The 70,768-nt window shown below is 41.4% G+C and overlaps 4 protein-coding genes and 1 long non-coding RNA gene across 7 annotated transcripts; 3 read left to right on the top strand and 2 right to left on the bottom strand.

Moving 5' to 3' along the window:
- Positions 1–2,441: 2,441 nt before the first annotated feature.
- LOC105939575 (probable carboxypeptidase X1) lies at positions 2,442–16,121 on the bottom strand (the record flags this gene model as incomplete). Its single annotated transcript, XM_036133102.1, is given in 10 exon segments — positions 2,442–2,736; positions 4,765–4,944; positions 6,551–6,747; positions 9,643–9,766; positions 9,913–10,001; positions 10,160–10,310; positions 12,244–12,328; positions 12,477–12,616; positions 14,011–14,120; positions 15,709–16,121. Coding segments are annotated over 10 exon segments (1,738 nt in total), but the record flags the coding sequence as incomplete, so codon positions are not given.
- Positions 16,122–21,892: 5,771 nt separating this feature from the next.
- zmp:0000000662 (RING finger protein 145) lies at positions 21,893–36,291 on the top strand. The gene is made up of 11 exons (XM_012881795.3): positions 21,893–22,154; positions 22,353–22,631; positions 24,175–24,283; positions 25,042–25,133; positions 27,413–27,654; positions 28,198–28,373; positions 28,471–28,611; positions 29,465–29,647; positions 29,782–29,929; positions 31,918–32,274; positions 34,804–36,291. The coding sequence occupies exons 2-11, from the start codon at positions 22,463–22,465 to the stop codon at positions 35,674–35,676; spliced, it is 2,490 nt and encodes an 829-aa protein (XP_012737249.2). The 5' UTR covers positions 21,893–22,154; positions 22,353–22,462; the 3' UTR covers positions 35,677–36,291.
- A 1,329-nt stretch (positions 36,292–37,620) lies between these two features.
- LOC105939568 (ubiquitin-conjugating enzyme E2 D2) lies at positions 37,621–44,419 on the top strand. Of its 3 annotated transcripts, none has more exons than XM_021308217.2 (8): positions 37,621–38,039; positions 39,018–39,081; positions 39,651–39,682; positions 39,856–39,933; positions 40,952–41,057; positions 41,279–41,372; positions 41,550–41,599; positions 43,381–44,419. In XM_021308217.2, the coding sequence occupies exons 1-7, from the start codon at positions 38,016–38,018 to the stop codon at positions 41,596–41,598; spliced, it is 447 nt and encodes a 148-aa protein (XP_021163892.1). In that variant the 5' UTR covers positions 37,621–38,015; the 3' UTR covers position 41,599; positions 43,381–44,419. The 3 variants fall into 3 exon arrangements, with proteins under 3 accessions (XP_021163892.1, XP_012737250.1, XP_021163893.1); XM_021308218.2 differs by lacking the exon at positions 37,621–38,039 and adding an exon at positions 38,415–38,436; XM_012881796.3 differs by lacking the exon at positions 41,550–41,599 and having other exon boundaries at positions 37,625–38,039.
- LOC110366546 lies at positions 39,943–44,942 on the bottom strand. The gene is made up of 3 exons (XR_002426765.2): positions 44,742–44,942; positions 40,727–40,799; positions 39,943–40,636 (listed from the first exon to the last, which is right to left on the bottom strand). It is a non-coding gene; the product is annotated as an uncharacterized LOC110366546 (long non-coding RNA).
- A 321-nt stretch (positions 44,943–45,263) lies between these two features.
- On the top strand, positions 45,264–61,381 carry manba (mannosidase, beta A, lysosomal). Its single transcript, XM_012881794.3, has 17 exons — positions 45,264–45,559; positions 46,476–46,570; positions 46,664–46,769; positions 46,849–47,022; positions 49,276–49,399; positions 49,700–49,869; positions 49,992–50,102; positions 50,207–50,358; positions 50,499–50,616; positions 52,431–52,517; positions 52,720–52,887; positions 52,993–53,211; positions 54,758–54,922; positions 55,790–55,934; positions 56,084–56,226; positions 58,293–58,553; positions 60,698–61,381. The coding sequence occupies exons 1-17, from the start codon at positions 45,353–45,355 to the stop codon at positions 60,920–60,922; spliced, it is 2,670 nt and encodes an 889-aa protein (XP_012737248.2). The 5' UTR covers positions 45,264–45,352; the 3' UTR covers positions 60,923–61,381.
- Positions 61,382–70,768: the final 9,387 nt, after the last annotated feature.

Here is a 70,768-nt window from a genome sequence, read left to right as displayed (position 1 = left end):
TTTGCTTTTGCTGGCTCAGCAACTCTTTGACTTGCGTGAGTGATACATAGTCCTCATCTTGTCTCCCGTCGGTCTTGGATCCTTTTGAGGCATTATTTTGCTTCTTTTTGCCTGCCGCTTCCTTAAGGCTCCTGCTCAGCAGTTGGAGGCCACTGCGCTGTCTCTCTGTGAACACAGACAACCCTGGGCCAGACGCGTTGTTCAAGCACAGCCGATCTCTCGCTGTTCAGCTAACTGTGGTGAGTAGCGGTACTTACGGACAAGGCAGAGTTTTACCTCTGCCTGTTGTCAATCCAACGCGTCGTTTTCCACTGGTTGTTTTCTCTGTTAGGTCGGTTAGCTGCCGGACGTTGGCCTCGTCCCGGTTAGCAGCCGTGATGTTAGTAAGCTAGCCGCAGCAAGCTAGCCGCACTGTCGCTCCCTCTGGTGTCCGCCGCTCCTTGGCTCACCGGTAACGTTGATTCACAAACTCCAGCTCTCGTGAAGCGAGACACGTAAGCGGGAAAAAGAACCGCGATGAAAACTCACCTAATTAGTATTACACATGGAGCGTAAAAGTAAGATAAAACAGTGCTAAAACTGCGGAAGTAGCGGAGGTCAACCAAGGCTGCCAGCGCATGCGCACATCAATTGGATGTGCGCATGCAAGATCAATCCTTCCCTTGACAATGGGAAGGATTGATCATCACCTAGGAGATGATACTTTCAAATGGCTTGTTCCATATACCACAGGAACTGATTTATGGAACCACTGGGTGTTATTTTTGACCAAGACATGTCATTTAAATCCCATATTAAACAGGTTTCCAGAGTTTCCTTTTTTCACCTCCGGAATATCGCCAAAATTAGAAACATTCTGTCCAGGAGTGATGCTGAAAAACTAGTCCATGCATTTGTTACTTCAAGGCTGGACTATTGTAATTCTTTATTATCAGGAAGTCCACAAAATGCAGTTCAAAGTCTTCTGGTGATCCAAAATGCTGCAGGCAAGAGTTCTGATGAAAATCAACCAGAGGGATCATATTTCTCCTATTTTAGCTTCCCTTAATTGGCTTCCTGTTAAATCAAGAATAGAATTTAAAATTCTTCTTCTAACGTATAAAGCCCTTAATAATCAAGCTCCATCATATATCAGAGCTCTGATTACCCCGTATGTTCCTAACAGAGCACTTCGCTCTCAGACTGCAGGTCTGCTGGTGGTTCCTAGAGTCTCTAAAAGTAGAATGGGAGGCAGATCCTTTAGCTATCAGGCTCCTCTCCTGTGGAACCAACTCCCAGTTTTGGTCCGTGAGGCAGACACCCTGTCTACTTTTAAGACTAATCTTAAAACTTTCCTTTTTGACAAAACTTATAACTAGAGTGGCTCATGTTACTCTGAGCTACCTTTATAGTTTTACTGCTATAGGCTTAGGCTACTGGAGGACATCAGGATCTAATTTTCTACTGTTCTTCAATTATGCATTGCGTGTCGTCATTTCTGCTTTAACTTTCTGTTCTCTCTCTTTTATCTTCATAGTAGGAACACCTGGTCTGGTGTTCTGTTAGCTGTGACATCATCCAGAGAAGACGGCTCACCCGCTACTACCATCTAATGTAGAACAGATTACTAGATCAATGTGTGCTTCTGTGCTTTTTTGTCTCTCTTGTTGTGTCTCTGCTCTGTTTTCTGTAACCCCAGTCGGTCGAGGCAGATGACCGTTCATACTGAGCCCGGTTCTGCCGGAGGTTTTCCTCCCTGTTAAAGGGGAGTTTTTCTTTCCTCTGTCGCTTCATGCTTGCTCAGTATGAGGGATTGCTGCAAAGCCATGTACAATGCAGATGACTCTCCCTGTGGCTCTACGCTTCTCCAGGAGTGAATGCTGCTTGTCGGAACTTTGATGCAATCAACTGGTTTCCTTATATAGGAACATTTTTGACCAATCTGTATAATCTGATTGAATGTGACTTTGTAAAGTGCCTTGAGAATTGGCCAATAATGAATGAATTGGCGCTATATAAATAAAATTGAATTGAACTGAAAGTCTTCCACCAAACAGGAAGTGACAACATCTGCTGTCAGGAAGGTCACATTTTAGTCATGCCACAGCTGATTTTAATGACCTAACATTTTATTTTTTTGCTTCTTTTCTGTGCTGCCTAAGTGTAGTTTAATATATATTTCCTTATCCATTACATGAAAGGCTTTTTTTTTTTAATAATCTAAAAGCGGAGGAGCAAAGATCCTTGATGAAAACTATATAAATTTAGGTTTCATGTTGTGTTATTCTTTAATTTTACTGTAAAGCAGTGCGTATTACCGTGGTGTTCTGCACCATGCAAGAGAAAATTTAGTTTTCCTGAACAGAGACACATCACTCAAGAGGAGGTATCGCAGGTTAAAGACACTGAAATTTGAACAATTCAAGAGTAAATATCCCCCTGGTGTGGGGCCAATGACTCACTGCCGGGGACTGTGTGCCAGGCGCCGCCATTGATGATGTTGTTGTGCATCTGGAAGTCCTCGTAATGGCAGTTGCGGCGGTCGGGGTTGGCCAGGACCAGGTGGGTCGAGGCGTAGACGGTGGCCAGCCAGCGGAAGAAGGCATCGTCTGCCGTGGGGGTGTCCTCCTGAGGGGCCCAGTCACGGGTGCAGTCGAACGGGTACGTGACGACCAGCTCCCCGCCGTGAAGGTTTGCGCTGAGCACGAAGGGGATATCCTGCATCCAGCTGATGACGGCCCTCGTCTCTGGCGCAACCTGAGCGGGGATGGAATGGTTTTGTGTTTTTGATAATGCAAAAGAGGAACACCATTTAGAACATGACTCAGTAGTGGAAGGAAGAGAATTTTTCCATGTTTTTGTTAGTAATATCTAAAAAGGGAGCTGCAGAGATCAAAGTCAGCTTTACTGTCAATTCCGTAATAGATACTTAGACATATAACCAGAGGTCAAGTATCTGTGAACATGACAATTATTGATTGTGGCCTCTACAAATTATGAATTAGTGACGAGTGGGATGAAGAAAGCTATTGTTAAACGAGGCCTTGAGCCAGGGTAGTCAAACATACGGCCCGCTGAACAATTTAGTCCGGCCCCGTGGCTAAATGCATTATTATTCAACAATGATTTTTTTTTTTTTTCCAGTGTCCTGTCTGGCAATGTGGCAATAAGAATTGTTGTCTTAATGCCAAAAAGAGCTCATCAGATTTGACTTTCACAAATGGAGCAGTACGGCTTTTACCATAGTAATCAGCTTGATTTATGAATGTGAATAGTTTTATTATGATTCATGCGGGGATTATCTCAAATGATATGGACACTACAATAGGAAAGTAGGAGAGGAAAGGAAGAACAAGAAGAAAAAAAGAAAAGATGAAAGAAAAGGAAGAGAATGATAAAACAATTATTGAAAAAAACATGTACTTTGCTTAATTGAAAATCTGCAGTTCCTATATTGTCCACGAGCTGTGTTTTTTTATCAGCAGATGGTAGCACTGAGCTTCAGATGTGGAAAATTGATTTTGAATAATTTCTTAATTTTTATCTGTTTGATGTATTTTGTCATGCAGGACAGTGTTTTTAAGTTCCAAAAAATGTGAATAAAGGTTTTTCAACATTGTACAATCACTGTGATCAGTTCTTATGCATAATGCACTTAAGTAAATGTTTAACTGAGTAAAAGTATTGTTGAAATTGCACATACTTTTCTTAAAAACGCTGAGGTTACTCATAATATATTGTGTAAAAGTGAAATTCATTTAATATAAAAATCAACAACAAGTCCACTTTTATTAGTTCTATTTAATCTTGCAATGAGTTTACTCGTGTGGCCCTCTTGAGATCAGATTAAGCTGTATGCGGCCCCTCAACCAAAATGAAAGTTTGACACCCCTGCCTTAAGGACTCCCATGGCCAGTTTGCCACCAGCCATACAGGGGGCACAGCAAGCATGTGGAAGGAGGGGAGATTGAAACAGATTTTTTTGTTTTTGTTTTGGCCTTTAAGCAAAACAAGCTGGTCAGAGTCTATGGGGAGGTGGATGAAGCTAACTATTTAATTTCAGTTAAAAAGATACAATGGGGTTGAATCGAATGCAAGCTTAAATTTTACATTAAAAATGTGAAAGGCGCTTTTGTTTTTCACTTTGATGCATTGCTTTTTGTTGGTTTGTCGCATAAAATCCAGATAAAATACAGGTTTGTGATTGTGACAAGAGTAGAAAAAAAACTCAGGGGTGTGATTCTCCAAGGGAATTTAACCATTTAGGGTAAAATGCTGATCTTAACGGAAACGTAAAAAAATTTTCATGGTCAAAATGACATTGTCGTCTGGTGACATAAGTTTTCCATTTCATTCACATGGAAAAGATAAAAAATATATATTTTATTTCCTTAAAACATGGAAAGTGACCAAATACCGAGAAATGGTTCTCAGAAAACTTCCGGCACTTGGCCTGGGAAATATTTCCTGATCAGAGTACTGCATGCCATTAAATCAGAACCATGGCTTTCCGTGTTTTAAAGGTGCTTCTCACAATAACCTTCAATAAACTCTCATCTTTTACGTGTGCCTGTCTTAAAGTCTTTCTGTTTACAGCTGTTGTGACAACACCCAATGTGTGAAAGTAATATAGTGAGTCTCATGTTTGGCGTTCACAGAGTCACATGTTTTAATGCAGAAACAAAAATAAAATCTAAACCTTGGTTATTCCCCCTCCTGTCGTTATTCCCAGAAGCACCAGATGGTGCCAAAGTGAAGGTGGGGTGGGTGTTCGTTGCTCCTTACCATGGCATCTTCCTGAGTGTAGTATTCTGGGATGGGGATGTAGTGGTTGGGCACTTTAGATGCATCGGCTGCGTTCTCCTGGGCCTCCCACATGATGTTGTTGAGGTCTGGAAAGTTGTGATTCAGATCGATTCCTTCGAAGGTGAATCGCCCGTCAGCCCAGCCGGCCAGTTCTGACCCCTGCAGCAGGTCAGATCAGCCCATCAGAAACGATGCATTATGATGAAGGCACCATGCCGTCCAATGCAACTTAAGAGTACTCACTACTTTTTCCATATTTTGAGACAGAGATGTCAGAGTATAGACAGAAATAAGCATATACTATTCATGCGGTATCAGAGCAGAAACCAAGCAATAAAGGCAAATAGTTGTCTGTAGACCTCCGGGACCGCATTGTGTCAAAGCACAAATATAGGGAGGGGCGCAGCGTTGCGAATCCTGAATAGCTGTATGATCGCTAGTATTTAAATAGAAGTTTGGAACCACCAGGATTCCCACTTATTCTGCCAAAGAGAATATTCAGTGAAGAACCGTCTTGGTCAGAGAAGTGACCAAGAAACAATGATCACTGAGGTAAAGATCAAGTATTGCCTTGTGGACGTAGGAGAAGGACCCAGAAGGTCAACCACTTTCTGGTATAGTTGTCACATGGCCATGACGGCCTACTTGAATGCTGCTTAAAAAAAGAAAATACTTTTTTTTTTTTTTTTTTTTGGAGATTGTCTGAGCAGGAGATACAAAAGCATCTTTCTCTGATTAATCCAAAAGCAAACTTTTTGGGTTTATCTCCAAGGACCAAGGTCTGGAGAAAAACAGGCATCGCCTGGCAAATGCCATCCCTGTTAGGAAGCATGCTGTGGGATTTTTGTTTTCTACCACAGGAACTGGGCAACATGCCCACAACGAAGCTAAGATGACAGCGCAAATAACGACGACGCATCCTTCAAGAAAACCTTTCTTGAAGAGTGCTTTGGACCTCTGAGTGAGAAGCTGATTAGTTTTGCAACACAGCAATGACCAAAAGCACATGTCAAAGATTATAGAGGAGTGACGTCAAGGGTCTGAGAGCGTCTTTTAGTGGTCTAACCAGAGCACGGACTTAAATGCAGAAGAACATCTCTGGAGAGCTCTAAAAATGGCCGCCCTTGCACCTTGACAGGATCTACGGATGGAGAATCAGAGCGAACATTCAAAAGCAGGTCTGCTGTGAGGGGCTGGGCCAAAAATAATATCTCAATATTTTTACGCTGATAAACGATATTTATCTCGATAGTTGTTGTTGTTTTTTTTCACAAACAAATTATAAAAAGGCATCTCTAAATCAAAGCTTGATCCCAAATGTCTCACAGGCACATTTTATTTAACAAACTGTAGATAAATGTAAGAAACGGCTGAAAAATATCCTACTGGAATACATAAATGTAATTTTAATGCAATGTAGATCATCTCGATATACATGATATAGTCTCATCATATATATATTTTTAAATCTCGATATTTTTAAAACCACGAAAAGCCCTTTTGCCATGCCTATAGAGACAGACCCAAAAGGACCAGTCACGGCTGCCAAAGGAGCTTCAAATAAGTATTAAGTAAAATTTATCTTTACATTTAATTAAATTACAAAAACATCTATTTACTTTGTCATTGTCGGCAAACTTATGTTGATTCGTTTTTAAAGACAACTGTTTAAAGAACGTGTCTGTAACGCCACAAAATATGGACAGAGTTAAGAGCCTGGATCCTTTCTGGTGGCGCGTTATGACGTTAGTCTAGCATCACCCACCTTCTGATGAGCAACTTCATATCCGTCTGGGTTCATGGAGGGCAGAAGGTGGATCCGCGTCTCGGTAACCAGCCGCACGACACGCTGGGTGCCCTTTTTGTATTCTTTGCACAAATACTGCATGAGGTTTAAGACCAGCTCTCGGCCCAGCACCTCGTTCCCGTGCATCCCCGCCACGTAGCGAAACTCCGGTTCACCTGCCAAGAGGAGAATTTAGAGAGTTCCTTTGATTGCCAGGAAATCAATGAGGAAATTGGATTGGATCCAATGAGGGGTAAACAGGGTTTATTTGAAATTTGGCCGATTTTCATTGAAGAACTAGGGGGGGGGGGTGTAAGGAGCAGATTCCTCTCACAGATTAAAGGTTTTGTTCTCAGGAACGCTGTTGAATTGCACCACTTCAAACCCTGATTGCCCAGACATAACAGCAGACATTCCTGGATGTAAGAAAGAAAAAAAAACTCTCAGCTCCCAAGATCTCTCAGAGATTACTGATCTGCTGTTCCTAACTTGTTTTCCTGATCTTGACACTGGCATCAGAAAAAGTTTTCACTCCCTTGAACCTTCCTCACTTCCCCACAATTCTGGATCTTATGGAAGAGCGAGAAGACAGCCGTTGTTGGATGAAAGTCCTAAAACGCTTGCATGAAGCCAGCAAACATGGGGAGGATGGTGCTCTGGCCAGATGATACATCCAGGGAGCTTTTCAGCTTATATGTAAAAAGCTAGGTCTTGTAGAAAGATAGTGGTGGCAGCACCACTCAGTGGGGAGGCTTTCATTCAGCAGGGAGATGGAAGCTGGTTATAGTTGATGGGGAAGATGGATAGAGCTAAATACAGGGAAGTGAACTGTTAGAGGCTAAATAAAGGATGGTTAAATTAGTCTTATTTGTATAAAAATGCTTCTTGTTGTTCAAGCACAAGGTCTCATCGATGTTTGCAGTTCCAAACATCGATGTTTGTGTATGGGGTCAAAAAGGGTCATAGTGTCCATTAAAAATGTAATTTTCCTCAGTCATGCCCACAGAGGAGTAAGTAGCATATTTCTTTTTTCAGATTATCTTTTTTTTTTTTTTTAACAAATCGAAAGCAATAAACTGGGCCAAACTTTTTCAGATTGGCCAGATTTAACAGCAGACATTCCTGAATTTAAAAAAGTCCCAAGATTTCTACTGAATAAGAACTCATTTCTCCGAAATTGCAAATCTTTGTTTATTTAGGCCTCGTCTTTGCCGTTGGAGTCACGCTTATTCACATAACAACTTTTATTATGAACAGCTGTTGATGCATTGAAGAAAAAAAAGGGTGGGGGGGAATTCCCATCATCTCCTTTTGGAAGAGAAGGACTTAATAATGTTTCTTAAGAACAAAGCAGGATATACTGCACCACGCTTGATTTATTTGTGGTTTTTGGCATACTTGGAGTAACCAAAGTTAACATTAAAGCAAAAGTCTGAATGCCTGAAGACAACATAACAAAGATATCGAAAAGTTAGTTTACATAAGAGGGGCCTTCTCTACGATCCAGCCCTCCCTGTGTGGTTCTTCTGCAGGAACCAGACTGTGTAAACACTGCAGAATGTTAAAGCGAGCCCCCGACTTGCTAAGGTCTGAGTAACTGGAGGAGATTAGATACAGAGCTGTGTAAAAGGATTTGCCCTGTTAAGGATTTGTTCATCCCTACACGTTTCAGATCTTCAAACATATTTGAATGACCCTATGTGGAACTAATCCCCGCCTTGTAAAATCACAAATTACCTTTGATTAACCACTGTTTAAAGTGGTGCTGAATTTCGTTAACATTGCGCAGGTCTGATCAGCTGCAACGAATCAGAAAAATCACTTGTCTGACAAAATGAAGAAGGCTTAAAGACCTCAAAAAGCAACAGATCATGCCCCGACCTAAAGAAATTCAAGAAGAGATGAGAAACCAACCTTCATGGTGGGTGGGGGTAGAAATCAGCCAGGCGCTGTCAAACAAGAATCTTAAACTCCATGTTAAAATAAACAGGGAGCCAATGTATTTCCATTAGCACCGCAGCTACCTGTCAGAATTTGTTGGTGGGAGCCTGTAACAAAAGTGGCGGCTCGTCCCATTACATCTTGACCAAAACTAAAATAGTATGTCAGAAAAAGAATATCATGAATGAAACAAGGTGGTTGGAGTTTGATGGTTTGAGGTTATTTGGGGACCTGGATGACCTGCCCTAATTCAATTCAATTAAATTTCATGTATATAGCGCCAAAACCTGAAACATGTCATCTCAAGGCACTTTCCAAAATCAAATTCAATCAGATTATACAGATTCATTCAGATTACTTGGGTTAGGCAGCAGGACAATGATGCAAATAACATTAGTCCATCTCTGAAAGCTCGAAAAGATAATGACTTATTTTTTTGCGTGAGCTAGACCAAATCTATACTATGGAGATAATAATAATAATTGAACTTTATTGATCTCACAATGGAGAAATTCACTTCTGCATCTTAACCCATCCCCTTGGGGAGCAGTGGGCTGCCATGTGCGGCGCCTGGGGAGCAATCTGGGGTTAAGGGTCTTGCTCAGGGACCCAGAGAGCAGGTAGTGGGGATTGAACCAGGTACTTGCAACCCTCTCGGAGCTCAAGCACACTGCTCTAACCACTAGGCCAACACCTCAGATATAACTGAGATCCTGAAACGTGACCTTGAAAAGGCTGTTCATGCTCCAGAACCGTCATGTACGGCTGAATTAAGACAGTTCCTCAAAGAGTGGGTAAAATTTTAAAGGCAATGTAAAAGACTTCTTGGTAGTTATCACAAGTCCTTGATGGGAGTTGTTAGTGTGCCATTATGAGCATAAACAAGATCAACTGGTCTAGAGGGTCATTTTGTTCACATGGGGTGCTTGGTTAGTTGTTCCCCTTAATTCCTGAAATAATAATTTGACACATTATGTGTTCCCACAGGTAGTCTTAGAATAAAATGTGTTTGAGGATCCAAAACATTTTATTAGAAATACAACAGAGCAAAAACATTGAGGGGGGTCAAATACTTTTCCACTGCCCGGCGTCTAAAGTGGAGCTTTCATCTCGTCTTTAAATGCTCTTACCGAGTTCATGTTTTCCCGGGTTATCGGATATCTCCATGACGTACAGCTTGAGGCCCATGTAGCTCTTGCCTATGGTGTAGATGCGGGTGATCTCTGGACACTCCTCAGTCACAGACTTCATGAGCTGCACGGTCAGAAAGGCAAGTTGGAGTGAATGTCTTTGAGGGGTTAAACCCGGGGTCTGAGTCAATCCTTACACAGTTAGTGGTCTGAGGAAATCCATCTGCTTCAACTTTATGAGAGTGGGACTTACTCATCGTCTGGTTTTACCTTTCTCATCTCTTTGTAGTTGTGGTGTCTGAAGTCCAGATTATCCCTGGACCCTCCTTCTTGCTGACTGGAAAACGGATCCGTTGGATCTACGTGGAAACCCCAGAGAGGGTTTCAGTAACTCTGTTTCTCTTGCCGACTGCCGCCCGCATTAGATATGATCGGCGTCTTGTTTTGAAAGTCAAGCATGGACACGACTCAGTAAGTGACACACTGTGTGCCTCTGTACCGGTGAATGTGTGCATACCGTGGACACGGCAGCCCAGTAACTCGGCCCTGATGCAGATGGTCCCGTTGTAGTACCAGGTCTGAGGGTTGATGCGGATGAAACGGGCGACAGTGGGAACCGGCAGGAGCCCGAGAACCGGAGTCTCTGGATCCTGATTCCCTTTGAATATCTGTAAAGTTAATCGAACAATCATTGCCTTGCCAGGGAACCACAAACTTTCCTCTCCAACAGAATGGTTTAGATCAGGGGTCACCAGCCGTTTTGAAACTGAGAGCTACTTCGTTGCTACCGTGTCATACTAAGGGATACCAGTACTGATGTTTAAACTAGAAGAGTCTAAATTCCCCTTAACGTTATGTAAAATAAGCATTTTTTCATGCTTTTTAGACGCTATCATTTCTAAATCTATGTAAATGAAAGAGTGATCAAAAGGGAAAGAATAATGAAATAAAATTAAATGGGTTTGTAGTGGGTTGTGCCAGTTTTAGAACAGGCTCATGGGCACCACATGTGGTCCTTGGGGGCTACCTGGTGCCCCCCCGGGCATCATGTTGGTGAACCCTGGTTTAGATCAAAGCATTTCATGCCGACACGTGGCCCAGTCAAAGCCCAGACTTAAACCCACTTGAGAATCTGTGTCAAGACGTGTAAATTGATCCACAGACACCATTCATGCAATCTGGAGGCGAAGGAGTTTTAGTTTCACGCCTCCAAAATCGTGCGCCTGACTGAATATGTGAAAGAGTTTGAAGGCTGGCTATATGATTTTGCCTGACACTGTGGAGTTGGACATTTTAGGATGCTATAATTATTGATGTATTCAATGAAAGTGAGTGCTTTTATTGTCTAGCATGCCTATAAGAAACAATTAAATTTCTACAACTACAAACAGCATTTCATTCATATAGCCTGATTATTAAAAAAAAATTAATACATTGAAAAATGCTGCAATCACAGGCAGATTGGACTTAAAAAGGTAAACAATAACCTCCTGAGGCCGATTTCAAAGAGGACTTGGTTAGTACAGACATATTTTCACAATCTATGTATTCTTTTGAAGTATCAGTTATAAAATATTTTGTTTAGTTTGACCCTCAGTTCATGTTTTTCCGACTTTTGTCACCAATTTTCACACATTGCCTGATCGCACTCATCAGCTTAAACCTTCAGGCTTATCTGGCCATGAATCACCTTCCTATTCCACATAGCCACGTGGTACTTTGGTCCAGCCCGTCTGTCTGACCGCGTGACTATTTTGGTTTTACACCATTAGCCACAGGATCTCGGATAAAGACTGTAACAAATATGTTCTCAAACAAAGAGAACGTTTTGTGCTTTGAATCTTATCTGTGCGCGTGGCTTAAATATGGCACACGACTCCAGTGTGAAGCCTTTAAGGTTCGTAAACATTCGAGCAACACCAGCACTCCAGAAAGGAACGACTGATGTCTCTTGAGTGTCCCCAGAGAGACGTCAATCAGCCGTTGGGTCTGAAATCGCACAAGAGGGCACAGAAGTTAAGTCCTTCTGCAGAGAGAGAGTAAAAACATTGACATCTGGATCAGAGTTTTAGTTTCTAAAAGTCTTCACATGCCTTAAAGGCAAAAACATAGTCTGAAAACTTGACCTCCTTGGCACTGATTGTTGTCTTGGCATGAAATGAAAAACTGGAGACTTCCCCCCTTTTTCTGCCCCTTTTCTTTGGAAAGACATCAGATTTTTCCAAAGATGAAAACAGACACGTGCTGCTAAAAGAAAAGGGGGAAAAAAAACTGCTTGCCGGCACAGAACAGCCTTGGATGTCTTTAGGACATAGTGTGCAGGCTTCAGTATTCACCGTAATATGGAAGCTGTACTGTATATTTGGTGTTTTTGTTAATGCTTTTCTTATTATAAATGCAAAGGATTTATTTTACAACTGAAACTATTTTCCCTGGGTTTGTTTCAATTTTGTAGTTTTGTACTTTTGCACAACTAGTCTTTGGTTCTTAATGTATTATTTAGGCGCGAGATCTTCTAAAACCTGCCCTCCAGTGGGTCCACTGGGTCCTTGGCGACTGCGCCCCTTCCTTGAACCAAATGTTGCAGACCGTTGCTCTTACCGCCTCTTCTGTTCCGTTCCTGCAGGTCTGCCAGTCCACGGAGTCGTTGCTAAACTGAACTTTGTAGGTTTCAACCCAATCCCAACTAGAACGACAAGCACAATACATTTAGTCGTTTTTAGACGCAACAACCAGGCGGTTTCTAAAATAATGTTTCTGTATGCTAACCAAATATTATATACTCATTCCAAATGTGTGTAGTCAATAATAGAAAGAATGCGATACTACCTGACCTCCAGATAGAGTTTCTGCCTTGCAGGATGACTCCTGTAAACAGGGTGAGATGAATGGCGTCCACTTCAAGCCACTGATGCTGGTCCTTGAACTCAGCACACCAGGCTCCATCATACTCATCTCCGTCATGAATTCCTGACTAGAAAGAAGAAAAAAATATATATTTTGTCCTTTTTTTCTTCTGTCGGCTGCGAAGTCCATCAAAAAGCTCTTCGTATGTTCTTGGCATGAAACATTACTTGGGAGTTTGGTATTGCATAAGTTGACCTACTTCTAACATAACTGCTTTCAGATGGCAGATTTCAGGCCGCAGAACAGGGAGGATTCAGTGTCGGGGCAATAAACTCTGTGCTCTGTGTTTAACCTCACTGCTGACAGACCTCCTGCATAGCTGAACCGTCTAAAAAGCTGAGAACTTCTCATAAAGGTGGACTGACATGCAAAAATACGCAAACTCGATATCTTTTCACATACTTCCAAAAAGTTTAATGTTTTTTTGGGGCAGGAACCAAACAAAATAGCACATAGTTGTGATAAAAATACTTGGTTTTCATTGTTATTGAAGAATACAATTCTGAAAAGTGTGGCATGTATTTGGCCATCCACTGGTTAGACAGGGGGAGCATTCAGCGGGCCTAAGGCTCCTCCTGAGGAGCTGCAGCTCAGGGGAAGGAATATGTCAAAAGGACAGCTAATGGAGACGGACTCCGCAAATCTGTTTTTTAAGCTATGATGAGGAGAAGAAACTAAATGTTGAATGAACTGCTGTTTTGTCAGTTTGGGACACAGCAAACATGTGGAAGAAGGCGTTCTGGTCAGATGGGACCAAAAAAAGGACTCCTATGACCTATACGTAAAACAATTTGTGTTGTTGTTGGCTGCATTATGGTGTAGTGAACCTTTTTTTTTGAGGAGGGGCAGATCAACTCTTCTGAATTGATGGGATGATAGACAGAGTCACATATAAAGCAAACCTGAAAGAAGCCTGTCAGAGGCTGCTAACCACTTGAGACTGGGATGGAGGTTCACCTTCCAGAAGGACAACACAACATAAAGTCAGAGCTACAATGGAATGGCTTAGATCAAAGCATTATTCACATGTTAGAATGGCCCAGTCCAATCAAAATCTTTGACTTTAAAGTTGATGTTGATCCAGTTTGACTGAGGCTGAGCTGTTTTGCAAAGAACAATGAGGAGAAATTTCAGTTTGTACCAATGAAGTAAACCTGATGATTATGTGATAGTTTTTGGTCAATATGGCCTACCATAGTAAACCATCTTACTGAAGGAGGTAAATAATAATAATAATAATAATAATAATAATAATAATAATAATAATAATAATAATAATGATGATAATGCAATGTACTTTGAATTTATGATCCTTATTCTTATCCTGAAGAATTTCAAACATCTGTTATTGCTGTTATATATAATGCATTGTTTCATATACCAGGAAATACTATTGCAGATATCAACTCTCTGGAGGAGATCCAAACTTCAGAGTTTTGAAGTGAGCTGATGAAGACAGACCTGGATGTTCAGCCTCCCTCTGTGAGGACCCAGACCCGTTCGCTGATAGGACGAGGCCCGGATCTGGCTGTCGTCAACTGCCAGGGACTCCAGGCCGAGGGGAGGGCAGCCTGCAAGTAAAACAAGTTATAAAGACATAAATATCATCATGTCTTCATATGCATACCCTAAGCAGGAGAGATCAGAAACTGCTGTGACTTAAGGGTTAAAAGCTCACTCTTTTTCCTTTCTTCTTTTTTAAAGAATTCATACACATGGTAGACGATGTAAAATGAGATCTGAGTGGTTTTCATGGGAAATATCGCTAGTCATGCAGGGTCACTTCAGCTGAACACTTGAGGCCGTCGCCTCCTCCGAAGATTGGGTCGGAATGGAGGAGGATGCAGATAAGATGAAATCCCAGAGGGGTTGAATGTAATTTGAGACTTGCTGTAGACTAAAGTAAAAATGTTTTGCAGTGCAACAGGAGAGGAGCTCAAGCTGCAGCGCAGTTTATGGATTCTGAACAGTCAGTAACATAACATTTAATCATAAATATCCTTTTGTCTTTGGGTTTGTAACATGAAATATACTTTACTATAAAAGCAACTCTAGAAGACACCTGGGAAGTTTGGAAAGGTTTCTGATGTTGATCCTATTTGTCAATAGCAGCCTAAATGTACTATTTGAAGGAATCTATGTCTCTATTGTCTTGCATAAGTGTTAATCTCAGTTTAAACATATTATTATACCCACTTCTTTGTGCATCTTAACACGCGTAACCACATTGCCTCCTCTGGTAAGCATAGTGGTAGGAACGTCCTGCTTTGGGTTTACTTTTCTTCAGCAGGGACAGGAAAGCTGGTCAGAGTTGAAGGAGAGATGGATGAGACCGGGGGCTGGAGGTTCACTTTCCAGCACAGCAATTACTCTAAACATACAGCCCAAGCGTTAGGCCTAAGCACATTCATGTGTAAGACTGGTCCAGTCAAAGTCCAGATGTAATTCCAATTAAAAATCTGTGGCAAAACTGAAAAAAATGCTGTTCAAAGAGACTCTTCAAGTCCAAGTTAAGTCAGAACTCATTAGTATTTAAGTCAAATTCAAGTCACAGGTATTTTCTAAGATAATCAAATCAAGTCTCAAGTCATCAAACCAGTGGCTCAAGTCTAACTCAAATCAAGTCACCACCTCTGCAAAGCCCTGACTCGTGGGTGGAATACAAATCCACTCCGTATTTTATATTCTTTCATTTGTAAAAACATAGAACACCATAAATGGTTTTCCTCCCACTTCACAACTGCACACCGCTTTGCGTTGGTCTGTGCCAATCCAAAGAAAATATGCTGAAGTTTGTGCTTGTAACAGGATGGAACGTGAAAAAGTTTGAACGAATACATTTTAGAAGGCACTATATGCAACACGGGTGAAGCTATGTAGAGTCAAACATCTTCAGGCTGTCTTTCCAGAAAGAGCTGGAGTTGAACAAGACAGTCGGTGGAGAAAAAGATCAAAAAGTTAAACATTTCAGTTTGCAGCACTAATAAACGGCTCCATTTCTGTAATATCAGTCAATTCACCACAAAGTGGGCAAACGAATAGTTCCTTAATTAGCTCTGGGTTTAATAGAAATTAAAACGAGTCTCTCTGTTCACACACAAAATTCTGACTTGTCATTTTGTTCATTTCCATGTTTTTTTTTTGTCGTTTTTGCCTTACCCAATTCTGCTTTTTTATCTTTTGTTTTGCCGTCCTCGCTGTCCTCTTCATCCTCCTTGTTTCTTCCCTTATCGTCTTCACTGACATGTGTGGAGCTGGGCTGATTCTGTCTCACGGTGCTGCTGAACAGCTTCGTCCCTGCTGTTGGAGTCACTCTGTCTGTGCTCTGCTCCTCCACAGTCCCAGCCTCGGTCCACTTTACTGACACAGGGGTCGTAAAGTTTGATAGAAAAGGAAAACTCTCTGTCGCTACCTCACCTCCACGCAGAAAACCTCCAAGAAAAAGCACTGAAGCAAAAACGCACAATGACTTTTCCATTCTCCTTGCTTTCAGCTGCAGAATTGTGGTAGGGGGGGAAAAAAACATTGCGGGTAGTTAAAGTCCTGATGGACCCAGACCTCAAACCACCCACCCTCCTCCTCTCGAGTCCCACCTCCTTTCCTTTGGCTCCCCTTCCTTCCTCCCTCCCAGCTAAAATTCCAGCTCAATTCCCATGAAAATGTCAAACTCTGAAATGACTTATTTCTTTTACAAGGAATGTGTGTCTTAGACGCCTATAAACAATGACACAGACGTCCCATCTCAACTTTAGTCATGTAGCGCCTTTCTAAAAACGAATCAAACCTAAAGTGCTGTAACAAGCAAAAAAATAAAATCAAGAATAACAGAATGTACCGGAAAATAAAGAAAGCAAGTGCCTGAACAGGGTTGTCTTCCAAAAAAGATTGTTTACCGGTCAACAACAGGGATCTCTGTTTTATGAGACTTTAAAGAAAAATAAAGGTTATAGGCTACCTTCAAGACGAGTCAATACCCATAGTGACTAATTAGGCTGTATGGGTGTGAGGCTGGGATCAAGCCTGCATAGGACTCTTAGGTTAACTGGCCTCTCTAAATTCTCCTTAGGTGTGAGTGTGTGAGAATGGTTGTTTGTCCTGTTTGTCTCTGTGATGCCCTGTGATAGACTGGTGACCTGTCCAGGGCGTACCCCGCCTCTCGCCTGTTGAATGCTGGAGATAGGCACCAGCAACCCCTTGCAACCCCAATAGAGATAAGCGTGTTAGAGCGTTCAAGCAACAAAGAGTAAATGTCAGAAACAATCAGCAAACATGAATGTTTTATTGCACAGTACTGCATAGAAGCTTCAAGTGACTGATTCATCCAGCACCACTGATCACATAAAAAAAACATATGCATTACACATTGTTCATGTTACATATTGTGCATATTGTTCACTATGTTATTACCCGCACCCATTGCTTATTGTTTATTGTTTGTGTGTGTCCTAAGTCAGAGTATATGACTCGCGGTGACAATAAAACTTCTCGATCCTTGATGAATGTTTCTAAGAAAGAAGACAAGAAAATGTCCAGGACCAGAGCCTTGTGGAACTAATGTTGGGTTGTCTGCAGAACACGTTTTACACATGTACCAACATGACAAATGTCTATGATTAATATCTTAAACTCTGAAAACATACTTGCCTGATTCCTCTTGATATGATAACAGTGTCAATCATATTTAGCAGAACCTGCTAATATCGGCCTATTTGTCAAATGGCCACCTTGTGATATTTCGTCTGATTACTGCTTTGAAACAACTCTCGGTTCAAGGCCTGAACGTTTCCCAACATTTCTACATTTGACTGGGATGGTCACCGTCTAATGATGTCTCTGTCCAGCAGCAGTCAGAGTGCTTGATGGAGACAAATCAAACACCAAAACAGAAACCCTAAGTGAAGTTCCTGCCCATGACCTCACACCTCTAACTTTAAATCCAGTACAGCCTTCCCACTACGTTAGTAGAGATCTTTTCTGAAAACATTCTAAACTTTAGAAGGCATACAGTCTCATTCGAATCAGAGGTTTTTAGATATTGAATTTGGAACACCGAATTTGTATCCTGTGGAATTATTTGATTATTTTTTTACTTTACATTTGCCAACAAAAATTTTACCTGCAGACATTCTCCTGCAAAAGGTTGTCAAAAATTCACCTGTGAAAATTCCCCTGTAAGTGTGTTGACCCTGGACGATAAAGAAAAAAAGCATATCGATAAAATGGAAATCATATTGATCGATATTGAGAATCATCAACAAATTCAAAACATATTTTAGGGGAGCCCTGGCCATTTTGTGTTTAGCGACCTATTTTTAGATGCAGAACACACAAACACGGAATTCAACCTCAACCCTTTATTCAACCAACTTTTTTACCAAAACTGCAAGTTTTTAAAAAAGAAAAAAAGAATGCATGCTTTCTGAACTCTTTGAAGGGGGCGGAGCTTGCTGACTGAGCGTTTCCTGGGTCTGCGTTTGTGATTGGTTGGGAGGATGTAATGACTGTAATATTAACCTGCATGGCTAGAATGCAAAAGGAAGGAAAACTGTTCGATAGACTTATATTGATGATGGAAAAAAAAGATCAATAAAAAGTTAAATACAATAAGTCTATCGATCAATATATATTGCTAATGAATCATCGTCCAGTCCTAGACTGGTGCCTCAAATGCAGCCAATGCACTAGTGTGTCAGGTCATAAATTGAGCGTAATTTGATAAAAAGCTAAAAGCTACATAATGTGATCTAGTGTTGGTTGCTTTGGCTTGACTCACCAGAGGGTCAACACACTTGCAGGGGAATTTTCACAGGTGATTTTTTTCAGATGAACTTTTGCAGGTAACATTTTTGCTGGTGGATTAAAAGAGTAGGAGCAAAAAAAAAGGAAAAAAACATAATTTTACAAAATAAAAATTCTGTTATATATTCAATGTCTAAAAAAGACCTGATTCTAATGAGACAATATTTGTTCCATACTAAAGATATCACTACAAGTTTAAGGGTAGGTCATCAAAGGTCAAATCAAAGAAGTATTGTTTTAATCAACTGTACTATGCTTGTACTACTCATTGAAAATTTAAACAACCCCAGAGCCTGATTGCCTTTGCAAGATTAGGCTGAAGTAATTCATGGTTTTGTTCCTCGAAGTGCACACTCTGGGGGGAAAAAAATAATAATTTAAAATGATACAAGCAGAATATGCAAAGAAACCAATTAGATGGAATAATTTAAGCACGAAAATAAACCAGCTCCTGCCATTTAACGTTTTGAAGGCAGTTATTTTCATATTCACCGCATTTTTTTAATGGCTCGGGGATCATTTGAACCAACATCCTCCCTGGGTAGTATCTTATGTGTATGTTGATTGACGCAAGACAGTTGTTTGGAAAGTAATTACATTTTAAATGGTAAGCTTGGGGGTAAAAATGTTGTGGAGCAGGTGCTTCCTGTGTTTCGGTAAAAACAGGAAACAGTTACAGTGCACCAATTTTCATATGAGGGCTTTATTCCACATCAGTTTACTCCAGCGTATCCTTGGCATGACGTGTCAATGGGATTAATTCATTTTTGTCATGTTAGAACCTGTCTTTCTGAGCACTAGATGCTGCTGATCTGTACAAATAGTAAATGTATTGTGCTTTATCAAGCTTTATCGAGTCCAAGGAAAGCGCTTTATTCTGGAATCAGTCATTCACCCCATTCACACGCTGATGGCAGTGAGCTACATTGAAGCCACAGCTAATCTGGGGGTAGACTGTCAGAAGCGGGGCTCCTATTCAATTCAATCAGCATCACCAGGCCCTCAACGACCGGGACCAGGCAAGCCTGATCAAGTGTCTTGCCCAAGGACACGACTGAGGCAAACAGAGGGGGGCTTTAAACTAGCAACCCACCGGTTTGTGCACCACTGTTGCCCCAACTATACCAGTGTACAGTTGAGATAAAATTAGCATATCCTGTGCTGTTCACATTATCAAGTTGGAACGTGTTTAGATTTACAGTTTTTTTATGTATTTATCTTTCATCTTCTACAATTCTCTGTTTCTTCCAAGTTCTAATTCTACAACAGGCTGAAAGCATAACACAGGTCAGATGCATGGTCAAAATAAATAATCTAAACATTGTCATATTTTTTTTTTTTTTATCTGAGTACCTATCCGTCGCTTAGAGTTATTTTTTAATGACTCTGGTTAAGGCCCAGGTCCGTTTTCTCAAATTAACTCAGGCAGTTTCAGCTTTTTTCTTCTTTTTTTTTTAAAGACAGTTTCAGCTTCTGCTCCAAACCACATTTATTTGAGACATTCACTTCATAGACGCAGAGGCAGACAGGAAATCACATGTGGTTTTACTTTAGGGCATCATGAGGTATCCAAATATATATTAATATCTATAATAAATGATCCCCATGAACATGATACAGTAATCAATGCACACAGAGTTTATGATCGTAACATGTTTTTGCTTTTGTTTCTGGGGAGTCTGTAAAACCCGATACCGTAATGTTCTATGAACTGCAATGACGATGAGAGAGAGTTCTTCACATTTGAAGTTTAGAGGTTTGATAATTGATATTGCTAGAGGAAACGCTTCCTGCCTTTTTACCGATAAGAGAGACAGGCGACTTATAACCCGACCAGGAAATGAACACGTTCTTTTTATTAGTCACCTCCTGAACGAGAGGTTGCAATGCATCTACTCGTCTGTTTTCTTGCTGTGAGGACTCGTTCTGATAATTTAGTTGCATATCAACAGCACGGGTTTACGATAGAGACACCCTGTGCAAAGGCGTTCAAAAGCCTTTGATGACTGAAAGCAATCGGAAAGGTAATGAAATAGATAATTTGTTTATATGTGCCGTTAAGATGGTTCCTTTAGAAAAAATAACCATGGAGGCATAATGTTGGGTATTCTGAAGGGCTACAGTGTCCTTTAACAATCCCTCATTTAAAACCCTGTTGCAGTGTAAACTTCAATGTAGAATACAAAGATTTTATAGACCAAGGCAAAGTGCTGCATCATTGCGTAATGGAAGGAGAGGGTTACATGGTTTTCCAATTTTTATAAAAAAAAAACATCTCACCAGTGTTGTCTGCACTAGTATCTTGCTACTATGACACAATACTTTTTAGAACCTCCTTTTACTGCAAATACAGCTGCGGGTTATTTCAGGTATGTCTCTACCAGATTTGCACATCTAGAGTAACATTTTTGCCCATTCTCCTTTGCAAAAAAAAAACCCCACACACAAAAAACCGCGAGGCTCCGTCTCTTAGCCTTAGTCTTGCCTCTGATTCTCTATTGCATTTAGGTCTGGACTTGGACAAGGCCTATTCAGCATAACAAAACAGTTAGCAATACCCTCCCAACATGAGTTTAAATCTAATTTGATGTAAAAAATTCTCTCTCTCTCTCTCTCTCTCTCTCTCTCTCTCTCTCTCTCTCTCTCTCTCTCTCTCTCTCTCTCTCTCTCTCTCTCTCTCTCTCTCTCTCTCTCTCTCTCTCTCTCTCTCTCTCTCTCTCTCAGTATAGATCAATCTAGCATCTAGCTTGCATACACAGGGCTGCCATGAAACACGTTGATCTTTTGCAGTATTAAACCTGGCTATTTGGGGCATTGACCAATACCATTTAACAGTGAAACTTGACTAACCGATGACTATTATTAATGTCAGGTTTGACAGATTCTACACATTTCAAATTAAATTAAGTAATAAAATGAGTGCAAGAAAACAACGTTTTATAACAATGCAAAGTTTTTTGTTCCACTTTCCTGCCATGCAATCACAACTATTTTCATAATATTCTCCAACAAATACTTCATAAAACCACGCCAAATTTTGTGAAAGCAACCTAACGAGTTCAAAATAAGCCAAATTGGCCCGTCGTTTTCCAATTAGAATTGGAAAGAATATTGTCTTATCAAAATTTCAAATATTACTTAGCTTTAACATTTAAACATTTTCTTCAGAAAAAATATATATAATTGTTGTTAATCTAATTATAAGCCTAGCAAATATGTTCACAAGATGAAATGGAGTGGAAAAACTCCCCTCCTTTAATAATTTCGAAAAACATACTTTGCCTCTACTGAAAAACTTAAAGTCAGAAACCTGGAAAAATAATTTACTACTTGATTTTATTTTATTTTGTTTTATAGGTAGACCCCTGTACTGTGTTTGCTTTCATTTTCTTTATCGTGTTATTGTAACAGATATCACATTACATGAAATTAAACGTACATTTGCACTACTGTACATTTGCCGGGGGAAAAAATGCAAGGCAGCCATTTTTACTTTGAAGTGTAAAATGCCCCAACCTGATTGGCTCCTGCTTTCCCCTCTGACGTGAGCACGTCCAAGTGGCCACGCACGCGCGTCGGATCACAACACACACTTCACATGAAGTCAGGTTGCCCGTCGCTCGGATTCTACAGCCCAATTTATCGGCTTCAGCGACAGATTTAGCGTTGCTGCGTGAGGGGCCGAAGCTCGCGGGATAAAGAGCGGCGCGGGGCTGTGAAACGATGGTCGCGGTGAAAGCTGACCATTTGGAGTTAGCTTTGGTTAGCAAATGGCTGCTCGGCTGGGATGTTTGCCTCCGTGGGAAGTAAGTGAACCACCGCTAGTTACAGCGAATTTACCACATCCACCCGCTTCACCTCTTCCTCAGCCGCTCGCGCTGTATACTCTAAGACAGTAAAGCGAGACTTTGCCTTTAACTAGTGAGAGTTAGCGCCCGGAACGTCAGACTTTGGTCTCTAACCTCCTAGCATAAATTCTCTCTTCTTCTTTTTTTTTTTTAAAGATGATAAGACAATGAAAGGTGTAGCGAAGCGGCGAGAAAGCTGAGGCTTTCCCCAGACCAGCATGTGACAAACGGCCTCCGGTGTGACCAGAGACTTGGTTGCAGCCACCATGCCTCGCCTGGATGAAGTGGCCAACATCGCCCTCAGGGTGCCCAGCATTCTGCTCCTGGACCTGCTCTACAAATGTGACGTCGAGGGTCTGACTGAGAACCTCAAGGCTAAGAACGAGGACATGCTCTTCAAGTACAAATATGTCATCTGGAACATGTTCTATATCGGTACGTATAGAGGGGGAACGTGGGTCGGCCCTGAACGAAAAGGCGCATTTTGAGGGATTTTTGTATGCACGAGCTGGAAGAAAAGGATGCACGAGCATTTTAATTCACCCACTCGCAGTCGGCGTTTTTCCTTTCATGGTAATTAAAGGTGCAGTCATGTCTGTTGGGTGGTGTCTCTCTCTACCAGCTTCTTTTTTTTGTTTTAGTTAAAAATGTATCGCCCCATTTATTCTTGCAAGATGGCTAGAGCTCCATATATGTGGGTTTAGGGGCAAAAATTGGTGCACTTTAAAGAGTAAGATGGCATCTAAAATAAGGAGCGTTTTGGGAAATATTTGAGCAACAAATCGTCAAAGGAAGTTAAGGATTTGGCACAATTGGGTATTCCGAATGGATACTGGCCCTAAGCACACAGCCAAGTTAGTTACAAAGATGTTTAATTACAACACAGTCTGTGTTTGGCTTCGTCGGCCTGCAAACCTCACTCGGTCACATCAGTTCTGTCTGTAGGAGTGGTCCAAAGTGGCTGGAAACTATTGGGAGAGGTCTGGGGACGAATACTCCAAAACCTGTCAACACAAGTCTAAAGGCGATTCTGCCAAATACTTTGGAAATGCGTGGAAACGTGTCGTCGGAGAACGATTTAAAGAACTCCCTCTTTCACCGTTGTAGCATTTAGCAAGTCAAAGTAATTTTAGTGTCCTAACTCGCCCAATACAGGAACCGTTTACCCTGACGTATGTCAGAGGGTGAGGGGAAAAAAACAGGGTCATGTGAACTTTTGTGTCGCTCTGTATATAAATACAGTTTGTGGTTGTGACTGTAAAAGGCTTGCAACCAAGTTTAATCAAGACTTTTTATGGTTAACAGCCAGATCTGTGGAGCACATCACTAACTGTGAATCTCTGCAGCTCCTCCAAAGTCACCACGGGCCTCTTGGCTGCTGCCTGGTTGATGCTCCTCTGGCTCGTGTTAAGTGGGTGGCCGTGTATTGGACGGCTGTGCTGTTGTCGCTGCGTTTTCAGATGATAGTCGTACATTGCTCCTTGAAATTGTTCTAAGCTTTGGGATATGATTTTATGCCCTAACTCTGCCTTAAACTCTTCCACAGGCCTCTCCCTGACCTGTCTGCTGTGTTCCTTGCGCTGGGTGATGCTTACTTGCTGAATCAGTAACTCTTTGAGGCATTCGGCGGCTCTGGATCTTTTTAGTTGAATTCACAATACAAATGCACGTGAAATCACTTAATAAAATCCACTTTTGGAATTTTACTAGCGGAAGTAAAATTGAACACTGCACAGTTTTCCTTCTCTGTCCTATCTACGCATTGGTGGTCGGTCTGTTGCTTAGAATCCTTACAAAGTGCGCCTAGGTTTGAGGTTGTAGCCCAACACGATGCCGAAAGGCTTTAGGGATGTGAAGCAGTTTTTTAGCCGCCGCCGTATCTAGAAGTTTTCCCCTCGAGCGTTCTCATCCGTCCTGTTCCTGATTTTGGTGACACTCCCAGCAAAACCTGAAATCTGCGCTCTGCTCTGTTCCCCAGCTCACCTGATAAACCTGGTGGTGTTAATCCTGCCGCTGAGACACATTGTTACGCTCTACCTTCATGTCCTCGTTGCCCTGCTGCTGTACATGGGGCATCAGATTTCAAAGTGAGTGTTTTATTTTTTTTATTTTAACCTAGGGCTGGACGATAATTCAATAACAATATATACCGATCAGTAGAGATATATCGATAATAGGGGAAAAAAAGGGTCAATAAAAAGTTCAATAGAATAAAAGTTCTAATATTAAATCTTCCCAACCAATCACAACGCAGACCCAGGAACCAAGCTCCGCCCTCTCCAAACAGTTCAAAGCGCACCTGTTCTTTTTTAAAAACTTGCAGTTTTGGTAAAAAGTTGGTTGAATAAAGAGTTGAGTTTGAATTCAGTGTTTGTGTGTTCTGTATCTAAAAATAGGTTGCCAGGCAACAGCATAAAATGGCCAGGGCAGCAGTTAAAATACATGTTTTGGATGTATTGATAAATATCGATATTGATCAATATGACCTATTTTATCAATATGCTTTTTTTCTATATTGTTCAGCCCTATTTTAACCTCCAAATCACTGGGACTACAGGATCTGCTGTCACTACAAAAAAAAAAAGCAATTGATACAGGACTTATTTATTTCTCCATTATAAACCACTTCAGATAGAAAGTGTTCAGCCTAAAGTGAATAAGATTGTACTGTAAGCTATAATCACACTAAGATAACTAGCTGTCCAAAGCTTACTGTTAACATCAGGGGAATATGCTTTGATTTAACTATGTTACCTCCACATCACTGTGAGGAATAAACGCAGGCTGGCTTGCATGTGAATGAAAAGCTCTTTGTTTTCTTTTTTTTCTTCTTTTTTTTTTTTAGGGATTATGTTCGTGAGGAAGCGCAGCTTGGATATGAAGGAGCGATCTATCTCAACTCTTTGGCCTTCAATAGATTTTTCTCTGCCATGACCAGTGAGTATCTCAGCCAAATTAGTTTATGAATGCTTAAGGATTGGCGTCACCAAACCTGCAAAAGTATGAAGTTAATGGAGACATTGACCCGCTTCTGCCAACTCACCGCTGCTCTCCTCGGGCAGTGGTGCCTTGCAACAGAAGTGCAAATCTGCATCCTTTTTTTTTTTTTTTTTTCTTTCTTTTTGTGCGTGTGTCTGGCGGGCTGACCTTTATGTTTCTGCCTCTCGTGGACATCCCTGTTTTGTGTGACTGCCCTTCATAAAACAGGATGAGCAGCAAGGTAGAGTCTGAAAGCCTGTCCGATTTGTCAAGCTCCTGCGTGGTTAAATATTGCTAGATTTGTAAAAAGTACTAAAAACGTACTTGTAGAGGTTACAGTTGTATTACGAATGCCATTCTTCTCTAGACGTTCCTTCTGCTACCGATTGTTGAAAAAAAGGCAGCTCTTATCTGCAGCTGTCTAATGTTTCAAATTAGAACTACAATGCCTCAAGTAAAGGTATAAAAGGCCAAAATTATTTGTCACATTGTTTAAAAGCAGCTACACAAAAGTATAACGGTGGCTTTAGACAGAAGCATCGTGATTGTAATCTAAGTTCTAATTTTTTTAAATATATTGTCACTGTCATAATTTTCTTGCACTTCGTTTTATTTTATTTTTATATAATCAAAAAGCCCAAAATGATTCACACTCTTTGAAAGTTATGGTCTAAAGATATTTTCACTCAACTAAGAAATGAGAGGCGCACCTCCCAAAAGTTAATAGAATTGATATTGTCTTTATTGTCCCACATACACAGGAGCCTGTGTATGAGGGATCCCTTTTTTTCTCCTGTTGTCTTTGCTCAGATAAACTGTATTTTACAAAACAGCTGCCCTCATTCACATGTTTTAACAGTTTAATTCAAAGAAAAAAACAAGCAAACGTTGGAGTCCATTTTGACTACGTTTGTTGGTGCAATCACTTTAAACCTCCTTAACACCGAGTAAACAGGATTTCCCAAGAGCTGTTTCTCCTGTTAAACTATTGTTGCACAAACCCACAGTAATACTGACATAAATACAGAAAGTGGAAGTCTTCTTGGGCAGAAAGAGAAAAATCGGCAGTTTATTTGATAATTGCACAACCGCAAAACCCAAATAAATTCAGATTGTTTGCGTATGATTTTAGTGGTAAAGGGAGTCAAGCCGCCACAATGTTCCCCCTCCTTCCTGATTTGGTATGAGCGCTCTGAAGAACAAAATCATGAATGGTGTAAATTAACTGCGTCTCTGTTGTTGTGTTTTTTTTTTTACCCGCCGGATGGTCGGAGTTTGAAGCTGCAGCCTCTGTGGGCTCAGTCTGACAAACAGAATCAACTGGCAGCATTAGGACCCCTCACTGTAACCGGATGGTTTCATGGGTTAGAGCTTGGGTCCCTGACGAATGAAGCAAAGCCGAAGGCGGCGCAGTCCAAGTCTACAGCACGGGGGGACGGATGGACTTAAAACTTACAGTAGATCCTCTGTAAACACAGAAATACTATATTCCACACATGTTTTGTTCACCCCTAAACAGAACGCTGTTAAATGATTTAAAGATGAGTCGTGTTTGCTTGATGTTCAATGCATAATAACTGTACCCTTCAGTAAAACGTTTCTCAATAATGTCAGCTGAAGCCATACACACTGCCGCCTGTGATATTATGCATTAGACTTTATTTGTACCTCTTAGGTATAGGGGACAAGGAAAGCTCATCCTTAATGGATGTGAACTTTCAGAAGAAACTTCTTCACGCAGCATTTTATTGCAGCTAGACCCACGTTCTGTTCCTTATGTCTTCTGGGTCAACTTATTCCTGTTTTTGTGCAGAATAAATGTAGGAAAACCATTTTTATGGCCTTCTGGTGTAGTAGTAATAATAATAATAATAATAATACCAAAAAAAAAGGTTAAAAAACAAAACAAGTAGACTTTTTTCCGAAGTTTGAAGAATGCTTTCTCAATTCTGGACGGGAAGCGAAATCTCTTCAAACTTCGGAAAAAAGTCTACTTGTTTTGTTTTTTTAACCTTTTTTTTTGGAAATATCATGACCTGCATGACTGATGATGATAATAATAATAATAATAATAATAATAATAATAATAATAATAATATTAATAATAATATTAATAATAATAATAATAATAATAATAATAATAATAATACAATTTAAATCCCAAAGTGCCCCAAAGGAAACCAGATGAAAGTAATAGTATTTCAGTTTTTCTTTCTCCTTCTCGTTTACACCCACAGGTGAAATCATCCTCAGCACGCTCTGTGCCTTCCTGATGAAAACCAGAAAGGTGTGGCTGTTCTCTACTCACATGCTCCCCCTGCTGGCCCGACTCTGCGCCGTTCCCAACGCCACCCTGCTGACGGTCAACACCCTGTCCATGGGCCTGACCGTGGCCGGGATCGCCCTGTTCCTCCTCGCCAACCTGTTTGTGCCGTATCGCCTCGCAAGGGCTGCCTACTCAGAGCTCCTTCAGCTCGAGGTAACGACGGCCCAGACCCGTGGAAATGCAGACACCTCGGTGCGAATGCTCGTCTCTGTGCTTTTCACGTCGTACTTACAGCGCCTTGTAAAATTGTTCGTAACCGTTTAACCTTTTCAGACTCGTTACTCCCTGGAGCTTTAATGTATTTTGGGGGATTTTACAGAGTCATCGGTGCAAACTCATGGCACACTTCTCAGATATGCATTTGTGAAAAATGTATTTACGGTGTAATATCCCGCCTATTTCACAATTATTCACCACCATCGCATAAAAGCCCAATAAAACACACAGAATTTTGTGGCAATGTGACAAAAGGGGGGGGATGATTACTTTCCCAAGCCACTGTTGGTTACGTATGAAATTGAAAAGATGCACGTGTTGTTTAGATCACCTACCACTTTGTCATGACTGGCTTTTCTCCAGATTGCGTTGCTGTCACTGATAGTTGTGTTTAGCAGAGTCTAAAGTTGCAGACCAGCTTTTCAGCTTTTTTTTAAACCTTTTTGCACCCCTCATCACATCAGGTCTCCTGTCCCATAGGTGATTGAGCTCTACAGACTCCTGGCTTTAGGGATCTCTCTGTGGAACCAGTTTGCCGTCCCGGCGCTCTTCAGCGTCTTCTGGTTCGTCCTGTTCGCCGTCCAGCTGTGCTCGGACATCATGGCAGCCAGCGCCTCCGCCACGTATCAGGGAATCCTGTTCTTCTTGCTCACCAGGTGCGGCGTAATTCTTTGATCAGCATACAGTCTGCTTGGCTTTTTTTTAATTTATTTTTTTATTGCGTTTCCAACGAGCGGTGTGCCGTCCCTGCAGCGTGTCAGAATGCTGCGCCACGCCGTACTCTCTCCTGGGCCTCACCTTCGTGGTGTCCTACCTGGCTCTCGGACTTCTCAACCTGTGCAAGTTTTACCTGGGAGGGTACGCAGCCGTTCAGAACGAGAACGTCATGCACAGGTCAGATGCTTTCAACGTGCTTCTGTTTCACAATAGGCTACAATTTCAAATGGTTCTGCCCCAGAACCAGTGATTTCTTATTATTACGACAGTTCATATTAGCGTATATGTTTATGATGAGATCGGTAAAAAAATACCACTTTTCCATGTGTTAAAGGCCTTTAAGCTGTCAGCTGTTGTATGTTTTTAGCTCGACTTCCAGAAGCGTCAGTTTTCAACTAAAACATCGATTGGCATTAAAATCCATCCTGAGTGATCAGATTGTCGTCCTCGGCTCAATGTGCTAATGAACAATAAGCCATATTACATTAGGGGCTTTGCTTTTTATCCAGGAATCTTTCTCAATTCAAAAAGTCTGGAGTAATGCTCCAGACTTTGTTACTCGCTCATTTATAAGTTAGTTTGAAGTTACAGCCTGTTCTCAGCTCATTGCGTAAAACCACTTGCAGCAAACGTTTTGTTACATTTTTCATTGTTTACAAAGGCAGGGCCGCCATCTTGTTTTTACAAGCATGTTTCACAGCTTGTATTTCACAGACGAAATGCTTGACATAAAAGCAAGTATCTAAACTAATTCCATTAATTTCTTCTTGTGAAACAAAAAGCAGGGAAAAAAAATCTATTAATCGGAATTGGTATAATAAAATCTGATTTTATTTTTAAGCCACATCGCCCACCCTATGCACCACTTTGTTGGTCTATGATTTCGAATCTCAATTAAACACCTTCATGCAGGGCAGAATGTGAAGAAGGTCTGCTCTTAAAGTGTTTTAGCTCAGTGTACAGTTGTTTGTACAGTTGTTGGTCCTTCAGCTGACATTTCTTTAACTCCTCCTTGTGCTCGTCCTGTCAGGGGTGTAACAGAGGGGGTCACTCTGCTCCTGCTCGCCCTTCAGACCGGCCTGTTAGACATGCAGGCCCTGCAGCGCACCTTCCTCCTCAGCATCATCCTCTTCATCGTGTTGACGTCAACCTTGCAGTCGATGATTGAAATCACAGACCCAATCATTCTGGCCCTGGGCGCGTCTCGCAACAGGTACCAGCAGCACAGGGAATTTGGCTTTGTTTGTTTTTTGTCGAGACGCGAGCGAATCAGAGCCGAGAGATGCGTGAATGTGTTTTAAAACCTGAGTGTTTTGTTTTTTTTCTTTGTCGGTTCTTTGCTTTTAGGAGTTTGTGGAAACACTTTCGGGGCCTCAGCATGTGTCTGCTTCTGCTGGTCTTCCCTGTGTTTATGGCCTTTAAAATCTCCCAGTTCTTCCACATGGACTTCTGGCTTCTTATACTGGTGTCCAGCTGCATGCTAACCTCCCTTCAGGTCAGGACCGTGTGTCTTCTTCTTATATAATGTGAAAAATAATTAAGAGGCACTGCTCAAAATCCTGTGTTATTGGGGAAATTGTGCATATTTCAACTGCAGCACAAACATTTTCACATAATAAGTGGATTTGGTTGTCCCTCCATTTTTTTTTGCCCTCCATTTTCTCTTTACATCATGCTAAAATGTTCTTGTTAGTGTAGTCGTTATCAGATTGATGACAGATTACAATACAGGTTTGCTGCACCTCGCTCCTTGGCGCATTTCTGTGGTCTTTACTGAGGTACTGCTGGGACTCTGTGTCTCAAGGTATTATTGTTATACCATGAACTAGTTGGACTCCAGTGTTTGTTTCGCGTTCTTCAGCAGCAGCCCAGCACTCCCATGTCTTTTTGACATATTCCAAATACCTGCTGGGCAAGATGTTACAGGCGGATCTGACTCTTACAGGTTTTCATTTTTAGATTGTGTTTGGGCTGATAGCTCACAATAGTCAGACCCAGCGCCAGGGCTGAATGAAGTTGGGGGCAGGGGGGAGAGATAAAAATCAAAACGCGTGTAATCAAGACTGCAGCTGCAGAGTAAAGGCGTTGTGTACAGCATACTAATACCGGGCATCATCTTCGGTTCAGAAGGGGAACATTTGCATAGCCATAAATGCGGTTAAGAGTAGGAAGTTCGAAGAAATGTTGTTTTTGAGACAATATCTAACAGACTCTTTTCTCCCCACCACCGTGTCGCCAGAATGGCATAGTTCACATTCCTGTGCTGTGGCTTTACAAGTCTCACCTTATTTTAATATACACATAAACACTATGAGTTTTACTGCTGAGGATTTAACTGCGCTTCAGTAATAAAGTTGCCAGAATATTATTCTTGGTCTCGTGCTGTTACGCTGCGTCCACAGTCAACTTTTCCTCACACGTCAGAGTCACTTCAATCATATGGAGTCAGCTTTGTTCCATTATTGGAACAAGTTTCTTGAATGGAAATTTGAGGAAAGAAATTGTAATTGAAATCAAACTTCTAAAAAGTTTTTGTCAGTAACTTTTTTTCTCAGATTAATTTTTTTATTTTTTTTTTATTTTTTTTGATTTGGAAAACTTAATCTGAAAAAGAGGAATTACATTTTTTTTATTAGAAAATATATTATTTTATAAATATATTATTAAATATATTATATATTAAATATATTATATAGTTTTATTGTTTAAAAAAAATAATAATAAAATACAAAACAAATTAGAACTTAACTTTTTGATAAAATAAAATCTGAGACAACCACAAACTTCCTCTTAAAACCTTTTTTTTTTATTATTATTAAGCAGTTAAGAAGTTTTTCAAAGCTTAATTTCTGGATTGCATTTTTTTTTTTTTTTTTTGCTTAAAATTTCCATTTACAAAACGGGTTCTTTTCTTGCAACAATATTGGAATAAAATTCATTCCATACAATCAAAAGCTGCAAATGTTGCTGCTGTCAGGCAGGTCAAAATTTTGCTCTCACTTTCTTTTGGCTCAGACTCTGGGGGGGAAAAAAGTCTCCAACTGAATATTGTGTGGGTAAAGATGGCAAAGGATGTTGAGATGAAGCAGCTATCAATGTAATTATTAATTTAAACAGCAGGATATAGTCGTACTGACAGAATACATCAGCAGTAAAGACAAAAAAGAATAAAATTGGTAAGAAAGCATTTTCCAGCTTGAGAAACTTTACGTTTACGAACATCCAGGATGGTCTCCACTGACTTCTTTTCTGGTACTTTTTTGTTAGACTTCTAGCTAAATCAGACTCCTCGATGTGTCTAAAGCCAGAAGATATATTTCTATTTTTCTAGTTTTGCAGCCGCCAAGCACCGCCTCTCACACCACGTTGAAGTGTAATATGAAAACGAACGTTTAAAAGGCCAGATAGCGTTGCTGCCTTTTTCCCAGTGGCCTCCCTGACTCTTGTGAACCTGGAATAAGTCAGGCGGTTGTTCTCGTCCAGGTCACAGGCACCATGCTCGTCTACTTCCTCTTCATGGTGGAGCTGTTTCGCAGCGACCCGATCGAGAGCCTGGACGAAGTGATCTACTGGGTGAACGCCATCAGCAGGGTGCTTGAGTTCCTGGTGGCGCTCTGCGTGGTGGCCTACGGCACCTGGGAGTCCCTTTTCGGCGAGTGGAGCTGGATGGGCGCGTCCGTCATCATCATCCACTCGTACTTCAACGTCTGGCTGCGAGCCCAGTCCGGCTGGAAGAGCTTCCTGCTCAGACGGGAAGCGGCCAAGAAGATCAACTCTCTGCCCAGAGCCACGGCGGAGCAGCTGGACCGACACAACGACGTCTGCTCCATCTGCTTCCAGGTGAGACGCTCGTTCTGGAGGTTGATCCCAGCAGATCCGACGTCCCACCAACACCACGCAGCGTATTGTAGTCTCTACTGGCAGTGGCTGCTTATTCTAAGGGTCACCGCTGGATTTAGCGGAGCGATACAAGAGGAAGTTGGAAGGGATTTGTTCTTGTGGTTATCGTTAGATTTTCTCTCTCGTGCATTTTAATTTATACAATTTAAAGGAAAAGCGGCTGGTGATATTTCTTAATTAATGTCAACTTTTTGTGGTTCAAGATCAGGTTTAGATACCAATAAATACCAGGAACACTTTTCTCTCCTAGCAGTTGTTTTTAACGTAACCAGTCGGGTTAGACGTTTCTCTTTAAAGGGCTTCAATTTCCAAGGCATGTTCATCTTCTAATAAAAAATGAGATCATGCGTTTAATCAAGGTTTACAGCTTTTTGCTTAAATTAGGCCTTTTAATTGTTTATGTCAGTGTTAAGATGGTAAATATTTACAGGGATTATCAGTGATTTGCTTCTACTTTTTACTAATTTAGATACTATTGGCATGAATCATTAAAGATCAACCATCAGATGAACTGGCCCACTTCAAAGCTAAGGTGTCCTTCAAATCATGACCCACAACTGACTTTATTGTGATTAAAAATCCCAAATTATAGTTAAAATTAAAAGAAAATTCACTGACCGCACACATTTAACAGTACTTCAAATATAATGATTTCTAAAAGGACCAGATGTGTAAGAAAGTGTTCCTCATCTTTGTTATTTTTGATCTAGCAAGACGTGATTACAGAGTTGAGACATGTAGATGTATTAAGCACATTCTGCTTGTGATCAGCACGGTAAGTGTTACCAAATGCCGAAGTCTCCATGGATATTACCTGTTGAGCAACCAGTGGCCGAGGCAGGATTCAGGAGGACGGCACCCTTAGATGAGACTCTGTTTTAAGTTTTTTTTTTTTACAACTAAGTTTAGATTGATGGTAAGACGCGCATCATATTCAAAGGTTGACGGCCTTGTTTATAAATATTAGACTTCTGAAACGACCGTCGCAGTTGCCTTTTCTTGTTTTAAATCTCATATCTAGGTGCTCTGCATCTATATATGTCTAGATATGATGCACAGATCATAGATAGAAATCTCTTCATACTATACTTAAAAAGAAAAGTCACAGCGACCATCCCAGGCCTGTTTTACGCATTGAATAAAACCAAAAACAAAGGCGGTGTAAAGCGTGTGCTTAAAGGGATAGTTTGTGGTTTTTGAAGTATGGTTCAAACTTAAATGCCTGTTGGAAGAGTATAAATAACTTATGACAACTAATGTTGTACCTGTTGGTATAATAATGTTCGATTTAAGTTGCAAATTGCTAAAATTGTGGAGAATGGAAAACACGTGGAGGCTGTCTTTTAGTTTCCCAGTAAAATTTCTTTTTCGCTTTTTCTACAAACTCACTGCAGTATGTCATCTTTGTATAGTCGAGGGAAATATTACCGACAAGATCGCCACAGAACCTCACTTCAACACACAGGTACAAACTATGCCTGTAAAAGTGGCTGATGGGTCTGACCTATTAGGGGTGAAGGTGCTGTTTTGTCATCTACAGAAACATCCTCACCTGAAATGGCATCTCTGCTAACACTTATAAAACTCTGTGCTTGTAAAAAAAAAAAAAAAAAAAAAAAAAAGGAAAACAATTCTGGGGCTCCCAAATGGTTAGGGTCCTTGGCTACTGTAAGCACAGTCCAAAAGGCCAACTTCATGTACAGTACAAAGTGGTTTTAACATCACAGTGCTTTACAAGCCAGACACATGCTTATTGAAACACTAAAAGCAAGATAAAACAATGACACTTAGGTTTACTGATATATTAGTTATTCTTTCCGACTGACCCACAATCATTCCAGTCTCCACTCAGTTTCTCAGCTTTTCTCTAGTTAAACTCTTTAATGCATCTATTCAGATTTATCTTTTCGTTTTCTCCCCAGTTTGCGTAGTAAAATACAGATTAAAAGTAGCCTCCTTTTTAGCTTTTCACAAAGCAGCTGCACTGGTTGGACCGAGCACAAACACCGCTGTGAAAACCTCGAGTGAACGAAGCATTCAGCAAAACGTCCGCCGACGGTTTCTAAAGGTAGCCACAGAGTTTAACGGCATGTTGAGCTGCACTCGTCCTGGCTGGCTTCATGTCCACGCTGTAAACAAGCGGCCGGCTGTTTCATAAATACATCACGTTGTGTGTGTGCTTTTTTGTTCCTGTTTTTTCTTTCTGACAGGACTCCGCCTCCTCCTGTTCCTTGCTTGTTTGCACATTAACAGTAAAAATCCAGAAAAATGAAAAAGTCAAAATCTGATAAATGAGAGTTGCAAAACTAAAACAAAAGGTGGCGTAAAATTATGATAATATTGTTTTTTTTACTTACTAAATCTGACTACTAAAACGGTGTTCCAATATTGTAATATGATCGTGGAACAGGCAAATTTCTGGGTACAGGGGGTTCTTATAAACCCACATCTATCTGTCTCTCTTCTCAGGAAATGGGCTCTGCTGTTATCACGTACTGCGGCCATTTCTTCCACGGCAGCTGCCTCCGCAAGTGGCTGTACGTGCAGGAAACGTGCCCCATGTGCCACCAGACGGTCCGGCCGGCACCGCCGGGGCAGCGCCCGTCCCCGGGCGACGGTCCCGCAGCGCCGCCTCAGGGGGACGCAGGGCCCGGTCCGCTCGCACAGGAGGGACGGCGGGACCCGGAGAACGGAGCCGCAGACGAAGCGCAGAGCATCGAGGGGGGTCCTGATCTGGTCCAGCAGGAGGAGGAGGGGGAGGAGGAGCAGGAGGAGGGGAGCGAGGGTAAAGCCCAGCAAACCCATCCCGACAGCGACGCCGTCCAGGATCGTAGTTCCAGATCCAGTGAAGATTTGGATGTTAGGTTTGTCCTAGCAGCCTCTTCTGGGGGGGCCTCTAGCTCCCAGAACCATCTGAGCAGAACTTCTAACCGCCACAGCCCGTTTGAGGTGAATGGCACAGACTCGTCCTCGTGGACAAATCTCAGAGCTGCGAGTGACGAGCAGTCCGCCTCCGAGGTAACAGGACGCCAGAGCTTCGCTTTGCATCCTAATCATGATAGGACATCCAAATCAGGACACAGCCCTCGTTCAGTTGAAGGGAACGGCAGTGGTGAAAATCAAAAGCTTGTCTCAGGTGGTGCGAGTATTGTTGGCAGCCAAACATCACTTAAGTCATGTAATCAAAACTCTGGCTCTGATGACTCTGTGAACGGTCATCATGGTCTCTGCACATCTTCAGACTGGGGCAGTCTCAGCCAGGGGGAACCTGGCCAGATCCTCCAGGCGTCGTCCTCAGGTTCCCCGACGACGGTGACGGACTGCTCTCCATCGGTGCCTTGATGGACTTAAACTCCAAAGGACTTGTATTAATGGGGTATAATCAACACTTCTGCCTTCTGTATGTGAACTGAAATCTATTAAAAAAACTGAAATATCCTTCATTGGGCATTGTATTGAATGTTCCTCACACTAGGAAAAAAAATATTTCTGAGTGTTGGGCCTAATTGTGTAGACTTGCTGTACAATTATAAAGCAAAAAAAAAAAATCCATCAAGCATAAAAAAAACCCTCCTGAGTGAATATTTTGTCTTTACCATCCATTCTGCTTTTATCCCCTACAGTTTCCCCGTGTCATGTGAACTATTGTTCTGTAGCATAACGAGGAGCAGTTTTTACGACGAGGCAGATTTATTGCCATCGTAGCTATTATTTAAGAGAACCGACTTGAACGTTTTGTTTCTGTTGTGCATTCGGGCTTTGGTCACATGATAAACCTTTGAGCCTTCCTTACCATTGGCGGGAAATGTTGGTACTGAACTGCAAACGGAGGAGTTAGTTCAGAAACAGATTTTTACCAACATTTGGGAAAAAAATGAAATATTTTGCCCTGGTAAAATTCAATGAATTAAAATCTGATTGAAAATGTTTTTCAGTAATAAACTCAAAGTAAAATCAGATCTGTGAAGCACAATGTGATTTATTTGTCTTTATTGCAGCAGCTTTGGGACGGGGGGGGGGGGGGGGGGGGTTGTCATAGAAGCGAGTCTGGCTCCCTTCAGTGTTTTGCCATTTCCTCTTGTTACATCTACAAGGTTTAGTGAAATGAAATTGGGATTTTAAGTGATGGAACATTACAAAGGAGAGCACAGATGTGATTGGAAGCAGAAAGTTACATGGGTACCAGATTTTTTTGGCAAAAAAAAAAAAAGAAGAAAAATCTGAGGTGGTGTGGATTAATGTTTGCATTTAAAGCTGCAAGTCTCTACGTCTCGTTGGGTCTGTCTCTACCTGCTCCACACAACCAGCCAAGACTTCTGCTCATTCTCTTTGGTAAAATAGTTCAATTTCAGGGCTTGACTTATGTTTTAGGGTCATCCTGCTGGAAAGTTAACCTCCACTCAAGTCTTTTCTATCTTGCAGTTTTTTCTTCCAGGTGGGCTTTGCATATACATCAACCCCCCCCCCCAAAAATTCAATTCTAACCTGCCTTGCTGTCCCTCTGATTTCTAGGTGATTTGCAGTTGTGCCGTTTTTTGGATGCTGCATTGGACCGAGCTCTGCTGCCTGTTCACTATTCTCTTAAACTTCTGAGGCCTTCACAGAACAGCTGGATTCCCATTGAGATTAGACTGCACACAGCTGGTCTCTGAACAAACTAGCTGCCCTCTGGTTGCACAGGGTTTTATTTAGGGGGATCAAAATAAAAATGGACTAAAGACATGCATGCCAGACAGGTTTGTAACGTCCATTTTTTTCAATTTTGTATTATTTTTCTTCCATGTAACAATGAAGTGCCCCTTTTCGTTCACCGATAAAAGAGTAGGGTTGTGTTGCAAACCCATGGACCCTAAAGAACACAGTGTCTCACACCTGACCTAAATAAATGGGTGATTAACAGGCCCGTGCAATTTGATTCAGGTGTGGTGGAGCAGAGACGCATCTTTCTTTCTTTTTTTTTTTTTTTGTATAAAAGTATAGTCGAGAAAAATATCGTCGACTTTAATTTGTCATCTTAGCCACGCAAATCCGTTTTCAGATGCCCTGTTGCTTTTTAATAGTGGAGTGTTTTAAATTCCAAACACAAGCTGAATAAAATAAATAAATATCTCATGCCAACAAAAAGAACGTATCAATTCATGTCATTTTGCCAAGAGGAAGGACTACATGTTACGACGGGTCTGACAAGTTTTGTTTTATCTACGTACGTAGGCTCGTAGCCAATTCTGGCGTCACGTCCGCCGCGTCACTCCTCCGCTAGCCCCGCCCCTACCGTCACAGAGCCTCATATATATGTAGACAGCCGCTAGTTACCTAACAGCCTCGACCGAAACCAAAACGAGAGAACCTCACTCGACCAAGGGTTCTCTTTTTTTGTTTTAGCGAAATAGGCACTTATTTAGCGCGGATACCGACAGTCTGTTATAGGCCATTTCAGCTGTACGAAGAAGAAAAAAAAAAAGTTTATTGAAAGAGAGCGTAACGGCTGGTGTTTGAACTCCGCGCATACGTAGTTTTAGCACGTTAGCTAGCCCGCTAACTGCGCTAGCCGAAGAAGAAAGGCCGTCGAGTTGACTCAGCGTCCGCATTTCCACGGAACGACTCGCCCTGGCAGAGCACAGCTGGCCTTCAGTAGCTGGACCGCGCAACATTCGCCCTAAACACGTCAACACCGAGCGAGGATGGCCCTGAAAAGGATTCACAAGGTAAGATAACGTCGTTGAAATGTCAGCTAGCAGCGCTAGCCGGGCTAGCCACCCACAATGCAGCCGTGTCCTGTGAAACCAGGCGGTGACGCGTGTTCGAGGAAGCGTCAACTTCACCCGTTCTTCGCGTCCGACTGCTTGGTGAATCCGGAGTCTCGTCAGAGCCGGCGGGTTACGTGCTCTGAGATGGACTCGGTTCCGACACGGACGGACCCCGAAGCCCGAGGCGTAGCTGCTCAACGCCGAGCTGTTCCGCGGCTATTGTTAGCACTTTCAGTTACAGGCTAACTTTGTTCGAGACGGGTTGACAACAAGATGTCGCGTAGCTGTCCCACTTCTTCATACCTTCACACGTACGCGCGGTTTCGGGCCCTCTGATCGCTCAACGCTCACGCCGGTGTATGGCAGTAGCGAACATTTCTGGCTTTAGGAGGCTGATTCTGCCTTTTGTGCTCTTCAGCCGGCTCTGTGAGACATTTCCTGTTTTTATTTTTTTTAAAAGATGGTTTTGACGTACATTTGCATTTCAGCGTATGCGATCTGCTGAGGGGACACAAACTAACACCGGCGAGCGTTGACAGGGCGGCTTCATTTCTTCACTCTAGAATATTCCTTTAAGGAAATCCCTCAACTTGTTTGTGAAATGGTGTCTGAAGGCCGGGGTGGGGCAATACTTCCACCTCACTCCAAAACAGCTGTATACCCATAAATAACCGGGTACTTTTATACTCGGCTTACATGGGGATGATTTACTTTTTCCTCCCGGTTTATGGTGTAGATGACGGGTGGGGGGGGTCTAAAGATGTGTCCTGAGAGCAGAAAAGGGGTCAAGGGTGATTCAGTATTCAGTAAGTATTTTAATGTTTAAAAACAGGTTTTCAGAGCACAGCTCTTTACATTGATTTCAAACGGTGATCTCTGTCTTATTTCTGTCGGCTAATTGGTTATTGTTTGTACTTCTATTTTTAATTTTTATAGGAACTTAACGACCTGGCTCGTGACCCTCCAGCACAGTGCTCAGCTGGCCCTGTGGGAGATGACAGTAAGTTTTTACCTTTTTTATCTGAGCCACATATTATTATGCTTTAACAGAAACATTTATTTAAAACACTAATTTTGTTTTTGTAAAGATGCCTATTGCGTAGATCAAACACTCCCCTTTTATGGATGAAAATTCTTGGCCCTGAGCTTTAAACTCAAAGCAAAGTGCATCAGTGAACACAGCTGTCAGGTGCTGCTACCATGGGCCAAGAATGGACACAGTTGTCAGCTTTAAAATGTCTGATGGAAATAAGGAGGAATAAAATCAGCATTTTTACTGGCTTATCAAAGGGAAAAATGTGCCGATTCCATTTTGTAGCGGGTTGATTGGTGCATCTTTTTTAGATATGTTTTTGTACAACTGATATCCCACAAGGAAAAATGTCAAGAACACCTATGTAGCTGAAGATTAAAGTTAAAAGTGAAGGGTTGCGTAGCTTCTAAGCATACAGAGGAAACAACTGGTCGCTGCCAGGAAGCCGTGAGGACACTTTAGATGCATGCTTCCCGTCAGATCACATACCTGTGACCTTTCAGCATTTTCTAACATTTACTTTCTGTTCTCCGCAGTGTTTCACTGGCAAGCCACAATCATGGGACCTGTAAGTATTTTATGACATAACAGTTGCATGCCGGACATAAAATAGAACAGTTCCTTGCTGCCTTTGAATGTGTTCATGAGATAAAGGTCGAAATTTGACTTGATAATGGTGAGCTGTGGGCAGGAAGTGTAGCTGAATCCCTTCTAAGAAATGTGTACATGTTTTTGTTGCAGAGCGACAGTCCATATCAAGGGGGGGTTTTCTTCTTGACAATCCATTTTCCAACAGACTACCCCTTCAAACCCCCAAAGGTGAGTCGGTGCACTTACTAAAATGGCTGGACCAGAACTTTAACGGGCACAGAGTACCTGGTGATAATAAAGCTTAGTTTTTATAATGTTGCTGTCTGCTTTAACCCGTGGATCAAATATTGAAACCTGTGAGGCATTAGCTGCCTTGCAGGAGCAAACCGTCCCTGCTTTGTTACTTAAGTTCCTTTTATACAAACGTATACCTTTACGTTGTGTGATGAGGTTCATGGCTGGTGAGGCACTGACACCTCTGGAGTGGGATTTGCAAATTCATAGACCCCGAAATACAAGCTTATGCTTCAGATATTAACATTAACTGAAATCTTTAGTTTTTAAATTTATATTTAATTTTAGATTTAACATAATAGCAAGGGAAAACAATATTAGGTAAATGTATCTTTATTTGTGGCTTATTTCTTCAAATTGAAAGTTGCACAAGTGAGCTTTTTGTCTGAAGTCCATGAGAGCAGGTTACATTAAGTCTATTAAATAGCATTGTAGATGTTAATGGTCAGTTTGTGTAGCTCCAAACATTTCTGATATTGGCTTTGAATGCGATCCTTCATGTTTGCTGAGGTAAAAGGAAAAAAGGCGGCCGCACAGCCGGCCGTTTGGGTTTCGCCGCTCCTCTTCTCCCCCAGCTGGTTGAAGCTGCTCTTTCAGCTCCAGAGTTGGCCATCCTCTGTAATACTTCCTGTTTCCACTGAAAATCCAGTATAGAAAAAAAGCCTTTAGTATTCAGATGTTATCTTTCATCTTGTCAAAACAAATTTAGATTAGTGTGGTTACAGACTTGTTGGTGGCCCAACCCACGCCCTCCTCTGCGTAGAGGAGCTCGCTGTGATGTGCCGCTGTTACCTGTTCACCTGAATGTTTGAAAAGTAAATGATTCAGACATTTTGCCCATGAAAATGTTAAAATCATGCAGAAAATTTATAGAAGAGCCAAGTAGACAAGTGGATTTTCGCTTATTGCTAGTGTTACTTGTCATGACGGTCTGTTCCCTCTTTTTCTCCAGGTTGCATTCACAACAAGAATTTACCACCCAAATATTAACAGTAACGGCAGTATCTGTCTGGATATTCTCAGATCACAGTGGTCTCCTGCACTTACTATTTCTAAAGGTATGAATATTCATTTGACAAGTTGTGAGATTGATGTTTTTTCCCCCATGTATGAAGAAATGTTTTAACCTTATTTTGGCAATCTTGTTTGTGTACTATATGATCAGGGGCCAGGTTCAATGACAATATGCCTCCCTGAACCATGTTAGAAGATGGTTTGTTTTGACACGAGGTGATGGCATATGGGTTGAAACTATAAAGTTTCTTTTATTTTCTTGCAGTTCTTCTCTCCATTTGCTCACTCCTATGTGACCCAAACCCTGACGACCCCCTAGTGCCAGAGATTGCACGAATCTACAAAACAGATAGTCAGAAGTAAGTATGCATGTAGGATAAAACCTTTGTCTAAGCCTGAAAATGAACCTGTTGTGTATCAAGGTAGCAGCCATTTAAAATATGTTTTCTGATGCTGTAGAACCGGTAATCATCTCATTATACTGCTGACTTTAATATGGCTGGAATCTGTTATGTAATCTGGTTTCACTTTGTTAGGTACAATAAACTAGCTCAGGAGTGGACAACAAAATATGCCATGCTTTAGGGTAAGGTGAAGGGCTAGTGCTGCATCTTGGCTGCTGTTATGAGATTGGATGTGCTGCGATGCGCTGATCTTATTGGCCTAACCAGAGGCTTCTGTGTTAAAGACGCGCAACCGTCACTGTTCTGTCGGCACATATCAGGGAACCTGTCGGTCGGTCTTGGTTTAGGGTTTTGATTTATGCTTTGATCTTCACATTTTGCTTTTACCACATGTATTTCTTTTTATTTAGATGTAACTTCATATAGAAGGCTCCTGTGTGCAAAATTAAAATCTGTAGAGATGAATCACCAGAATTTATTTTATTTTTTCCCCCCCAATGGGGTAGCAATTGCCAAACTCCGGGTTTTTGTAAAGATTTGACCTGTAGGTGGTATATTCCTGGCTGAGAGCGGTGTAAAAACTTTTTTTTTTATTATTATATATCTGTACTTTGAAGCACAGGAAAATGTTTGACTCTAAAATAGTTTATCAGCTTTTTATGAGTGATAAACAATGCAGATGGTTTGTGTATTTTATTTTCTTAAAGGTGTGTATATATAGCCTCTTTATACCTATACCAAAAGGAACAATTCAGTTGATTTTAATAAAATAAGATTAAATGCACCAGGCGTCCATCCTGATGGCCCTTTTTTAGCCTGAATGGAACTCCAGCAACAAGTGAGAATCTACCAGCACTACTGCAGAACTACTAGAAAGCCAGATGGTGGCTATTCACATAGCTATTGCATAAGTCTGGGCCATGCCATAATACCTCGTGGAAAACTGACAGCTCTGCGTAGTCTAAGACCAATCCAACTTAAGGTCCAGTGAGCCGTCACCTGAACCTCCTTCAACAAAATCGAGGAAAAGCACAGCTTTGGCTCGTTGACCAATTGTATGCATGCACAGTGACAGAACAAAGCTTAAAAGACAAAAACAAATACTGCGCCAGCAGGAAATGATCTTTCAGAAAAACATTGTATGCAACCTGAGTGAGTTACTGCCATATAAATTGTCAAATAACGTGAATATGTACTTTTTTTTAGAGTTTGAATTCACATCTCTATGCTTTTAAAAAGGTGGCCAGCATTCACGCGTGTATTATAAACGATCACTCAAAGTGCTTTGCCAGACAAAGCGCTTTGAGCCTAGCAAATGGGGCACATGTCACAGGGGCACAGTAACATGTGCCCTGGGGAAGCTGGCACAAAACCCACAACCTTCCATTGCTAGACTACCTGCTGACCCACAGTCACCCCACTATATGAAACAGCATTCTGCTACGTAACAATGGCACCCAACCCTGGATGTATTGTCTCAGCGTGACCTGGTAGCGTTCAGTGATCGGAAAAAGATCAGATTTTTGAGTTTCCAACCAGCCGAGTCACCAGTTGGGGCTGACTCGGCTGAAAAGTGATTCTGGCCTCAACCAAGTCATCAGTGCATCTTAGGATGCACCTTTTTGTGGATGAATTTTTTTTAATTTTTTTTTATTGTATAATTTTACATATTTTGTATAGTTGACCATAATGGCCTACATTCATAAGCTAACAAATCTGGTCATGGTATGTTTGCATGTTTAAAAGATTACTAACTTAAGCATGGAAAGAGTTCCTGAAGCCTTCATTTGCTGTTTAAACGATCCCTGACATTTAAGTGCATTATATTAAGGCATCCGTTTCCAGCTTCTTTAGGATGTCATTGTGACCTGACCTGAAGGTGCATGTGCTTAAAGTTGTGTGACACAATGCACGAGCAAAAAAAGGCCTCTGAAGTGCTTAACACGTCTGTTTCGTTTTCCAGATACATCAAAATGGCAAAAGAATGGACACAGAAGTACGCAATGTGATGGCTTCGTTTGAAGAGCAGGTGGAAATTGTTGCTGGTTCAAACTTAAGATTACGGGATTCAGTTTTTCTTTTTCACTGTATTATTTTTGGTTAATCAATGCATTTTACCTCCCCTCCCCTCTTTTTCTTTTATTTTTTTTTTCTTTTATTTTTGTTTTTCTCCCCCGCCTGCACGCTCATAAGAAGATAGTGTTTTCTCTGTAGGTCACATGCCAGTCTCTGTCAAATTTTGTAATTTTGAGTTTAATAAAGATCATAGCTCTTAACACTCACGCGAGTGTGCTCAACATATTTGTAATAATTTGCAACCTCTAATGAAGCTGTTCTCCTGAAACTTGCTGAAATCCAATCCCATGATGCTTCACTACGTCATGGGGTGGGTTTGTCTTGGATAGCTGCGTTCCTCCCATGGAAGCCAGCTGTCCGAGGACATCTCGCGCTCGCAGTGCCCTGGAGATTTAAAGTTTCTAATTGGAATAATTCTGCATTTTATCAGATACCAGAATTTTGAGAGTGAGGAAACTGGGTTGGTACTTCTGTCTCATGGATCAATGTGACACCAGTGAGTTCCTCTGATCAATAGTATAGGAATCTGTTATCCGATAAGTGTATCTCATTCCACTATCAAAGTGTGTACAGAGAAGCAGAGCAGCATTTATCAATGTTAAGGAGACAAATATAAGAACTTCAATGTTGTATTTTATGCATGTTAATAAAGGTAGGCTATTATATCTGATGTTTCTGCAAATTAGGGTGAATTGTAAGGTTGAACAGTTGGAAAAAAAATTGGTTCCTCACAAATGCTTTTCATTTGTTTTTGTTTTTTTTTTGTTATTTAGAAGCCAGTAGCTGAGCAGTTAGTTTGTTTTATGCCCACTCAAACACTGTCTTCTTGTAGCCCTGAAATATTGATGCAAAGCCGAAGGTTGATCATCAACTTGTGGCTCTGTTTCTTTTTAGTTTTCCCTTCAATAAAGTTTCTCCAAACAATTCTTCCGTTGCCGTTTTTTATCTGTGGTCTAAAATGTCTGCAAAAACACAGAATAAAATCTGTGGAATTAACGTAAATAAAATTCTTTCATTAAAATTGCGATAAACTTTTTTTTTTTTTTTTTTTTTTATGTCTTAATTACATGGAACAGGGCTTGTCAGGAAATTGCTAAATAAAACTATTTTGTCATCCAGATTCAGTGCTGAATGTACTGTTTTCTAGACAATTGGACTATAGCTGAAAATGTGTACACATAGTTATTTAAATGCCAAAACTTTTAAATTGAACTGAAAGCGAATTCCGTAGAACATTTAAATACTCACTGAAGTAATTTGACGCTAGTTGCAGTTTATCCTGTTGTTGCTGTGAAATGAAACCGTCACCATGAGTCGTCTAAAAGCCTGGCATCTGATTGGTTAACTTGTACAGGAAGTCTTTAAACGGGTTCTAGCTGTTAGCCCCACCCATTTACGGTAAAGGCTTACCTAATGAAATGTCTGGCAGCAGACGCCATAAAATGGCTTAACAATCAAATTAAGTGTTTTTTTTTTAATCATTGGATACATTACTTTTTTGAGTCACGCGTGTCCAATTTAAATAAATGTGGGACGTTTAAAAAAAAAAAAAAAAAAAAGTGTGGGGGGCACTCAAGGGTTTTGCTTCAGCGATTTGAGACATTTTAAAACCTGTGTTTTTTCTTTCTTTTAAGTCATTGTTAAATATTTGTTAAAAAAACGTGCGACTTGAGTATTTAAAGACAATGTAAAACTTCAAAATATTGCCTAACAAACACTTCGCGCCATTACAACCTCCCTGCCGCCATCAGCTGATTGTCACAGGTGGCTCACGTGACAAACACGGAAGTGCCCCTGACACCTGACAGCCCGCAGTCAAAAGCCCACCGAGCTCCCTGCGTACATGCCATGCCTCCTCCATGGCGCGGCTTGTGACTCCGGTGATCTGGGCTCTGTCCTGGCTGGTTTTCGGGGTCCTGTCGTCTCCTCCTCCGGCGTGGGAGCAGCGGCTGGAGCGCAGTCTGAACGGCAAATGGAGGCTGTCCAACTCCAACAGGTCGCTGCTTCTGCCCGCAGCGGTGCCTGGCTGCGTTCACTCCGCCCTGCAGCAGCAGGGATACATCCAGGTAGGGAGCCGCGAATGCAAACTTAAATGCATCTGGGTCAGCGACAACCGGGGACACAGTGAAAGGATATTTTTTTGCTAAATGTATTTGGTGAACGTTTTGCAGAAATAAAAATTTCCTGTTGGCATCCCCCCCACCCCACAATGCCAAATCAGTCCTAAGTGTTAGAAGCAAGGGCCACTACTTTAAACGCGGAATGGAAACAGGGGCCCTACGAATAGATGTTGAGCAGTTATTGGACCTCAATCACTTTCTGTAAGTCTAAAGGAGATTTTTGTATTTTGTAGCTCAGCGTCTAAGACCTAATTAGTAATCTGTGATGCTGAGTGCCTGTCTTCCCTGTGAATTCCTTGTTAGGGCTCCAAGCATCAGTGTCGAAGACGCATCTGACTGATGAGCTCAAGAGAAGAGAGCATGAGATACGACTCTGGGACATCTATAGAGATTAGGGTCAAAGGTCCCTCTTGCTCTAGGCTCCAGCCTTGTGAAACGTTATCTGGAGGTTGGGGGTGATCTATAAAGTATATAGATCATCTTAATTTGACTCACTGACACGAATCAAAATATTCATATTTTAAACAGTGCTCCTACAATGAAAAAAATGCTGATTTGACTTCTTTTGTTTTCTGCTCCACCTTCAGTTAAGACGTTTCAGCTTTAAAACGGATACGCAGTTTCTTGCAGCGTAGCGTTTTAGCAGAAGCGCAGTTTTGATCACTGTTAGCGTATTTTCCAAAAAAAGATGCGGGGACAAAAGGCCTTAGCGCATACTTTAACACGCACCGTACACTCTGAGGCCCTTCGTGCACGTGCTGTTTAAATAAATAAACCCCAATTATTGGGGTTATTCAAACTTAAGCTGTTGTTTTAAACAGTAAATGGCATAACGCGTTACTTTTTTCACTTTTTCTTTCAGGACCCATATTTCAGGTTTAACGATCTGTTGTATCAGTGGATCGCCCTGGACAACTGGACATACAGCACCACGTTCACCGTTCCTCCCCAGATGAGGTCGGTGGCTTTGTGCGGCGCAGTGTTTTTTATTGGTGAGGTGTTGGTGGCGTGCTCGTGACCCGTCTGCCTGCTTATTCTCTGCTCCGACAGGGTCAAACAGAAGGCGCTCCTCATCTTCCACGGCGTGGACACTGTTGCGTCCATCTCGCTCAACAGCGTCGCCCTGGGGACGACGGATGACATGTTTCGCAGATATGTGAGCTGAGTCCTTGGGTTTGGTCAGCGCCGGCCGAGCAGCTCTTCTAAAAGCTCCCTCTGCTTTTTCTGCTGCGCAGGACTTCCCGGTCAGAGATCTGCTGAGAGACGGCGATAACGTGCTGGAGGTCGGCTTCGTCTCGCCGGTCCTCTACGCCTCGGAGCGGAGGAAAGCTCATTCCTCCTACGCCGTCCCTCCTGAATGTCCGCCCGACGTCCAGAAAGGGCAATGTCACGTCAATTTTATTCGAAAGGTAAGGACGAAAATAAAAATGAAAACAAAATTGCATAGATTCTCCCTGATGAGCAATTGAATGGGTGTTTTAATCTGAGGAATCATTAGATTCAATTCAATTCAATTTTATTTATATAGCGCCAAATCATGAAACATGTCATCTCAAGGCACTTTACAAAGTCACATTCAATCAGATTATACAGATTGGGTCAGATTATACAGATTGGTCAAAAATGTCCCATATAAGGGAACCAGTTGATTGCATCAAAGTCCCGACAAGCAGCATTCACTCCTGGAGAAGCGTAGAGCTACAGGGACAGTCGTCTGCATTGTCCATGGCTTTGCTGCAATCCCTCATACTGAGCAAGCATGAAGCGACAGTGGGAAGAAAAACTCCCCTTTAACAGGAAGGAAAACCTCCGGCAGAACCGTGCTCAGTGTGAACGGTCATCTGCCTCGACCGACTGGGGTTAGAGAAGACAGAACAGAGACACAACAAGAGAGACAAAAAAGCACAGAAGCACACATTGATCTAGTAATCTGTTCTACATTAGATGGTAGTAGCGGGTGAGCCGTCTTCTCTGGATGATGTCACAGTTAACAGAAAACCAGACCAGGTGTACCTACTATGAAGAAAAAGAGAGAGAACAGAAAGTTAAAGCAGAAATGACAACACGCAATGCATAATTGAAGAACAGTAGAACTCTATAGAGTGAGAAAATTAGATCCTGATGTCCTACAGTAGCCTAAGCCTATCACAGTAAAACTATAAAGGTAGCTGAGAGTAACATGAGACACTCTAACTAGAAGCTTTGTCAAAAAGGAAATTTTTAAGATTAGTCTTAAAAGTAGACGGGGTATCTGCCTCACGGACCAAAACTGGGAGTTGGTTCCACAGGAGAGGAGCCTGATAGCTAAAGGATCTGCCTCCCATTCTACTTTTAGAGACTCTAGGAACCACCAGCAGACCTGCAGTCTGAGAGCGAAGTGCTCTGTTAGGAACATACGGGGTAATCAGAGCTCTGATATATGATGGAGCTTGATTATTAAGGGCTTTATATGTTAGAAGAAGAATTTTAAATTCTATTCTTGATTTAACAGGAAGACAATGAAGGGAAGCTAAAATAGGAGAAATATGATCCCTCTTGTTGATTTTCATCAGAACTCTTGCTGCAGCATTTTGGATCAGCTGAAGGCTTTGAACTGCATTTTGTGGACTTCCTGATAGTAAAGAATTACAATAGTCCAGCCTTGAAGTAACAAATGCATGGACCAGTTTTTCAGCATCACTCCTGGACAGAATGTTTCTCATTTTGGCGATATTCCTGAGGTGAAAAAAGGAAACTCTGGAAACCTGTTTAATATGGGATTTAAATTACATGACGTGGTCAAAAATAACACCAAGATTTTTACTTTATTACCAGAGGCCAAGTTAATGCCATCCAGATTAAGTGATTGATTAAGAAGTTTATTTTTTGAGGACTCTGGCCCAAAGATTAAAACTTCTGTCTTGTCAGAATTTAGATGCAGGATGTCATAATGCAGATAATGTATCATGTCAATCAGTAGATGTTTATTTGTATAAAGATGCGAAAACTTTAAAACAATACATTCTGTCGGTCTATCATGTAAAATCCTTAAAAAGTGCATTAAAGTTTGTGATTTTTGAGCGAGGCACATGGAGCAGGACTTTGGCATGACTGTGACTTCAACCCAGAGACGCTCCGATCCGATACCCGCTCTGATATCGACTAATTAGCTGCCTCGGATATTGAGTGAATGACGCCGATCCAGTCATTTCTTCTTCTTTTTTTTAATTATTATCATACACAGCAATACAGTCACAGCGATCTAGTCACTTCACTTCTACGTTTGCAACGCCGGTTTCATCGTCACGCAGAGCACGCGCAGAGAGAGCCAAGTCTGCCGTTTGGAAACATCTCAAACTTGATAGGCCAACAAGTCCGACTGCAACGTGCAGCATCTGCCACGCGAAAATTGCGAGGAGCGGTGATAAAGTTGTTAGATTCAACACCGCGAGCACGGCAAGGGATGCGGCTCATTCATCCATCAGGAGTATCGGCCGATGCGCTTGGCCCGGGTATCTGATTGGATAAAATGAAACAAAAAACTGGATCGGTGCCCCTCTACTTGAACCCAAAGGAAATGCAATGCAGGAAAAGCCTGGCTAAAGATAACGGGAGGCTTTTATTTTAGTTTACCACTCGATGCCTTTGAAACTGACCCTCAGCTCTGTCCTTTTCCAACGTAGGAGCAGAGCTCTTTCAGCTGGGACTGGGGACCTTCCTTTCCCACTGTGGGCCTGTGGAAAGGAGTTCGGCTGGAGGCGTTTGACGTCCTGCAGCTTATCCAGCTTTCCTCTCTTCCTCTGTACGGTGGGTGCCATCTGATCTTCATCACCAAGCCTTTATTGGATGGAGCTGCAAAAAAAAAACAACAACATAAAAGTGAAACAGAGGAAGGAAATCAGGCGCCGGGCTGAATCCTAAAGGACTCTCTGAGCATCACTTTTCTGCGCTTTTTATTGTTGGGCGAGCGTAGCTGCGTAATGCAGACTAGATCTGCAAATCACGGCTGTTGGTTTTTCTAGTGCGTTCGCCCCGGGTTGCAGATTTCTCCCAGTTTGCGTTACCGTGGCAGCTTACTGAAGTTATTCCTGCATTCTGCTTGTCCAGATCGCAGCGGCTCCCGCTGGAGGCTGCGGGTGGAGCTTCTCGTTGACGCGGTCCAGACGTTGGACAGCAAAGTCGAGCTCTCCGTCCCCGGGCTGGCCTCCAAACGCACGCTTCCCGTGCGCTTTCTCCAGGGAAGGTTACAGTACAACTTCACCGTAGACATCAACCAGGTGCCCAGAACAATTCTGTCAAGATTCTTAGATTCAGGTCGAGTTTTCGACTTCAACAAAAATCCCATTGTTTTGTCATGACTTAAAAAATCACTAAAGTAGTTTTTTGTTTTTTTGCTTAGAGCAGAGAGGTGAAGCTGTGGTGGCCCAATGGACATGGGGATCAGCCCTTTTATCTTCTCGCTGTCAGGGGATTTCTGGGGAAGTTTCTGATCCTGAACAAAGAATCCAAGGTCAGCCTTTATTCTTCTTGTTTTCAGGCATTTTAATTAATTCCTTGTTTTCTTTAACTTAAAAAATAAAAGTTCTTCACTAATAACTTGAGTCTCTGCTGCAGGTGTTTTTCCGCACCGTGGAGCTTATCCAGGACCCAGTTGTTGGATCTCCGGGCTTGAGCTTTTACTTCCGCGTCAACGGCAGGCCCGTTTTTCTCAAAGGGTCCAACTGGATCCCGGCTCACTCCTTCCAGGACCGAGTGACACCTGCTAGGTCGGTGGCTAACACGATTATTTCCAGCTCTGTTCCTTTGTTTTGTTTTATTTTACATCTTGTTCTCATTCGTGGTCAGAAGATTGTGCTCAGCTGTGCGTATGTTCACGTTCTCTGTGCTCCACCTCTGTGCGCTGCAGCTTGAGAAGCCTGCTGCAGTCTGCCGCCGACGCCAACATGAACGCGCTCCGGGTCTGGGGGGGAGGAGTGTACGAACAGGACCTGTTCTACGACATCTGCGACGAACTGGGCATCATGGTAACTTCTAACTGCCTAACCTTCTTGCACTCGGAGTGAAAGTAGGTCATTTTTTATTTTTTTTTTATGCCTGGCCACGGCCGGCTTTGAAAGAAAGCGTTTTAAGCGATAACGTCGGAAACAAGAGGCCCGCGGCTGTGGATTCTGACCTAGGTCGCGTAATAAATGATGTGAAAGCAACGGCAGAGCCATCTTTTTGCTCCAGTTACGGCTGCAAGGTCTCTCATGGGTTACTGCTACCAGCTTTGCACGTCTACAGGCTGAAACCATCGTCTGCCTCTTAAAACAGCTCAAGCTCCGTTAAACTGGATGGAGAGCGTCTGTGAATATCAGTTTCTAAGTCTATTCTAGTTCATGGCTTTGATTCTTACACACCGATATCTGTTGATCTAAACCCGGGGGTCACCAACATGGTGCCCTCGAGCCTGCTCTAAAAAAAGCTCAATCTAACAGTGAGCTGCACTTTATTTATTCTATTGCTCTTCCTGTTTATTCACAATTGCATTTATATAGATTTAAAATGACATTGCATCTTCCCGTCAGCACTTACCAGCTTCCCTGTCCTATTTAAAGAAAAGCTTTCTTTGCCCATATGCGACCTGTATCTGATCTTTTTATGACAGTCTGAACAACACAGATCGGATTTTTTCAAATGCGACCCAGGCCACTTGGATATGTGGTCCTGAATCCGATACGTATCTGATCTTTTCAAATGTGACCTGTGACGGCTGGGTTGCATTTATCCGACCTGTACGTCGCCGATACTCGACAAACGTCACTATTCTGTGTCCTGCTATGCAGAAGCATAGAAAAACGAAGAAAAACGACACCCATAGCGGACTACAATGAGGAGAGCAGTCAATGGAGGGAAAGCTCCGGTTAGAAAATAAATTAATGACCGAAAAATGCGCGCCAGCATTATAATCCATGTTTACTTCTGCAAACACTGAGGACGCTTGCTACGTGTGACGTCCTCGAGTGCGCATGCGGGACACTTCGGTTTAGTTCACACAGGAGATCACATACAAGTCGCATATATTTGGAAATGTGAACGGACACGCAAAAAAATCTGATTTCGCAAAAAAATCGTAATTGAGCATTAACACCTGCAGTGTGAACGTAGCCTAACATTCAGTTTCTCAGAAGATTAGAATATCGTATAAGGGCAATAAAAAATTAGATTGGAGTCCTGCTGTAAAAGGATGCATCTGCATACAGCTTGTCAGCAGAAGAAAGCAGATGAGATGACACCACAAAATCTCACTGACTGTGGAAACGTCACACTGGACTTCTAACTCTTCAATCTGCTCAAAGCTGCAAATCATCCCTTTTACGGAAGACTCTTCCTGCCATACTTTTTCCTTCCACCTAACTTTCCATAAATGCAGCATTTAACCGTTTCACAGTGTTCCAATTTTCTAAAACGCTGAATTTTGGGTTTTTATTCCCTGTAAGCCACCATCTTCTCAATTACAAGAAACAAAGTCTTGAAATATTTCCCTCTGTATAATGAATCTATATATAAGATTGCGTTTTTGAAATAAGTGACCAAAGGTATTGAACTTTTTCGCAGTAGTCTAATTTTGAGACGCACGGGCACTTTGTCACGGCATGAGTTCGACTCGTGGTGCGTTTTGCAACATTTTGTCAGGTTGTTGAGCTAATTTCACCGTCTCACTGCAGGCCATTATCTGGAGAGCGCGGCGAAAACGATGAATAGCGGCCGATCTGGGATATGTGTAACAGCAAAAGTGACTCGTGAGCATATTGCTGAGCAGACAGGCGCTGAGAGCATTTAACCCTGTGTGTTTTAGGTTTGGCAGGACTTTATGTTCGCCTGTGCCATGTACCCCACTGATGATGACTTCATACAGACGGTGAGGGAGGAGGTCACCCAGCAGGTGAGCACGAGTACTGACGGAAGCGCTTTCTGTCTTTCTGCCGGCGCTGTAAACAGGAATGTATGCAAATGGGCCCACAGAGATGGGTCTGTTTCCGAAAAGAGGAAACGCGCATGCAGCTGGGCTCCTTTCGCCTCGACAGGAGCGCCATTGTGATCTCACCAAAATAACCCATGCCACGCTCGCTACTCTTGCTTCGCAGGTCCGCCGCCTGAAGTCGCACCCTTCCATAATCGTTTGGAGTGGGAACAATGAAAATGAAGCTGCCCTGGCAACAAACTGGTTCAGCATCCCAGCTTCCCTGAAGCCTGTATACATAAAAGACTATGTGACTCTTTATGTGAACAACATAAGGCGGATTGTGCAGGAGGTAAGAGTCTGATGCTGTGTTGGTAGGGGTCAGTCAAAGCGGCTTTTTAAATGTTAGTCGGAATTCCAGCAGAAACTCGTATGTAACAACTCGTGTCTACTTCAGGAGGACCCGAGTCGGCCGTTTCTCGTCTCCAGTCCGACCAACGGAGCCGAATCCGAGCAGGAGGGCTGGGTGGCGGCAAACCCGTACGACCCTCGCTACGGAGACGTTCACTTCTACAGCTACGTCCACGACTGCTGGGACTGGAGATCTTTCCCCCGGACACGTTTCGCCTCGGAATACGGCTTCCAGTCCTGGCCGTCCTTCTCCACTTTGCAGCCGGTAACTTACCAGCAGTGTTTTGTTTTGTTTTTATTTCAGGTTCAGTGTGCGTGAATGTGTGCAGTCGCAACCTGTGGAGACTATTACAGCAACCTTGCAAAAAAGGATTCATATGCCTTGACCGTTCCACGTTTTGTCCCGTTACAACCAGGGAAAAAAAGTAGTTTTTAGGGGTGGAAATGTGAGACACCCCCTTAAAACAACACATAAATGTGGAATAGAAATTGTACACTGCAAAAACGGAACTAGAAATAAGTAAAATATTCTTTAAAATGAATGTATTTGTCCTTGATTTGAGCAGGTAAATAAGATGATTTGCCAATGGAATAAGATGTTTGCACTTAAAATAGGAACAATTCATCTTTATCGTCTTTCAAGTGCAGGATGTCTAAATATCTTATTTTGGGGGTCAAAATACTCATTCCATTGGCAATTAGTCTTATTTACCTACTCAAATCAAGGATAATTACTCTAATTTTAAGAACATTTTACTTATTTTTAGATCCGTTTTTGCAGTGGACGGAAGAGCGGCAAGAAGAAAGCCGCTGTTGAAAGTAAAGCATAAGAAGGCAACGATGTGCAGAGCACCACAACCACGTGAGAGAATATGTCCTTCTCAGATGAGACCAAAGCTTTTTTTTTTCTTCTTCCCTATGCTGCGCATGGGGAAAACTGCACATTACCCCGAACGCCTCATCCGTCCCCTGGAAACACGGTGGTGGAGGCATCATGCCACCGGGCGAAACTTGGGAACCTGGAAGGTTTAACCTGTGAGCAGCAATGAAAAGCGTAGCAGAACCGCTGCCTTCGCCCAATCACGCCCAATTTCCTTTTCCGGTTCACGTCAAAAAGGTAGCTTGCAATAGGACGGCCTAGACTGATGAACTCGGTTGAGAATCTGTGGCAAGACTTGGAAAACTGATATTGTCAAACACTTTCCAGTCAGTCGGACTGAGCTTAGGTTATCTGGCAAAGAAGAAAAATGCGAATTGATCAAAGGTTGAAGAAGACGTACCCAAAAGACCTTCAGGGATAATCGCAGCAAAGGAAGGTTCTGGTAGTCAGTGTAAGGAGACTGGGCTCTGTGAGATTGAATTACACACAGAGTAGATGCTATCTGAAGCATATTGGGTCAACTGGAATTTATTTAGGGGCGCCATTGTAGAGGGGGCTACATACAAATGCATGCCTCGCGTTTTGAAATCCATCCATCTTTTTCTTTCCACTTGACAGCGGTCTACCACTTTGTGTTGGCTTGTCACATGAAATCTGGATAAAATATGTGGAAGTTTGTGGTTGTTTTACACCTGAATTTCTGTTATGACCTGAAGTTAAACACCTATAAATGTCACCATAGGGTGAAAGAGAGAGCCAGAAAGGATCGAATCTGCCCCTCTAAACCTATTGGTGGTAAAACAGTTGGAAAAACACACCGAATGTTGGGATTTGGGACCAAACTGACTCAATATGTCACGGAATAGAGCGAGCTGAGCTAAACGGTCATTCATTTTGCCCGTTTGTGTCTGTCCCTGTTGCTGCTTTTCAGGTTTCTGTCCAAGAGGACTGGAGCTACGGCAGTGATTTCACATCCCATCGCCAGCATCACCAAGAGGGGAACCAGCAGATGTTGCAGCAGGCCGCGCTCCACTTCATCTTGCCCAACTCCACCGATCCACTGAAGAGATTCACAGATTCTCTGTACATCACGCAGGTAAACCACGCAGGCCCCTAACATCTAGCTGCCTATACATTCAGCGAGATGCGTAATGGGGCTGGACGATAATTCAGTAACAATATATATTGATCGATAGACATATATCGATGATATGAGATTTTTTGTCTTGATATCAAGAAAAAAAGGTAATTAAAAAGTCCAGTAGAACAGTTTTCCTACCCTTTGCATTCCAGCCTATTAGTATTACAGTCATTACATCCTAACATAAATCCTCCCAACCAATTACAAACACAGACCCAGGAACCAAGCTCCGCCCCCTTCAAAAAATTTCAGAGAGCACATGTTCTTTTTTTTTTTTTTTTTTAAACTTGCAGTTTTGGTAAAAAGTTGGTGGAATAAAGGGTTAATTCAGTGCTTGTGTGCTCTTTATTTACAAATAGGTCGCTAAGCAATAGCATTAAAAGCCAGGGGTGCACTTAAAATATATGTTTTAAATTTGTTGATAATTATCGACATTGATCAATATGATTTCAATGTTATCAGTATGCTTTTTTTTTTTCCTATATCGTCCAGCCCAATACATATGCATCTCTCCCATTATAGATATTTGTTCATGACTCATTGAAAGGCTTTCTATCTAATAGGCCAGCGGCAAACATCTGTCTGTTAACGCATATGTTCAATATCTATTAAACAAAGATGAAGACAAATGGGGGGGAAATGGCACACAGAAACATGTGTAACCCTTACATTTAATTCAAACTCTGCATGATTTCTTTTAATAATTAACATTTGTGATTTGCGATTTTACTCGTTTGTCTTTGGCCGACTATTGGCACAGTCAGTCTTTAGCTGAGTTGGTGGAGTTGTCAGATCCTGATGTTGCTGGTGGTGATCGTGCAGGTCATGCAGGCCGAGTGCGTGAAGACTCAGACAGAGTTTTATCGGAGAAGTCGCAGCGAAATCGTCGAGGGCAAAGGTCACACCATGGGCGCTCTCTACTGGCAGCTCAACGATATCTGGCAGGCGCCTTCATGGTCATCAATCGGTGCGTGAAACTGAAGGGGTAATCGGGGAAAAAAAACACAGATTTGCCAAAAGCCTTTTTATTAGCTGTTGGAATGGAAACATGTTTGTGAGGAGATTACTTGAGTTCAGAAGTTATTCTCACGGATTCTGGTCTCTCTGTGTGCGCAGAGTTTGGTGGGAAGTGGAAAATGTTGCATTATTTTGCTCAGCACTTCTTTGCCACCGTCCTTCCTGTTGGCTTTGAAGACGACGACACGCTATTCATCTACGCCGTCTCCGATCTGAGCCGTGACCTGAAGCTCAGGGCTGTGGTGAGTTTTCACTTTGTAAACCTCAGATTACAGATATGTGTCACGGATTCCAAAACAAAAGTGCAGGTTGGTTTGTCTGACGTAAATACTATAAAACAATGCAATCATTTGCAAATCATTTGAAGCAAACAATACATAAAAAAACAAAACAGTACCACCAGTTCTGGAAAAACTACTTGCACGTTTTTCGACATAACTTAAACCGCTGACCTTATTCACAAGTAAATATTGACTCCAAGATCTTTGACTTCATCAGCAACCAAAACTAAATCAATGACTGCTGTCGTGTGGAGAAAGTCCAATCAAAGCATCACGTGTTGGAGCTATCCTGCCTGCTTTTATCGACCCCATGCCTTTGTTTTGGGGTTTTTGTTGAGTGGGGGATTGTCATATCAGTAAGCTATCTTCAGCATTGTAGGTTATATTCACTTCATAGCACAAAACCCCAGGTTCTCCCTTACTGCCGCAGCAGTAAAAGTTGCAGTGAACTCTCCAATCGCTCAACCCTCCAAGTTGGATGGGGGTGGGGGGCAGGGCGGTGGACCATAGAAATTATAAATGTAGACTGGGCGGGGTCTGCCTATGCTGCGGATGAGTCAGAGCGTCCACCATGTTGAAGGTGGCAAATCTGCTGTTAGACTCAGTCACTTAAACATGATCAGAGAGACTTTAATCTCAGAATATACTTTATATTTGTAATATTTTTATTTTTGCAATATTACAAGTTTATTTTCGTATCCCTTTGGCTTCATTCTCCTGACTTTATTCTCGTAAAGAATAAAAATAATTATAAGAATCTAACCTGGCCCTATTACTCCAGGACTAAAATTGTTCTGCAAACTGACTATTCTAGAAATCCCCCCTCATAATCAGGGGCGGTTCTAGACCAAATTTACCAGGGGGGCCAAGGTGGGGCCAGTGTTTTTTCACAGGGGCACAGAACAAAATTTTTTAAAAACAATAAAATGGCAATATTTAACTGTGTAATAATAGTAAGTGAGCCACTTGTGGCTCTGGAACTGCAGGTTTCAGACCCCTGATCTAGCAGTTGAAAACTTTGCCCCCTGCTCAGTACAGCTAAAGCTAAACGTGTAACATCTTAAGTTTTAAATTATTTTTAGAGTAAAGCTGTATAGGTAAAAAAATTATATTGGTCAAAGTAACCAATCAGTTATAGTTTCTTTGCCATTGCAAATAATTATGAGAAGTTTATTTAACATAATGCTTTTAGTACAGGGGCCATAACAGGGGCCAGGGCCATTTCTACAGGGGCATGGGCCCCTGTTGGCCCCTGTCTAGAACCGCCCCTGCTCATAATACAACGTTTTTCTCATAATATTACCACGTTTGTCTTTTTTTTTTTTTTTTTTTTTTTGCTATATTCTGCTATGACTTTTTTCTCATATTAGTAATTTTATCTCTTTAATACTCCCCCAAAAAGTCTGTTGTTAATCTGTGTCTATAGCAGATCTTAAAAGGTTCACACGGTTTTATTAAATAATGAAGACCACAATGTTTAGATCTAATTGATTTGATTTTTAGATCCATAACACATATTTGTATATAAACACACCTATTTATTTAGAATACTTCAAAAAGACGTTCACTACTTTCTGCCACATACAACATGGCGGTGACGCTGACGTACAAACCTGCGCCCAATGAGGCGTCTACGTTTATAATGTCTATGGGGGGAAACTGCTTTATTTCTTTCTACATTGTAGATAGTAGATACATGAAGTCATCAAAACTATGAAGCAACCTATATAAAATTATGTAGCAAACAATAAAAAAAGCGTGTTTTGTACCTTTAAATCCTTCACAATAGACCCCTTTCTGTTTTGACGACTACTCATAATAAAAATAAAGACAAACCATTGAATGAGAAGCTGTGTCCAGACCTTTGGCTGCTAGTGTATATATTCAGAACTTTTGCATATAATTCGTTTTATCTAGATTTTTTTTGTCTACCTGAACTTAGTTTTATTATGTCTTATTATTAAATGCAGTGCCAGCATATTTTGAATTTTATCACAGAAACAGGTCTGTGTGTGTGTGTTTAACAGGTCACCGTGTACGCCTGGTCAGACCTGGATTCTGTTTGCACGTTGACGTCAAACCTGCTGCAGGTGCCCGGAGGCAGTGCTGTGGCCATTTTCAGGCAGTCTGTCGCCGCCCTGCTGGCAGGATGCGGCCGCTGCACCCGCCTCACCTGCCTGCTCACCTTCCACCTACAAAATGAAGACGGCATCCAGCAGGGTCCTACCAACCGCCACTTCCTCTGCAAACCCAAAGACGCTCAGGGGCTCCAGAGACCCAACATTACTGTAAGCGTGCTTCTAGGATTGAGTTCAGACACAGAGCAGTTGATGTGGTCGATTTCCCTCATGTGATTTTTTGTGATTCCTTTTTCTCTTCAGCAGCATTAAATATTATCAAATTACTTTTTTTTACCCTCTCTATTAAAATTCATGGACCTAACTACATTTTAATTGTAAAGTTAAACAAAGATTTCTCAAAAATAACTCATGGTTTGAGAACTTTCTGCGTCGCTGAAGATGTGAAACTACAGGTAGATCCAGGAGCAAGGTGTCTGTACAAATAGTCTAACTTATTGATGCGCTCTGTATTCTGAGCTAGTTATTTTTAAATAACAGCTGTGTCCAACTCGCTTTGAGAGCAGAACTCTGATTTCCTCATATTTGTTAGTTAAATCATTCTTTTATTTATTTTACCCATACAGGAGCTTTAAAGGGGACCTATAATGTCTTCCTTGTCTTATTTAGACCATTCAGTTGTGGTTTATATAAAGTGGAGCTGCAATGCTTTGGTCTCAGTGGCAGGCACAGTCGCGATATTCCGATAATAGATGACTGCGGGGCTAACTTTTTGTTCATTATCATTCAAGCTAGGTTTAGAAGTTGTTTGCGGACTGGTTATCGTCCATGTTATTGGGTTTCGATAACTGTAAGTATGTTAACGTTCACAACAACATATTCATCTGGGACTTACATCAGTGCCATGCTCGCAATAAATATCCACACAGACTTCTCTACAGCAGTAGACAAAAAATATTATAAAAAGCAGTTCTGTTTTCAGCTTAGCTTTCTTGTTATGATCCGGCCGGTACCCATTGTTGTCTCCCGTTGATCAAACACAGAGACGCAGGTATCCACTGAGTAACTCTAATTCTTTTAATTAGTAGTGTAACAGAGCTTTCTAGGTTTGTCACCGGCACCGCATGTCGTGGAAGGAGACTGGACTCAGAGCTGGGCTTCTTGGTTGCTGCATGGCTCAGAGGGACAAAACACCTATATCGATCTTCGAGCATGTGGAAAATAGGAAAACATGTTTCTTCTACACAGCAATAATCAAGTCAATGGTTATTTGTGGGGTTTTTTAGACAAAAATAGTGTGCATTAAATATATATCACTGATGTTACAACAATAAGTAACCCTAAACGTCAGGATTTATTTCACGTTTGTTAAAGAATGATGATAGAGGGGGAAAGGTACCTCCAGAAATGCTCAACACTGTGTTCCGAGCTTCCAGCAGTGTTGCCAGGCCTGCTTTTTATCAGCAACTTTGGGCTTGTTTATTTTTGCTGTTTACAATGTAGAGGTAATAGGGCTGGTTGTGGGCATCACCTTTTGTCTGAAAACGTGTGGCAAAGACTGAGTGACAGCCATTTGTTAGCAGTTAGCGGCTCGCATTAACTCCCTCAAATTTCCTTATTGAGCTTCGGTTTAATGGCTGCGACGCTAATATTTTTGTATGTGGAATATGAGTTTAGGAAACTTTTTGATTAGCTGTGCCCGCCACTGTTTGGTCTGAATTCCTCGTTATTGTTGCTCCACAGCCCCTCTTTTGCCCCAGTTCTGAGCTGCTAATGCTAATCTAATTGAGGCACTAAACACCTCACCCCCCTCTAGGTAGCAGAGCGTTTCACTCCACCCTGTTCGGCCATTTTTGTAGTATGCTGGGGGACGGTGTAACAAATTTATTGGGTAACAACCGAACATTTTCACTTATCTACTTGTAGCTTTGGCATCCTTCAGTTTTGGACTACATAATCGCAGCATAAAAAAATCTCTGTAGATGTTATAGATTCCTTTCTAGAGGCTTTTAAAACCTTTTCTGCTTTCTCTGACTTTATTTATGAACATCAAAGGCACCAAAACGGGAAATAACCGAGACTTCTTTACTGAGGTAGATACGAATGCTGTTAGCACCAGTTAATTCTGAGGTGAGGTGCAGTCACTGATCGGGAAAGAGATCGCATTTTTAGCTTTCTTAGTTTTCTATTCATCTTTTTTTTCCCCCTATATTTGTTAGGAAAATATGGAATAAGTAGATTTTTATGTAACCGCTAAGCTCTGCGTCATCTCTGGTTTGTTTTTTTATCTTCAGGGATGTCTCAGGAAGTCAACTATTAAAAACTGACGAAGCATAATCTCTCTCCTCCAACAGGCAAAGGTCCGAGAGGATGAGTCGGGCTTCGCGGTTGCCCTTCACTCCGCCGCCGTGGCTCCCTTCGTCTGGCTCGACGTTGGAAACGTCCCGGGTCGCTTTAGCTCCAATGGCTTCCTGATGGTCACAAGAAACACAACCATCAGCTTCGAAGCCTGGCGTCCCACCAGTGCAGCAGAACTATCCAGATCCCTCACAGTCACAACTTTAATGGACTTGTACTGATCGGAGACTGGACTGTAGTTCTGTTTTGGGCTTCGTTCCCAGCTGTTCATTAAAAATGTTCTACTCTTAAGGGACTCTCGAATGTGTGACAGAAGCTGTCGATACATCCATCTTATTTTTGTTTCCTTAAACTTGTGAAACAATAAATGTAGGATTACGTGCCATAATGTGTTGGCTGCTATCACAACAGGGCGAGGCCCCGCATGAGGTCGGTACCAGAGCATCTCAGGGACTTTTAGTGTACGTGGAGATTTCATACTCCCTTGTCAGTAGTGCATTGATGTAGAATTAAATTTTTTTTGCATTGTTTTGCACATATTAGATCATATTACAAAGATGGACGCTTCCTATCCTATCAGAAATGTTTTGTACCACAGACTAATGCTTGGATTTGAAGAGCTTTAAGCCATTGAGTTACTTTTTCACAATGTTTTCACAATAAAAATCTGTCCATCCATCCATCCTTTTCATATTTGTGCTGTACCTGTTTTGCTAAAGCAGTGTGACCCAGTAAGCAGGGCATTTACATGATGCACTAATTCACTTTATACTGTTAATGAACGATAACTTAGAAATGTCAAGACAGTAAAGTCCAGGTTTAATCCTATGAGGATTTTTACATTCTTGCAACAACTGGGAGTTTAAGAACAATTGCCACCTTGAAACCTTAACGGCTTAATTGTCAGACAAGAAGGTAAAAAAGTCACAGATAATGGTTACTCAAAACGGGCGGGCGAGCGAGTAACACACGTGACTTCTCTAAATCAGGATGTCGCACCAATGTCTGCAGCTCTCCACTTATAGAACTTTTTCACCTTTTGTCATCTTACAATCACAAACTGAGTATTTTATGGTGACAAAGTAGAATCTAACTGTCTCAAACACCTAGTCAGTCGTTCACTCTGGTTCTGGTTCTACTGGTGGCTCCACGCTCTTCCAGGAGAAATTAATTCTGCAAGTCAATAAGTCGATGCAATATGCTGGCTTTCCTTAGAAAACCTTTTAACCAATTTGAATATTAAACTGAACTTTACTAAATAGTTTGATAACTAGGATCAGTTGGAATTGATCCTTACTTGGCATTTGTCTGTATAATTCAACTGAGCTGACTTTTTGCAACTTACCTTGAGGTGACATGTTGTCAATTGCCACTTTATAGATAAACTGAATTGTATTGATATTTGTTTATTAAAAATCAGCGTCCATGTGATTGTAATTCATTCTCCATACGTGCACAAACAGGTTGACAAAGAACCTGCTAGGGTGACTGTAGCTCAATGGGTTTAGTAGTTGTCTTGCAAGATTGTGGGATCAATTCTGGCTCCGCCCCCCCCCCCCCCCCCCCCCCACACACACACACCACACACAAACACACACAAGTCAATGTACCCCAGGGGAAGGTACTTAACCCCAAGTTATCTACAATGTGGCTATAGTCTACAGTGCTTTGAGTGGTTGTTATTATACAGAAAAGTGCTATATAAGTTCAGTCCAATTACTCTTGTTAATTTGATCTTTCTTTGTCTTTTTTTTACAAAACTGGTAATAGGAAAGCCAGTTTGCAGATGACTCTGCAAAGCCATGTAGGGTTGCAACGGCAAGCACATGGCAGAAGGTCTTCTGATCAGATGGGGCTTTTTGGCCTGCCCCACTGTGACTGTGAAACATGGTGGTGGCAGCATCATGCATTGGGGAGGGGGAGGGGGGGGGGGGTGGGCAGGAATGTGTACGCCTCCTCTTCACAGCACTTGCAATTAATCATTTCACATTTTACTAAGTCAAGTGTAGTTACCAATCTGTTGCCACAAGGGGGCAACAGAGAACACGTAAGTTCTCAGCATTGTTACTGTTGTTTACAAGCGAAGATGCAACATACCTAAAGACTGAGCAGCAGCACTCTCTCTCTCTCTACTTCATGTGACGTCACGCAGAACCTGTTGCAGCCTACCTTCCTCTTGGAGTGGGAGAGGATGTTGCTGATTGAATCAGCGTTGAAATAAAGCGTGGGAGCATTGGGAGCATGCCCCCCCCCCTCCCGTTAGTGGCATGGCTGACCTTTGAACCTCATGCGCCTCGGGGAGCTGGGACAGATCCTACAGAGCTACTCCACAGCAGGAGGAGCGCACCGAAATAAAGCCACCAGGACAGCGAGAGGGGGACAAATCTCAGAAACCACCAAAGCCGACAGTTTTCTGCCATGGATCAAACCCCACGGACGCCGTGATTTATTTATTTTTTTCCTTCCCCCCCACCCCGGGTCGATTTAAATGCTCTCACGGCGGCTGCAGCAGATTTTCCTGTCAGGAGAAAGCAGACTGTGAAAAGCCGAGATGTTTGATGCGCCATGGCTCCCCGCGTGCGTCCTGGCTTTCGGTGCGCTCGCCCACAGCGTAAAGGTGTCTGAGCGGAGCGGACAGGAGTTCCTGGAGAATATTTTGCGCTATTATGGCGAGAATAGCTCCATTACGACCGAGAAGCTGGAAGATCTGCTGCTGCTGATCTCAGCCAGAAGATCTGAGTCCATAATTGAAGAAAACCCACTGGAAGACAAAGAGGTATGTAGGACTTTTTCCACTTTTGTGAGCAGTTTTGTTCAATTTGGAGACATTATTGGGGGGCATTTTCATTTGTTTCATTCTGTAGGCTTTAGAATGGGCTTTAAAATAGTAGAAACAAACCCTTGAACACCATCTTCATGACTATAAGTGAATCTACATATTTTTCCTCTTTTTTCCATTGCATCACTCATGTTTTACTTGTTTTAAATGGTATGTCCTGATGTAACAAGTTCTCTTTAACCCTCAGGGCTCCTTTTTAGTTTATGATCCACTTGGGCTCTTTGGACACAATAAATATTCAACCAAATAATATTGTGTATCAAGTTATTTATTTAGAAATTCCAGTATCACCTTTAGTTTTCACTATGACAAAAATAATCAGAGAAAGCTTTTTTTTCTTTTAGATAGGCCTACGTTGCTTACTTTCTTCATATTCAAAAGATTGCATACACTACGATAATGGTTTTCAACAATCTGATAAAGCCTTGAAGATGATTCCTTGCGTCACATCGTGGAAAAAATCAAAAGCTGTCAGGGGGCATATTGGTAGGAAAACCTTTGCGCAGAGGCCGACTGAAGCTAACAAGAGAGTTTTGTTGAGACAGTTCCCGCACCGATGTGGACTGAAACGCCACTCAGAGAGGAAGAAGCCATTGCTACCTTGGATGCAATTTGCAGATGCGTGGATGTGCCATGTTCAAACTAGAGGTTAAAACAATACACCGGTCCAGATCGGTATTAGGACTGTGCATAAAAATCCATACAAAGATTAACATCGATGTTTTTAAAAACTATTTAATATCAATATTCTGGCTTTCAATATCGATATACATTCCCAACCTCTCGGGGGCGTTATTACATCAATTTGCGGAATGGCTGACAGGATTTTAGAATCGCCTTCGTCCCTAAAATCTGATGTTTGGGCACATTTTTGGTTTCTGTGATACTTTTAAATGCATTGAACATTCAATATTGAATGCACTGTTCATTAAATTGAACATAAAAATATTTGGCGGGTTTTGTTGATTGAATTTGAGCATTAAATTGAAAGTTAAATTATTAGAAAGTTATTGGAGTCAAATCAAATCAAGCTGAGCTATATTGAGAATGGTATTGTATCGGCTTACCCTAGATTATACCCAGCCCTAATCTATCTATCTATCTATCTATCTATCTATCTATCTATCTATCTATCTATCTATCTATCTATCTATCTATCTATCTATCTATCTATCTATCTATCTATCTATCTATCTATCTATCTATCATTAGATTAATGATCAAAGATCCATTTACATCAATGCAAAATGTAAATATCAATCCATATCATCAATTTTAAAGATGCACCTTATCTGAAGACATATCTGAAGACTTCAGCCAGGTAATCAGAGCCATGGTACAAAAATCTCTACCAAATGGACAAATTAGTTACTAAGTCAACGTTTCGGAGTGACTAAGTCACTGATCTCAAGCTTGGGGAAGGTTCTTCAAACTGTTTGACTCAAATGATGCAGTTTTTACGTCCATTATCTCAAATACTATGGAATGTATGTAAACCTCTGAACCTGAAGATGGTCAACATTCAGTCAACCCAAAATCCACTGTATGGCTAACGTTAACAGCATCTATACCAATACACTGGCCAAAGTTACGATAAAAGAAAAAAGTTTTAGCGACATTGGTCAGTGTAAAACTTACACATGTATAGAAGAGACTGTTTTTGAGCTTAGTGTTTTTGCCGTCATGGAGTCTGTTTTTTTTCGGTTCCAGCATTCACCGCTGAGAGTGATAATAAAACTTTATGGTGTTCAAGAGAAAATCTGAAGAGGGGGGGGAGAAAAAGCATGTAAGAAATGAAGTCTAATAACATCTCTGGCCCCTCAGTGTCCCTCGGCGGAGCAGATTTTGTCCCACTTTGGCTTCAGCAATGTCACGGAGCTGACTGTGGGACATCTGGGGAGGATCTGTCCCGCTGTGTTGACCCAGGTGCTGCTGCCCTCCTGCCCCTACGTCAGTCCAGTAACTGTGCCTGCCGTCGACTACTCTGGTGAGTTGCTTCATTTCGACACCGGTTTGCTGGACCTTTGTCAAGACTTTGTCAGATTAGATAATTAACAGGTCACAGCAGTTTATTGCCTTAAATCCTCCGATGTGGCAACACTTTTGTCCCTGCATGGAAGATTCCTTTAAAGGTTACTGCGGAGGTTTTGTCTGCGCATGGGCCCTGACGTAGAAACCAATACAGGAGGATCAGGCAGAAAGCACCACAAGCTGCGTTTTTCCTGTATGATCTCAACCTCTGCTCTAATAATAGGTCAGTCAGTAATGATATGAGTCACATTTGTTCTGCAACAGGTTGCTGGAAATCTGCCCTATATTCAGCTCCCGCTGTTAGGCAGTGGTTAGTGCTTTTGTCATTAGGTAGTGGATACAGGATGACTTAGAAATGTGTTCATAACCTCTTGAGCTTTTCAACGTTTTGACATGAAACCACCAACAAGCTTCAGTGGATTTTATTGGGGTATTTTTTTTTGTGCTAGAGCAACACAGTGTGCATAAATTGTAACATAGAAATCTGAAATGCATAACCTGCATTTGTATTCATATGCTGGTTATATTGCCTTCAGAAGTCCCTTTAGTTATTAAACAGTCAACCTGTTTATAATTCAACCTCAGTACAGATGCATAAAAATAAAATCGGCACCCTGCCGTCCTCACTGTGAATAACAGCGCTGGCAACATTATGCTGTGGGGATGCTTTTCCGTCAGAAGGGACACGGGACGGGGTTAACGACGATGGCCAGTAGAATGAAGCGAGATACAGGGCCATCCTGGAAGGAAACCCGTTAGGAGGTGCAAAGACTTGAGAGCGAGGTGGAGGTCTCAGCAGGCAATGGTATAACGCAACATGATTAGACAGGGACTAAAATCATTGTTTTTGTCAAATTTGTTAGGAGCTAATTAGGTAACTTACATTGTGTGTCATTTAAAAAAAATCACATTTCTCGTGTTTTTTTTTATTTTGTATTTTTTTTATTGTGCTATCTAAATGTGTTTCTGTTCGTTAAGTCTGTCATGATTATAGCGCGATCCCAGCGGTCGGCCTGCCTCAGCCTGACTCAAGTCAGTCACTGACCCACTATCACAGCCCCCCCACCCCTCACCCCCCTCCCTATGAGCTGCTGACACAGTTACAGCAGCTGTAGCTGTCTTTAACCAAAAAAAATAACCGGCTTAAACAGAATTCTTATTCCCCCCCTCCCGGTAAAAAAAGTATTCATTAAATTAGATGTTTTCAGATTTGTTTTTCAATAGCAGGACAAAAAACTATATTCCAGACTACATGGCTTAGCCCACAGAGCGGCTAAGACGCTCTGTGGGAGTTGAGTTAGAAATAACTTTGCCAGCCTGGGTGACTCATTTATGTAGGTTTTCTGCTGCTTTCCTGTCTCCTTGGTGAGAGGGAGATGTGGTTTTGTAGTCTGGTTAGAAGCCCGTTTCTCACGTACATCACGGTGTCGGCCGTGTTTACCATATTATATTAGTACAATTAGCTTTGGTTGACTTTAAGACTGCTCAATTCATGTACAAAGTATAGAATCATTGTTGCCAGTACATATTTGGGGTCTTTTTTTGATCAGGGACGGTGCTAGGATCTTATGAACGGTATAAAATGTTGAGAAAACCAAAGCAAGAACAAATGTAAAACAACATTGTATTTCTTTTTGTTGGGGTTGATGTATGGAACAAATGAGATCAGAGCTGAAAAGACTGTACAAACATTAATAAGGTGTAAAAACATGTTTAAGAATAATGTGATTAAAAATTATGAATCATGTGAATGCAATTACGAGCAGTAAGATATTGGGTGCATTACCTTCAAAATGTTATTATTGTAGAATAATTATTTTCCTAAAATCTTACGTTGGTATGTATTATAAAAGATAGCCATCTTTTTATATTTTTTTTCCTAGTCCAATGTAAATTGGCTTTGGAGGGTGGGCATTATAAGCTTATTGCTTCTGCCAAATACACCCTTTTTCAGATTGTTTTTATTCATGTTACATGGACATATACTGTCATTTATTATATACTTGTGTGTCTGAAATTAATAAATAAATACCCACCTACCTATATTACTTTCCATGTGTATTCGCTGTCGAGAAGGTATGAATTTTCCCAAAGACCACCAACATTACAAAATCCAGCCGAACAGACTGATGTCCATTGCACAAAAAGATAAAACAGAGCAGTTTTGCTGTACTACCCTCAGCCCTTCTGTTACCTCCTGTAACTCTTATAGTGCATTCACTGTGAAGAAAGAGGTTTGAGTTTGCTTCCACTTAGGTTAATCAAGCTGAAAACCATCTGATTCTGGTCACCATCCAGTTTGTCAGTGCATCTATTAATGTTTGAGGTTGTAATCATAATCGTCTAACCTTAGACCAAGTCAAGACCAAGACCACACTATACTAAGGACTTTGCGGCAGACGAGACCACAAACAAACCGATGAAAGATAATTTTCAAGATCATTGCCTCTAATTTTAGTATTTAGTTTGTCGCTTAAAGAAAATCCAGTGGCCAGCTTATTAACGAGCTAACTCCAGTCTAAGTCCACCCAAACGTTTTTAGTTGGGTGACCCACCTTTAGGTGAACCCACATTTTTAAAGTAAGCGGACTTGTCTACATTCAGTTCAGTTTAGTTTTATTTAGCAATCCCTCAAACTGAGCAAGCGTGAAGCGACAGTGGAGAGGAAAATTCCCCTTTAACAGGGAGGAAAACCTCCAGCAGAACCAGGGTTAGTGTGAACGGTCATTGTCTCAACCGACTGGGGGATAGAGAAGACAGACTAACCAGAACACCAGACTAGGTGTACCTACTATGAAGAGAATAAAGACAGAGGACTAAAAGTTTAAATAACAACAAACAATGCAAATTGGAGAACAATAGGAGAACTCAGCAGAGTGAGAAAATTGACCCTGATGTCCTCCAGCAGCATAAGCCTATAGCAACATAACTACAGAGATAGCTCAGGATAACCTAAAGCACTCTAACTATAAGCTTTGTCAAAAGTAAGGTTTAAGATTAAGTCTTAAAAGTAGACAGGGATGTCTGCCTCAACGTGACTAAACTGGGAGTTGGTTCCACAGGAGAGGAGTCCCTGATAGCTAACGGAATCTGCCTCCCATTCTATCTTTTAGAGACTCCTAGGAACCACCAGCAGAACCTGCAGTCTGAGAGCAAAAGTTGCTCTGTTTAGGAACATACCGGGGTAATCAGAGCTCTGATATATGATGGAGCTTGATTATTAAGGGCTTTATACGTTAGAAGAGAATTTTAAAATTCTATTCTTGATTTAACAGGAAGCCAATGAAGGGAAGCTAAAATTGGAGAAATATGATCCCTCTTGTTGATTTTCATATCAGAACTCTTGCTGCAGCATTTTTGGATCAAGCTGAAGGCTTTGAACTGCATTTTGTGGACTTCCTGATAGTAAAACAATTACAATAGTCCAGCCTTGAAGTAACAAATGCATGACTAGTTTTTTCAGCATCACTCCCTGACAGAATGTTTCTAATTTTGGCGAGTATTCCGGAGTGAAAAAGTAAACTCTGGAAACCTGTTTAATATGGGATTTAAATGACGTGACGTGGTCAAAAATAACACCACGGTTTTTTACTTTATATCTAGAGACCCATTCAATGGCACCCAGATTGGGCTTATTTGAATTGATTGATTAAGAAATTAAGGACTCTGCTCCAAAGATTACAACTTCTGTCTTGTTTGAATTTAAAAGCACAAAATTGATAATTTTACCAATCAGAAGAATCCATCCATCCATTTTCTGACATTATCCCTGTGGGTATATATATATATATATGGGTATATATATATATATATATATATATATATATATATATATATATATATATATATATATATATATATATATATATATAATTATAGATATATATATATATAGATATATATATATATATAGATATACTATATATATATATATAGATATATACTATATATATCTATAGATATATATATATATATATATATCGATCTCTATATATATCTATATATCTATAGATATATATATATATATAGATATAGATTATATATCTATATATATATCTATATATATATATATAGATATATATATATATATAGATATATATATAGATATAGTAAATAGAATTGTCCCAAGGACTAAACCCGTGGTACTTCACAAGTGACCCTAGAGTTTGGAGATTTATTATTCACATGACAAACTAAATTTAATAAGATTTTAATAAGATAAGATTTAAACCAGCCTAATGTTTTTCCCCTTAATCCCTACAGTATGCTCAAGTCTTTGTAGGAGAATATTGTGATCAACTGTATCAAATGCAGCACTGAGATCTAACAGGACAAGTATAGACACAGTCTGTTATCTGAGGCCATGAGAATATCATTGGTGACCTTCACCAGAGCTGTTTCAGTGCTATGATGAGCTCTAAAGCCTGACTGAAACTCCTCAAGTAGGTCATTACTTAGTAAATGTCAACATACTTGATTAGCAACTGATTAGATATAGGTCTGTAATTTATTAACTCGTCTTGATCAAGAGAAGGTTTCTTAAGTAAAGGTTTAATAACAGCTACTTTAAAAGCCTGTGGAAGAATAGATTAATCATGTCTAAAATGGGGGCATTGATCATAGATTAATCATGTCTAAAAATGGGGGCATTGATCAAAGGGATAAAATGGGGGCATTGATCAAAGGGAATATGTCCTTAAACAACTTGGTTGGGATTGGGTCTAACATACAGGTAGAAGGTTTAGATGAAGCTAAAATTTTAGATAACTCAGAAAGTTCTACTGCTTCTAAACAGTTCAAACACGATCAGTTTTAAAGATTGCTCCAACGCTGCTTTACTTACTGAGGACGATGATTATATTTTTAAAAGAATTAAATTTATTTAAGAAGAATCCCATAAAACCATTACTGCTGAGAGCTAAAGAAATAGATGGATCAACAGCGCTATGACTCTGGGTAAGTTTGGCAACCGTACAAAAGAGAAACCTAGGATTATTTTTATTCTCCTCTATTTAATGATGAAAAGATGCTGCTCTTGCCACACCAGTTGTCCAATAAATATGACAAACTGTTAACAAGTTAAAAAAGACAAACCAGACATCTTCTCCCTCATGTTCTCCCTGTGCATGTGTGGGTTCTCACCGGGTACTCCAGCTTCTTCCCACAGTCTAAATTGCCCTTGGGTTTGACTGTGTGC

This window comes from Fundulus heteroclitus, unplaced genomic scaffold (assembly GCF_011125445.2).
Source record: "Fundulus heteroclitus isolate FHET01 unplaced genomic scaffold, MU-UCD_Fhet_4.1 scaffold_579, whole genome shotgun sequence".
In the NCBI taxonomy this organism is placed as follows: domain Eukaryota; kingdom Metazoa; phylum Chordata; class Actinopteri; order Cyprinodontiformes; family Fundulidae; genus Fundulus; species Fundulus heteroclitus.
The sequence above is the reverse complement of the archived record's forward strand: the minus strand, read 5'-3'. Positions and strand labels throughout refer to the sequence as shown.

Coding starts and splice junctions, on each gene's coding strand:
- zmp:0000000662 (XM_012881795.3), top strand. CDS start 22,463: ATGCCTCGCCTGGATGAAGTGGCCAACATCGCCCTCAGGGTGCCCAGC. Junction 28,374..28,470: donor CTGTTCTTCTTGCTCACCAG/GTGCGGCGTAAT, acceptor CCGTCCCTGCAG/CGTGTCAGAATGCTGCGCCA. Junction 29,648..29,781: donor CTGGGCGCGTCTCGCAACAG/GTACCAGCAGCA, acceptor CTTTGCTTTTAG/GAGTTTGTGGAAACACTTTC.
- LOC105939568 (XM_021308217.2), top strand. CDS start 38,016: ATGGCCCTGAAAAGGATTCACAAG. Junction 38,040..39,017: donor CCCTGAAAAGGATTCACAAG/GTAAGATAACGT, acceptor TAATTTTTATAG/GAACTTAACGACCTGGCTCG. Junction 39,683..39,855: donor AAGCCACAATCATGGGACCT/GTAAGTATTTTA, acceptor TTTTTGTTGCAG/AGCGACAGTCCATATCAAGG.
- manba (XM_012881794.3), top strand. CDS start 45,353: ATGGCGCGGCTTGTGACTCCGGTGATCTGGGCTCTGTCCTGGCTGGTT. Junction 50,617..52,430: donor GCGACGAACTGGGCATCATG/GTAACTTCTAAC, acceptor TGTGTGTTTTAG/GTTTGGCAGGACTTTATGTT. Junction 56,227..58,292: donor ACCTGAAGCTCAGGGCTGTG/GTGAGTTTTCAC, acceptor TGTGTTTAACAG/GTCACCGTGTACGCCTGGTC.